The 72,089-nt window shown below is 33.4% G+C and overlaps 2 protein-coding genes across 2 annotated transcripts; one reads left to right on the plus strand and one right to left on the minus strand.

The window, feature by feature from the left end:
• The first annotated feature begins 13,949 nt into the window (after positions 1-13,949).
• LOC133198323 (ficolin-2-like) lies at positions 13,950-18,645 on the plus strand. Its single transcript, XM_061334428.1, has 5 exons — positions 13,950-13,995; positions 14,364-14,512; positions 15,857-15,953; positions 17,997-18,164; positions 18,398-18,645. The coding sequence occupies exons 1-5, from the start codon at positions 13,950-13,952 to the stop codon at positions 18,643-18,645; spliced, it is 708 nt and encodes a 235-aa protein (XP_061190412.1).
• An 8,271-nt stretch (positions 18,646-26,916) lies between these two features.
• LOC133198324 (fibroleukin-like) lies at positions 26,917-37,105 on the minus strand. Its single transcript, XM_061334429.1, has 5 exons — positions 36,910-37,105; positions 36,066-36,202; positions 35,795-35,891; positions 35,310-35,477; positions 26,917-27,176 (listed from the first exon to the last, which is right to left on the minus strand). The coding sequence occupies exons 1-5, from the start codon at positions 37,103-37,105 to the stop codon at positions 26,917-26,919; spliced, it is 858 nt and encodes a 285-aa protein (XP_061190413.1).
• Between the last annotated feature and the right edge of the window lie 34,984 nt (positions 37,106-72,089).

A 72,089-nucleotide genomic window follows, 5' to 3' on the forward strand; every position in this document is an offset into this window, starting at 1 on the left:
CAATAGCCTTGACAGGGATAAGGATAGGTACTGTGCCATAATTGCTGGAAGAGTCTGGTGGTTCAACAGTTGTCACTCCGTCTTCCTCAACGGACCCTGGGCCCCGGGAGACTGGGCCTTGGAGAACCACAATTGACAATGGAAGATCTGCTAGGGGAACAGTGATGTTAATTAAGCGTCACTAAATACGTCACTCAATTGTTATAAACTTAACTAAATAGGTCACCCAATCGTTATATACGTCACTTTATATGTCGCTCAATCGTTATATATATACGTCAATAAAACGTCACTCTTGCGTTATATACATCATTTATGAATTTTTTTTACACGTATATGAAAAAAAATCATATCAATAATTTTGTCTGTTTGAAATAGATATAGTATGCATTACCTGGAAATTGTGTATAACAATCTTTATTTGGCGAGATACAATTTATACTGTGTGAACCAGCAACAATATCTTAGGCTATGAAATCTGATTTTCAAGAATAATACTTTAGTTTGTTCAGCATGAAAAACGCTTTTAGAAATATAGTTCTTTTCGAAATTAACAAATTAAAAAAAAAACAATTTTATCCATTAATTATAACCTAAATTCAAAGCTTATGTTATATGTGATGACTTCAACTTTTTAACGTCAAATTCCCTTAATGTAGCAATATACCCTTATCACCTGTATATGGGGTTTATATCTTTCAGTTGATTCTGCTCTACAGATGAACAATTTCTTAAACGAGGCAAGTTCTTGACAAACAAGCTGATGAAACAAGGATATCAACAATCTCGTTTGTAGTCATCACTTCGGAAGTTTTATGGTCGATACAATGACCTTGACAGCAAGTACAACCTAATATTAAGTCATTTGTTGACTGACGTTTTACACACAAGTTTTTAGGCCATTATATACAAACTGAATAACCAATTTTCGTTATTTTCCAGTCATTTCAAGGGGCACAGGCCGGAAGTGACCGGTCGGCAGTGGATACTCACTTCTCTATGGCATCTGATCCAACCTCTGATGTTTCTGGAGGTCCTTAAATGCTCTGCGCCCAATTTGTATTGTTTAAATGGACTTTGAGCTTTAATACCATTCGTTATCTCCATATTTCATCCACAAAACACGATTGAGACTGAAAAAATGTGTATGTACTAATCATGATCCGAGTGCACGTAATTCATCGTTCAACATGAGGTCCATAACTTTTTTGTCCAGAAAATCGACATTTTAGCGACTGTTTTATGTTCGTAAAAAATAAACAATTTCCTCTTCGTAACATATTAAGACTCTGAAACTTATTGTACAATCACATATTTCCGAGGTAAAATTTTCATAGTTTTAAGGAAAGTCATTGCGCAGGTAGGTTAAGGCTTCCCGTAGAAAATCACTGTGCACTCTGTGCCTTCACTTCTCTCTGAAGTACCAAAATATGACGTCATAATAGAAAATGACGTGAAGTCAATGCGAACTTGAAGTGCTATGACGGGGAGAGTGTCATGAATTTTACACTTTATTTCAATGTGCATGTAAATGCTAGATAGCTTTTGCAAAATTCACGGGTCGTTAAAGGTTTTTTTAAGTCTTATATGTCTGAAAATTTTAAAAATACATCGCTTACGTACCCTTGATTGAAATTCAGCATGTTCAAAATGCTTACGAAAAATATACTTTTGAAATGTACTCTGTTTTATACCCGTGGTTTGAGGTAGAATTTATTTTGCGTGTATAAAAGAGTCTGGCGCAGGTGATTTATGAGGATTAATCTGAGATTTTTTGTGGAAATCTGTAGGAAGAGGTTGTTCTCTAACTGAATCATGCTTGGGAAAAATGCGTGACGGCTTCGTTTTAATACAGATTATGATATTGTGTGAAAAATACCCTCAAATTTGTAGGTAAGTTGAATTTCTCACGAAATATTTTTTACCCAAGTTATACTATGACTTTTCCCAAGCACATTTCGGGTACACAAGGAAACGATGAGTTTATTTGTATAACAAAATGTTAATAATTATTGTGTTAATCAGTTGCGATGCGATTAATGTGAAGCACTTCAAAAAATTATAAATGACCGTCACGTGATCAACAAAGTCATGTGATATCATAACGAACATGTTAATATATAGCCGAGGGAACCCTCTATATAAATTGGAAGAACTAAAGTACAATACTTATAAATTAAAACCAAAACCGACCTCGCATTGAAATATTATGTTTTGAGCGCATTTTAAAGCTTCGGGAAGCCTTAACATAGCTGCGTGGTTTAGGGGATTTGATTTTCAGACCAGCCTATGCATCCGTTTTTGGCGTAATTCCTCCGATTTTAAAACGAAACTATGATATTACGCCATTTAAATCATTTTTTTTGTCTTAAAAAGCCTTTATGAACGGCTATCTACGGAGTTTGTTTTTGACCTACTAAAATGAAAATGAGAAGTTTTAATAATATAGTTATGAAAAGGGGGTTCCATTCTTAACGACATGATTATTAGCAATATAGATAGTTTTTGTAACATACTTGGCAGTCAAAATCAAAGTGCAATTAGTACGGCCAGTTAAATTTTCAGTTCAGTTTATCCTAACATTGCTAATAACAACAGTTGGATAAGTGAATGTAAAAAAACAACATCAACAACAAAATCACAACGGATTTTAGTGAATAATTTGTATTAATATGGAAATGAACTCTCAATTATGTGATTTGATAGAAATAAAGCAAGTGCTACTTTGAGCGTGTAATATTGAAATACGTTGGATAGGACTGCATTCAGGATACCGGTGATTCACGACACGTGGCCTTTCTGTCAATAAATGATTTGATAAAGAAACGCTCATGCTTATTTGTTCAGTGTTGTATAATTTCAGGTTTATTTAGAAAATATTAAACTACGCCTTAAAATTACGTCTTTCCCTCTAAAACTCTACCAAAATGACTATTGAAATTACACCCTTGCAATAGAAAGTGTAGATAGGACTGGATCTCATGGATGTAGAAGTTGTGTGTAATAAGGCATTTGAAATATTAAATTTTATGGTGAACATGAATTCATGGTTCTTTTCATACGACAAAATCCCCCTCCTCAGGATAATAAGTGATTTCCCTGTACCCGGAAAATCTCCCTCTTCCGGAAATTAAGTGATATCACAGTACCCGGTAAAATCCCCGCTTCTCAGGATTATAGGTGATTTCACAGTACTTTGCAGCTAAAGGATCAAGTAGAGTATCTTAAATAAACCCAGTATTTTGTTTGACTCATAATTTGAGCAGTCTTTGATTGTCTGTTGAATTGCTTTTCAGGCGTCTAAAGCTTATATATACTGAAAAAGTTAAAAGGAAAATGTTTAATTAGGAACTTTGAGGAAAGTACAAAGTACATTTGTTGTTTGAGTGTTCTATGATGTGTTAAATGAGGACATCTTTAAAAAAAAATGTTTGGTTGAAAGGCCATCTTTAAAAAAAAATGTTTGGTTGACCTCTGCCGACCGACTGGCTAAAAATGGCCCGAATCAAAAATTTTTTCTATCCTCCAGGAAGCAATTACTTTTAAATGAGTCTGGAAAAAAGAATTTAAAAAAAATGAAATTGAAATTTTCTGAGAAAAAAAAAATCTCACCTACCTATCCCGCTGTACAGTTAAAGTGACATATAAAAATATTGGTGCATTTTTCAGATAAAAAATACATTCTTTACAATGATGGACGATTCTTTTAAGGACTTTACTAATATCAGAGAAATGTAATGTGCTTTAAATCTACATGTTCAGGACATTTAGATTCTTTATTTAGACTTGTCACGTGATGTCGGAGTCTCATGAATTTAGCAAATTTACTTCCAGTATTGAGGTCATCTATAAATTCCAATATTGCAAGGACATAACCAAGTTAAAAATTTAAGTTTAATTTATAATTCTTTTCAACACTATATGTACTTCGTGAAAAGTGCTGCGAACCTATATATATTCCACTATTTTATTGCTATAATTACATTTGATAGACGGCGCAGTACAGTTAAGAGGCGCAATGGAAATATACGGCAATTTTTGTGATTAAAAATATATTCTTAATCAGGATGGCGATTCTTTTTAGTACTTTACATATATCGGACAAATGTAATTATTGTTAATAACTACATATTGGGGACGATAAGATTTTATATTTAGGCTTGTCACGTGATGCGGCAGTCACGTGATATAGCATATATACTTAAAGTATTGAGTTCACCTATAAATTTCACTAGTGCAAGGGCATAATCAAGTTAAAATTCTAAATTTAGAGTATAAATATTTTCAACACGCATCGTAGTTTTTTTTTAAAAGTGCTGCGATCCTATATAGATTCTGCTATTTCAATTAAAATTGTCGCCCGCGTGGCGCAGTGGTTAGAGCGTCTGCTCTAGAGTCGCGAAGTAAGGAGTTGATCATTACGTCGCGGGTTCGAATCCCACTGTGGGACGTGGAGACCGGTCCTTCGGATGAGACCGTATAAACCGAGGTCCCGTGTCGCAGTAGGTGCTGCCACGAAAAAGATCCCTCACTGCTCAATGGCCGTAAGTGCCGAGTATAGGACAAAATTTGCAGCTCTCCACCGGCAAGTGGTGGCGTCTCCATATGAGTGAAAAATTCTCGAGAGGGACGTTAAACAACATTCAAACAAACAAACAAACATTGTTAAAATTAAATTTATATGACCGCATTTTGTATTTTTTGCTGGTCAACGGCATTAAATATAGATATAATTAATTCATTTTCAAGACTTCACCAGGTTCGCAGCACTTTTCAGATACCTTAATACTTCTAGAGTTTATACGTAAAAGCTTACTGTGATCCATTGAGTGTATGCCCTTGCACTAGATCGATTTATTAAGACCCTTACATTACCCTCCGATGAACTCGCATACAAATATACGGCAGTATCAATTAAATAGGAAATATACGGAATGTATATGAATAAAATTATAAAGAAGACATTGCATCCAAAGTAATGGCCTCTTAAATATTTTTAAAAAATATTTTATTTAATTATAGAATACATTTTTCATTGTGAAAATATTTCTTGATCTGCCTCTCACTGCATACAAATGCGTCAGGTTTTACGAAATGATGTCACATCGACAAGTGCATCGCGATCAGTGACTTGTTTATACCTTGCTATGAGGAATTTAACTGAAGACAAAACAGCATGTTATAGTTAGTTTAGATGTAGTTTGATGGTTTCCTATAGTTTAAAATAGCAAATCATTTCATTTTGTAGTATTTTTAAGAATTTTGGTTTTGTATGATGTCATAGTTAAAGTTTCGCGTACAAATTAGGCTCCGTCCCCTTTTTGTAGCCTTAACTGTGCTGCGGGTGGGTAGAATATTTTACTGGTCAACTGCATTAAATATTGGTATAATTAATTTATTTGCAAGATTTATTTGCAAGATTCCATCAGGTTCGCAGCACTTTTCAAATATATTAATGCTTCTTGAGTTTATGTGAGTTTATGTGTAAAAACTTGGCATGATATGATACATTGAGGGTACATGTATGCTCTTGCAATAAATCGATTTATTTGAACCCTTCTTTTACTTTTTTCAATGAATCTGTGTACAAATATACGACAGTATCATTTGTCCAGAGAATATACAAACAGTATATAAATAAATATAAGTATTTGACAAGTATATTGCGATCAATGAATCGTTTATATCTTGCTGTGTGGGACTTACTGCATGTAGTAGGAAGTTTTGATGCAGTCTAGAGCTATCCAACAGTATAAAAAGCAATTGAAATAATTTCATTTTGTGGTAATTTGAAGACCTGATAGTTTTGTGTGACGTCATAGTAAACATTTCCCGTATAGATTAGGCCCACCTCGTTATTGTAGCCTTAACCGTGCTGTGCGACCAAATATTTTCAGACTGAGTTGGGAGAGGGCGAACAAACATTATTCCAAAGTTGGCCTGAATTGTTGTTTCTTTGGAAACAGTGGTAAATTAAAGACGTATAGGATCCACAAGAAGACCCGAGAAGGACGGTTGGAAACACTATTCCTGTCATTCTGTGTATCCCAGTGATATCCTAGCATTTTCTTTAACAGAAATCATGGAAAACACAATACTGATTATTACAGACCTCGTGACTGGTCGAAAAGATTCATTAATATGTACTATCTATTGATAATGATCGTAAAAATTAAGGAGAGACGAACACGAACTGTTAAAATTATCTTTTCACAGGACGTAAATTCGTTTTAATCGTTTTAACCAGTCGCTTAAAAGCGTCGATAGAAGGTGAAATTGCAACATGTTCAATATATGTTCTGAATAGGCTATCTTTAAAAAATATTGAAAATATGATATTTTTAATTCCATACGTTCATCATATATTTTTCAAAATATGTAGAATAAATGTTTAAAATATGATGAACATATGTTTTAAATATGTTTACTCAAAAAATATGTTGAACATACGTTTATGTTGGCCAGATGTTTAACAAATGTCAAACTTATTTCTAACTTTTTTTGTTCCTAAAAAACGTTAAACATTTGTTTTGAGTATGAAAGTCGAACAACAAGTAGGTAAGAAAGTGTTTGAGTAATGAATAATTGAGAAAATTTGGATGAAATTAATTACAGTATACGTTCTCATATTATTAACCTATAAATAAGTCGAGGTAAATGTTTTTCTTCTAACAACTTTACTGCATGTTTTAAAAAAACAAAAAATATTACCTTAAGATATATTTTAAGAAAAAATATTCTTTTAATCTTGATTAAAAGAGGTACCTACTTTCTTCCACTGTTCTTCCCTTCCCCGAGATTAAAATTTGTTTTTTTTTTTTTTTGTTTTTTTTTTTTTTTTTGGAGACGTATTTCTTGTTCTTAATAAGCGTTCAAGTTTGGATTTATTTCATGAGGATTGTCATTCCAGTTTTATTTTTTGAACTTGTTTTGTTTTTATCGGATGAAAGTGACAGTAATATTTTACGCCATTGCTGCAACAGTAATGTTAGTAGTTGAAGAAAACGAGCTTTTCGATACAGCATAAAAACAAATAACCTCACCACATACTTATGACCTTTAGGTGTTCTAGTAATTAAGTAAGATCATACTTATTTCTACAATGTTTTTTGATTTATTTTGGAAAAATGCAAAAAAAAAAAAAAAAAAAAAAAAAAAAGACGCCACCATTGCCGGTGGAGAGCTGCAAATTTTGTCCTATACTCTGCACTTACGGCTATTGAGCAGTGAGGGATCTCTTTCGTGCCAGCACCTACTGCGACACGGGACCTCGGTTTATACGGTCTCATCCGAAGGACCGGTCTCCACGTCCCACAGTGGGATTCGAACCCGCGACGTAATGATCAACTCCTTACTTCGCGACTCTAGAGCAGACGCTCTAACCACTGCGCCACGCGGGCGACCAGTCCAAACTGTAGGCGAAGTTATGTTTTGAAAGTATATCAAAGAAATTTAATTTTTTTGTAACCATGGCAACACTTCACCAAAATCAAAAAATTGATATACAGAATTATGTTTCTAAGTGTATTTACTTTTTTACCAAGTTATATTGAAATCATGCCAAAACTGTAGGAGGAGTAGCATTTTGAATGTATTTCACAGAAATTTCTATTTTTAGAAACCATGGCAACACTGTTCACTGAAAATCAAAAACCGATACATATAATTATGTATCTTAGTGTAGTCTACTTGTGTGCCAAGTTATATTGAAATCAGACCAAAACTGTAGGAGTAGCGTTTTAAAGGAATTTCCCAGAAATTTCTATTTTTAGTAACCATGGCACCAACGCTCATCGAAATCAAAAACTGATGCACTAAATTATGTATCTTAGTGTAATCTAGTTGTGTGCCAAGTTGTATTGAAATCATGCCAAAACTGTAGGAGGAGTAGCATTTTGAAAGTATTTCACAGAGATTTTTATTTTTAGAAACCATGGCAACACTGTTCACCGAAATCAAAAAGCGATACACAGAATAATGTATCTTCGTGTAGTCTACCTGTGTGCCAAGTTATATTGAAATCAGACCAAAACTGTAGGAAGAGTAGCATTTTGAATGTATTTCACGAAATTTCTATTTTTAGTAACCATGGCAACACCGTTTACCGAAATCAAAAAGCGATACACAGAATAATGTATCTTTGTGTAGTCTACTTATGTGCCAAGTTAGATTGAAATCAGATAAAAACTGTAGGAGGAGTAGCATTTTAAAAAAATGTTTACAGACAGACAGACGGACGGACGGAGGACGGACACCTTACTATCGCATAAGCTCTTCTGGTCTCTGACCAGTAGAGCTAAAAATCAAACCATTCTGCCTCCCTTTAAAAATCTTATCGCAGAACTACAATACTTTGTAATTCAAATAATGTATAAATGCTTTCAATAAAGTAACAAGTTCTGTAAAATTAGTGATGTAACCCCCCCCCCTTTTTTTTTTAAAGGGCATAATATATCTATCCAGTTATAGCTGTCTTTAAGAGTTGCTCTTAAGGTTGTTAAAAAACAGTATTTAAGTAACTAAAACTTCTCACACACACAAAAATGTCACTTAAACGACAAAGTTTGTAGATCCACAGATGTAATTTTGTCAAAATCCATTATCATTATTGATCATATAAATGGAAAATAAAAGATTTGGTTAAAGAATACCTGTGCATCCAACTTTCTTCAAAGGTCGACATTACAGTAAATATCAAAAAGCAATCCCAAGTATAATTTTGGATAGTGAAATATATGTAGATAACGAACAGTATTCAGGCTCAAAAGTCCATCAAACAATACAAAATAGGAGCAGAGCAATCACGGACCTCCAAACATCAGAGGTGGGATCAGGTGCCATGGAGGAGTGAGCATCCCCTGCCGACCGGTCACACCCGCCGTGTGCTCCTTGCCATGATTGGGAAATAACGGGAAAATCCGTCCAAAATTCAGTGTGTAAATAATGGCCTAATATGAAAAACATCAGTCAGCATTTGACTCAATGATAAATTGTATTTGCTGACAAGGTCATTGTATCGACCATAGAACTTACGAAATGATGACTTTAAACGAGACAGCTGATATTCTTGTTTCATTAACTTGTTTGTCAATTATTTACCTCGTTTTAGAAATTGTACATACGTAGAGCATGCTCTTGCGTATCGAATCAACTGAGAGATATATACCCCGCGTGCAGGTGATGAAGGTATATTGCTGCATAAGTAAGGGAAGTTGACGATTGAAAAGTTAAAGTCATCACGTTTATCATAAAGTTTGGTTGTTAGATTACCATTAACGTCTTTTTCAAGTAAAATATCCAAATATGAAACAGATGTGTCAGACTCTGTGGTATCTTTTATCTCAAGCTCACAAGGATATATCGTATCGACATCAGAATGGAAATAGCCATTGTTACTTGACAATACGTCGTCGATATATCTAAATGTCGAGTTGAAGGCCACAACAAGTGTTTTCTTCTTTTCACGTACAAGATTTTGGACCCGTTCTGCTTCATATGAGTACAAAAAAGATCTGCTAATAACGGGGCGCAATTGGTACCCATGGGAATTCCAATAGATAGGTAAAACATTACTTAGGCTAATTATGCATTTTCTGGTAAAAATTTGATCCACTCTTATTTTTTATTGAAAAATATATATAGATATCTAGGCATCTAAAACAAATAGAAAGATGTTTTATACTTAATTGTATTTTTAGGTCACCTGAGTCACTCAGGTGACCTATTGCTATCTGTTTTCGTCCGCCGTCGTGCGGTGTGCGTCGTGTGTTAACATTTGAACATTTTTAACTTCTTCTCTAAGGCCGTTTAACCAATTTCAACCAAATTTGGCATATAGCATCTATGGGTGAAGGGGAACAAAACTTGTGAATTTCATGATCCCTGCCCCCCACCCCCCCCCCCCCTTGGGGCCTGAGGGGTGGGACTAAAACCACCAAAATTAATGCAATCTTTAAAAATCTTCTTCTTTACTCCTGGACATCGAGCAATCTAACTGTTGGCATGACTGTAATAAGTATTGAGCCCTCTACCAAAATTGTGAAATTCATGGCCCCAGGGGCAGGGGTTCTGGTGCTAGGGTTGGGCTATGTAGATCATAGTAAGTACATTGTTATGAGAAGCAAGAGTCCTCTTTCAAAATTGTGAATTTCATGGCCCCAGAGTCAGGGATTCTGGTGTAAGGGCGGGGCTCTATTGATTATATAGGGAAAATGCATCAATTCTTTGAAAATCTTCTTCTCTGCTCCTGGGTATTAAATTAACTAACTTCGTACATCGTTATGATGAGCAAGAGTGCCTCTTCCAAAATTGTGAATTGGATGCCCCTGGGTCAGGGGTTCTGGTGTTAGGGCGTGGGCTTTATTGATTATAAAGTAGAATTGCATTAATTCTTTGAAAATCTTCTTCTCTGTTCCTGGGTATTAAATAAACTAACTTAGTGTATAGTTATGATGAGCATGGTTGCCTCTTCCAAATTGTGAATTTCATGGCCCCAGGGTCAGGGGTTCTGGTGGGGGGGGGGCTCTTTTGATTATATAGTAAAAATGCATTAATTTTTTGAAAAACATCTTCTCTGCTCCTGGGTATAAAATAAACAAACCATGTACATGGTTATGATTAGCATGGTTGCCTCTTCCAAATTTCTGAATTTCATGACCCCTGGGTTAGGGGTTCAGGTGTTAGGGCGGGGCTCTATTGATTATGTAGTAAATTCCATTAATTCTTTGAAAATCTTCTTCTTTGCTCCAGGATATTAAATAAACTAAGTACATAGTTAGATGAGTATGGCTGCCTCCTCAAAAATTATAAATTTCATGGCCCCTAGGTAAGGGGTTCTGTTGTTAGGGCGGGGCTCTATTGATTATATAGGGAAAAGGAATAAATTCTTTCAGAATCTTCTTCTCTGCTCCTGGGTATTTTTCAAAGAAATGAAGTGCATGGTTATGATAAGGAAATAAGGAAGAATGCCTCTTCCAAAATTGTGAATTTCATGGCCCCAGGGTCAGGGGTTCTGGGGGGGGGGAGCTCTACTAATTAAATTGTGAAAATGCATAATTTCTTTCAAAATATTTTTTCTACAACTGGTTATAAAGTAAAGAAACAGGTGTATAGTTATGATGAGCAAGGGTGCTTCTTCCAGAATTGTGAGTTCAAGGCCAATGGGTCAGATGTTTTGGTGTAAGGATGGGGCTTTATTTATTTAATAATATAGTGAAAATGCATTTCTTTGAAAATTTTCTATGCTCCTGGGGATGTTCGAGGCAGACAGAGTAAAAATTTTAATATGCAAGAGTATTTTTACCAGAATTTTGCACATTTGGACCATTTAGTCAAGTGTTCTGGTCCTGGCCAGGGCTCTATTAACTTGTATTCTGCTGAGCACAGTTATTCCCCTTTGCCATTCACCTTTGATAATTAATCAAAGTAAATAATGTATTTGAAAGCTTAATAGAATAAGAGAATTATGCATGAATATTTATTGTATAATACAAAAAGTACTTTCATAGTTTGAATGACTTGGAAATAATAGATGAGACAAAATAACATATCTTTTTAAATGTTCTTCAAAGGCCAAGAGAGGCCAATGTGAGAAGTAATAATATGGGGTTAAAAAATAGACATGGTTTAAGTGATAAATGGGGGGGCGGGCAGATAGATACTAGATCAATCATTTTGTAGATGCTAATCATACAATTTTTCTTGCTTTTGGGCAACAAAGCTTCATTTATCAGTTTATGGATCCTCTAAATTGTTGTATTTTACTCAGGTGACCGTTAAGGCCCTTGGGCCTCTTGTTTCTACTACAAGAATTGGACTGTTCTGTAATGTGTTAAATAATTAGCTCCTGATACAATTATAAGTGCAGAACTCATCCAAATTACTTTCATGCTACACAGAGGGGCCGGTAGCATACTATGTTTGGTTTTACATAATCATGTTATTATACAAAAAGAAAAAGGGAACCAACGTCAGATCATCTTAGATCATATTAGGAAGGAAGCAGGGTATAACAATTATTGCTCGAAGAAATATCTTTCATGGCTCAATATGTATAGATGCTATTAAAGGATCAGATTTGTTTTAAAAATCCATCTGATTAATTAGATTTTGTTTGTTTGTTTGTTGTTTATCGTCCCTCTCGAGATTTTTTCACTCATATGGAGACGCCACCACTATCTATACATAGTGGAAAATCCTCACTTGATTATAATTGTAACAGCATAATTTGCTTCTCGGAGTTCAATATCTGTCACACATGGTCAACGTTACTTTTCGAGGTGACAAACTTTAACATACAAATTGACATGAACTGTGCATCTTTCATACCCTAAACTTTTTCGGCATTTAAATCAAATACTCTGGGTGCATTTTACTTATCTGAAGCATGTTTAAACATTTCAAACATACGATATGAAATTTTCGATAAAATTTCATAGATTTAAAAGAATTGCAAATTTTACGGACTAAATCTGTCATACCAAGTGAGTGACTTAACGGGATTTTTGAATGACAAATTTTCATATCAAAAGAGTCTCTTCTCAGTTAAAATCAGGTAGAAAAAACATCATCTTCGAGGTTGCGCCCCCTGGATAAAAACTTATATACAAAAACGTCAACAATTCATTAAAAAAAACGAAATCTTTGATTTATAGTTTCTTATATAGATGACAAGATGATACTAATTAAATGTTTAAAAATTCATTGATGTACTTTAAGCGGTTTTTATTTTATGGTGCACGTCCACGAACTTTTTTATAACCCTTCGTATCTGATCACATATCCCAAACAAGCTCAGACCCAACTTGCAGCTAAAGGATCAATCAACAGATTCTTACAGGAACACAGTAGTTAGCTTTACTCACAAAATGAGCAGTTTTTGTGTTGTCTGTTTGACTGTTATTTATTTTACGGTGTCTCACGCTTACGTCATTTCGAGAATATACACCTTAAAATTTGGGTTAAATGACAAGACGTCGATCAATGAACTTATAGGAGAATACAAAGTTCGTTCGTTGTGTGAGTGTTCTATGATGTGTCAGAAGAATTGTGGTTTCTTTGGCTACAACCATAAATGGATGAGGTGCCGTATACATAAGAACATCTTCTCGTCTGAAATGTCTGATGAGGCTGGTTGGACGTACTATTCATATAATTGTATGTATTGCTAGTGAAACTTCTTTTCACAGAAAAAAAGAGACAATTTTGATTAAAACAGATCTTGCAACTGATTAAAGAATGTCATATACATGTATGATTGAATAATTCTCTTCCATAGGAAAAAAAGCAGAATCAACGCCGTTACCGTTATCTTTCGAAGGACTTTATAAAATGTTCAAGCAATTTAATCCCATTAAGACAATATTCTTTAACCTGACGCCCTTTGATCCTCAATGTCAAAAATTCAATAAGGTCACACTATACGTTCCTCAAAAATATTTTTTTCCCAAGAATTTGTAATTGCAGTATTGCTCGATAAAAACAAGTTTCCTCCCAAAATTGAGGTACCTTACCAGGCATTTGTGCAAGATACCAGAGGGTGATGTTTTATTTATAATCCTACTGGTGATCTTTGGAATTACATATATTACAGTTTTTGATGTACTTATTTTTAAGACATTAGAAATCACAAAAGAATGACAATCATGAATAATTTGTATATATTACGAAGAGATACAGAACAGGTATTTGAGGAACGTGTCGTAAGACATTAAAGGAACCTTAAATTAATATTTAAACAGAATTTAAGCCATGATAAAGCTATCAAATTACATTTACATGTACACTAATTAAATATTGAAATACAAGCATTTATTTGGTGTTTAAAAATAACAATCAAGTTCAATGAATTGGGGGCTCCCATCTTTCGGCATCTTAGTGGATAAGATGTCAAATATAAACACTCTACCATATGTCATTCAAAAGTTATCACCAAAATTAAAAAGTCAAACATGAAGGTCAAGGTCCACGGGGTCAAAAGTCATAGCATGCTTAAATGTAATACACATGTCAAATATGAAAGCCTTATCTCTTCTCAATCAAATGTTATAAGGAAAAATAACATTTTGAAAAGTAGGTCAAACTTCAAAGTCAAGGACACAGGGTCAAAAATCATAGTGTATTTAGAAAGGCCTTGTCACAGATAGTATACATGTGTAACTCGAAAGCCCTGTCTTTTCTCTTTCAAATCTTTTGACCAATTTAAAGAAACGTTAAATTTCTTGAAAAGAATGTTAAATAAGACTCCTAAAAATTTCAATAAACAAACTCTATATTCCTTATTTTGCTCTGCTCCCGATTTATATTGTTCTAATGGCTTATGAGCTTGATTACTGTTCGTTATCTTCATATTTCTTTTTTTTCAGCTCCTTCCACAGCTCCTTCCACAGATTGTAAAGATCTTCGAGATAATGGTCAGGCTAATTCCGGTGTGTACGAAATTTATCCCTATGGGACGAGCTCCAGACCTGTCAGAGCTTATTGTGATATGGACGCAATGGATGGAGGATGGACGGTATATTATTTTATATGTGAAGCTGATGTATGACACGTACATGGAGAAAAGTTTTGTCAGCATGAAATAAATGAATTACGCTGTCCCTTCCTGTGATTACGTACTGATAAAATGGAATTTACGAGGGTTGTCCATAAAGTTTGTGGATAAAATACTATATTATCTTAATATAGCCCACACTGGGAAATGTGTACGATAATATTTTAATATAGATCATGAACTAGTAAAAATATAAAAATTAAAACAATACACTCTAATTAACGATTGTTATAGGTGTAAATAATTTGTATATGCTGACACACGACCCAGTCTGACGTAAAACTAATTTCATTTTAACGTCAAAGTTGGAATTTTGAATTTTTCACACGTTCATGGACACACGTTACATTTTCTTTATCATGCCTCACTGCCAAGTGCTAGCAATAATATTCATGTGTTGATTATATTTGATTTAATATTTGAAATTAAAAAGAACCCACAATAATTTACGAGCGTCATTAATAGAAACGGTTCGCATACACAGGCTGCTCATCCCAGTCCGACCTTGCGCTAGATATTTTACAACGTCACAAATAGAAATATCTATTTTTCATCACAGGACGTGTGTTTTCCACTTCTTGTAGTGTCTTTGAAAATGTAACCACCTTTGAAATATTGTCTTCACCAATCTCAAATCAATAAAGTAAATATATTCCAATAATTTTGAGTTCTTTGAATAATTTTTTTTTTGTGTCTGACCTTGTTTCAACCATATTAAAACATAATTTTATGATTGGACACTGATTTTTCTGTCAATTTTTAGCACATATTTCTTGGAGTTTTTGTTTAGTATTTTCAGTCTATATAGTAAGCAATACTTAGATAGAGGCTATTTGTGATACATGTAATTTTTGTTAAGCTTTGTCTTGTTTTATATAGAAAAAGATAATTTTAATCCAGACACTTTGTTTTTAAGTTTATTGCGTTTTAAGCTTGGTCCGTGAGTACTATCTGCGACCTCTTCAGACCCCTATTTTTACAAAATATTAAGTTCCACCAATAGAAATTAAACTATTCTGACTTGGATCTTCATAAAAAGGATTTTGATATACAATAATGTATATATAGAACCATTTATTTTGACAGAAATGTCATTGTTCACGAATTTATGGACAACCCTCGTACATGTATCAATCTTTTGGAAATAACTCATAATCAAGCATTATGAAAGTTTTTATATTCTTGCAAATATGACTCAGAAATGATAATCTACCGAAAGTATTTAAGAGAGATTTGCGAGTACCTCCTCACACATATACTACAAATAATCGTCATAATGAGGATTTTATTTGTTATATTTAAAAGGCCATTCAGAAACGAGTTGACGGATCTGTAAGATTTAACAAGAGTTGGACAGAATACAAGAATGGTTTTGGTTCTCCGGAAGGGAATGTCTGGATAGGTAAGAATGAAATTTGATTAAAATTCTAATAATTTTTTTTGTAACATAAGGTTTGAAGTTATTCGAAAATTTGATTTTTAAACAGTAATACATATTTTGCAATATCAAAAGCAATTGAAATGTTAGCCGTATGTTGGAATTGTTATCTCGCAGAACAGTTAAGGTGCCCAATGGATTTGTCGGCGTTTTTTTTTTTTTTTTTTTTTTATAAAATCATTCTAATTCCGGATATCCAGTTGCTGTGGCCTTCAACTGGACATTTAGACATATCGACGATGTATTATAAATAGCTACTTTCATTCATATGTACATTCGATAAATTCCAGTGAACTTGAAATAAAAGATACCATAGAGTCTGACGAATCTGTTTCATATTTGGTTTTCTTCTAGAAAAAATATTAATGGTACATGTAACCTGACAACCAAGATTTATTATAAATGTGATGAGTTCAATGTTTGTCGTCAGCGTCCCTTATTTATGTAGCAATATACCCTTATCACTGGGGCTTTTGTCTCTCAGTTGATTCCATAGGCAAGAGCGCATTCTCTGCATACGATCAATTCTTAAAAAGAGGCAAGCAATTATTCAACAAGTTGATTAAACAAGGATAGCAACAGTCTCGTTTAAAGTCATCATTTCCCAAGTTCTATGGTCAGTAAAATCTATCATTATTGAATGCAGACTGAGGTTTTTCATAGTATTTGTTAGGCCATTATTTAAACACTGAATTGTCTAAGGATTTCGCAGTTTGTCCGATCATGACAATGAGCATACGGCGGGCTTGACCGGTCTACAGTGGATGCTTACTCCTCCATGGATCCTGATTCCACCTTTGATGGTTTTAATGGTCCGTGTTTGCTCTGCTCCCAATTTGTATTGTTTTAAGGGACTTCTGAGCTTGATTACTGTTGTTATCTCCATATGTTATTGAAAACGATACGATTTTCTATTTAGACTTGTCGGATATGATATTACGTGATATTAGCACATATGCTCACAACTAGTTTTGAGGTTACTCTTAAATTTCTGTAGGACAAGGGAATAATCACATTAAAATTCTAACTTTAGTTCATTAATGTTTTCAACACCCCTGGTAGTTTTTGAAAAGTGCTGCAATCCTAGATAGAATATGCTATATCATTGTTAAAATGATATTTGTTTAGCTACATGTTGAACTTTTAGTCGGTGAACTGAATTAAATATATAAAGAAATCATTCATTCTCAGGATTTCACCAGGATCATAACACTTTTCGGATGGCTTAATATTTCTCGAGTTTATGCGTAAAAGTTAACTATGATCAAATGTGTTATGCCCATGCACCAGAAATTTATAAAGACCCTTACATTACCCTTCAGTGTACCTGCATACAAATATACGACAGTAACAGTTAAATAGGAAATGTACCAAAATACATTAATAATAATATTATCAAGCCATTTCTTCTAAAGTAACGGTCTCTTAAATATCTGAATTTTTTGTTATAATTTCGTTGCGAAAATATTACTTATTAATAATCCGCCTCTCACCGCATAAAACATCGTTCTTACGAAAGTTTTACGACAAAACGTCATACTGACAATTTATCACGATTTATGACTTGTTTATACCTTGCTATGTGGGGTTTAACTAACGACAAGTCAGCTTATCAAAATAACTTTTAATGAACTTTAATTTTCTTGTACCGTTTAAAATTACAAATTACAAATCATTTTATTTTGTGGTATTAAAAAAAAATTGTTAAATTTGTGTGCTGTTATTGTAAATATTCCCCATAATCATTAGGTCAGGCCTCCTTATTGTAGCCTAATCTGTGCCGTTTTTTTTCATGAATAAATTTAAAGGAAAATAATAAAAGAGTGATAGAGATATGGAAAACAATCTCTCTGAGTGACATGATCACACTCGATTGGTCTCCCTTATTGCCAATTACTTCTTAAAATATCAACACTAAAAAGTTTCAAAGTATTGTTTATTGATGAAATAGTTAGGAATTCTGTTTATTGCAGTAACCTATCAATTAATATCAAGGATATCTTTCAGGAAATGACGTTATCCATCAGTTAACAAAGGGAAAGAACTCATCCCTCTATGTTTCTATCACACTCTTGAATGGCACGACACTGTATCAGTTGTACGATGGATTCTCTGTTTCCGATGAAGCAGAAAAATACAAACTTTTCCTGACGGGAAGCATCAAGGGGACCTTAGGTATGTGACTTATAAAACCTAATTGTTTGATATCTAAATAAAAAGAGATCTTATCAAGTAAGTGTATTGTTATGATGTATACTCTGTTTAACTTCCATTTTATCTTCATTTAAAGTTACAGTATTTGTATTGTATGATATATGCGTTGTTTTACTTTCGTTTTATCTCTATTTAGGTGACAGTATATGTATTGAGGTATGCCTTGTTTTACTTTCATTTTATTTCTATTTAAGATGACAGTATGTTGGACACACATTATGGTCGTTTGTCTGGGATGTACTTTAGTACATTAGACAGGGATAACGACAATCACATGATAAACTGTGCTCTTCTTCTCGGAGGAGGTTGGTGGTATAACGAATGTCACAAAGCTTTCCTCAACGGGCCCTGGTCCAAAATCAACTGGAAACAGGTCTGGGGTTCCATAATTACAGATGGAAGAGAAGTTAGAGGGACGATGATGCTTATTAAGCGTAATTAAGTACATCATATATTGTCCTGATCAACAAGTAGAGTGTATCCAATCCAATAGGACGTTTACTAGTCGTAGGCTCATGATCCTAACTTAAATATTTCGAAAAGTTTGTGTTAGACCTGCAAATATGTATACTGTTAACATGATAAAAGAGATCGATCACAGTTCCTTACTTTTTTGTTTATATATAGAGAGAGTAATCTAATTTTATCATAAGAATTTTCAGGAGATATACACGTAAATTCACGTTTCTGGTGATCGTTTGTATCGTATAAAGTTATTGAGAAAAAAGCATAGTATTAGTTTATTTTATGAGAGAAAATTTACCTTGAAAATTTCTTCTTCTTTTCAGAAAGAAATGTTCGTTTATTTTCTCTGAATTATATAATCTGTATCAGTGATTTTCTTTGGGGGAAATTTACCCCGTAAATTATTGCTATCATCAAGTTGCAATGTTTGTTTATACTTTGAATAATATATACTGTATCATTGATACCCTTTAGAGGAAAAATTACCCCGTACATACTTGCTATTTTAAGAGTAATGTCTGATTTTTCTAAGAATGACATAAACTGTATCAGTAATATTTTTGAAAGGAAATTTACCCCGTAGAGATTTACTACCTCCAAGATATTGCAAAGCATAAATTATGTATAAATAATATTCTTTGGGTGAAATTTGCCCGTAAAGTCTTGCTATCAAAAAGATAGTTGCTCCTGCTCTGAAAAACTGTATATAAGTTGTGTCAGTGTCATTTTGAGATGAAATTTATCCTGTAGATTCTTGCGATTTTAAAAATGTTTGCGAACCATATATACTGTAACAGTGATTTTCAGAGGGGGGGGGGGTTACCCCGTTAAGGTTTTCTATCATCAAGATGGTTGCTTTTGCTTTCAATCACTGTATATAACCTATTTCAATGTCATTTTTAGAGGAAATTTACCCTGTAGAGTTTTTCAAAGTGTAATGTTTTCTATGAGGAGTGATTACTGTATCAGTGATATTCTTTAGGGGGAAAATTAACCCCGTAAAGTCTTCCTATCTAAAATATGGATGCTTTTGCTTTGAATTAATGTCTGTAAACTGCATCGATATCATTTTTAAGAGGCAATTTACCCTGTAGATTTTTGCTATCTTTAAGATGTTGTGAATCATAAATACTATATCATTTGGGGGGAGGGGGAGGGTTTACTCCGTAAAGTCTTGCTTTATCAAGATGGTTGCTTTTGCATTGAATTACTGTATATAAACTCTATCAATGTCATCTTTGAGAGAACACTTACCGTGTAGAGTTCTGCGATTTTCCAAGTGCAATGTTCGCTTTTTATAAGAGTAGTGAATTCTGTGAAATGTGTGGAGATATGGAACAGTATTCGAGCTCAAATGTGCATTAAACATTACAAAATAGGAGCAGAGGAAACACGGACCTCTAACACATCAGAGGTAGGATCAGGTGCCATGGAGAAATGTGCATCCCCTGCCGACCGTGTGCTCCTTGTCATGATCGGGAAAAAACGGAAAAATCCGTCGACAATTCAGTGTGTAAATAATGGCCTAACAATTTGTATGAAAAACGTCATTGTCATTGTATCGACCATAGAACTTACGAAATGATGACTTTAAACGAGACAGCTGATATTCTTGTTTCATTAACTTGTTTGTCAATAATTTACCTCGTTTTAGAAATTGTACATACGTAGAGCATGCTCTTGCGTATCGAATCAACTGAGAGATATATACCCCGTATGCAGTTGATGAAGGTAAATTGCTGCATAAGTAAGGGAAGTTGACGATTGAAAAGTTAAAGTCATCACGTTTATCATAAAGCTTGGTTGTTAGATTACCATTAACGTCCTTTTCAAGTAAAATATCCAAATATGAAACAGATGTGTCAGATTCTGTGGTATCTTTTATCTTTATTTTAGTGTTTTCTTCTTTTCACGTACAAGATTTTGGACAAATTCTGCTTCATATGAGTACAAAAAAGGTCTGCTAATAACGGGGCGCAATTGGTACCCATGGAAATTCCAATAGATTGTTGGAAGACCTGGTCTCCAAAAACCACATAGATATTGTCAATCAGAAACTCAAGCATCTTTTTAATGTCAACTTCAGAGTACTTGTGTGTACAATCAGAATGTTTTTTAACAAAATAATTTTGCAAATGACCAATGACAAGGTAAGTAAATTTACGAGTTCCATTTTTATTGAAAAAGCAGCTGTCAATGATATCAAAAAGCCTGGACTTTAATTTATCGTGGGGAATGGTTGTGTATAAAGTTGAAAAGTTTTTAAGCTGTTGATTTTGGTAAAATCTTGTGATTTCAAATTTTCCAAAAGTTCCTTGGAATTTTTAAGTATCCACATCTGATTTACACCACTTCTCGAATATATTGTTGCACAGTACTCTTGAAGTTTCTCCTTCACTACTGTTAATATCTTAGTATCTTAGTGAGGAGTAAAGAAAGAGGCTTTGTTGAACATTTACTGAACCCGCTATGTATCTTTGTTTGTAAGTAGGTTTGTAGGTAAACTGTATCAATGTCATTTTTGAGAGACAATTTACCCTGTAGATTTTACTATCTTTAAATTGTTGTGAATCATAAATAGTGTATCAGTGATTTTCTTTTTTTTTTGGGGGGGGGGGTCCATAAAGTCTTGCTATCATCAAGATGGTTTTCTTTGCTTTAAATCACCAGAAATAAACTCAGAAATTTGCGATTTTTCTAAGTGTGATGTGCGTTTTTTCTATGAGTAGTAAATACTTTATCAGTGATATTCTTTGGGGGGAAATTTATCCCGTAAAATCATGCTTTTAGGGAGAGGTTAAGTTTGCTTTTTGCGAATAATAAATACTGTATCAGTGATTTTCTTTTGTAGGAAATTTAGCCCACAGAACCTTGCCATCCTTTTATTGTACATAATGCTGATTTTTCACAATCTTACCAATAAATATCTTATGAAACTGCATTTTTGTTAGGTTTTATCAATACCTAAGGGCAAAAGGCTCGAAACAGAAAAAAAAAATTTCTGTTTTGATTTTGGAATGCGTTTTGTCCATATTTTCTCTTAAATAAATTTGTCAAAAACGTGTGCGAAAATTTAAAATTCTATAATTTTATCCACATTTATCAATTTCATGGTGAATTAAAATAAAGTATCACTTTCTTAAAATAACTCTATTCTGTTTAGATAATACGCACTTGATTTTTTTTTAATGCATTGATGTAAAGAAAAAAGTCAGTGCTTTATAAGCAAGTTGTTATGGTACTAACAAAACCGATGCTATTAACACTTTTTTGTCAGGATAATACATTTCCAATGAAAATATTATGCTTTGCATACGTAGGACAGTCCTAGTGCAATTTTGCTTTTCTCTGCAGTTTGTGCATAATACGTTAAAAAAAGGTGTAAAATGTTCTAAATATAGACATCCTAAACAGGATTATGACTGGGCGAATTTAACACGGAGAAGATTTGTTTCCAAGTGAGAATGGGCGAAAATAGTCCTGTATACAAAATCTATCATATCACAATCCTTGATTTATTGGGAGATTCTTAGGGGTAAACCGAATACATCAGGATAATTATACTATCTATCACATCACATACTTTGGTTTATTGGGAATTTTTTAGGTGAACGGTATACATCCGGGTAATTATACTATCTATCACATCACGCCACTTGAGTTCTTGGGAGGTTTTAGGGGTAAACCCTACACATCAAGGTGATTATACTATCTATCACATCACATATCTTGGTTTATTGGGAGTTTTTAGGTTAACCGTATACATCCGGGTAATCATACTATCTATCACATCAGATTCCTTAATTTCTTGGGAGGTTTTTAGGGTAAACCGTATACATCCGGGTAATTTTAATATCTATCACAGGAGACACCTTGATTTTTGGGAGGTTTTTAGGGATAAACCGTAAACATCCGAGTAATTATACTATCTATCATATCACAATCCTTGATTAATTGGGAGGATTTTGGTGGTAAATCGTGTACATCCGGGTAATAATACGATCTATCCCATCAAATACCTCGATTTCTTGGGAGGTTTTTAGGTTAACCTCGTACATGCGGGTAATTATATTATCTATCACATCACAGCACTTGATTTCTTGGGAGATTTTTAGGTAAACCCTATTCATCAGGGTAATTTTACTATCTATCACATCACATACCTTGATTTCTTGGGAGGGTTTTAGGTTAACCGTGTACATCTGGGTAATTATACAGTCTATCACATCACATACATTGATTTCTTGAAAATTCTTTAGGGATAAACCGCCTACAACCGGATAATTAAATACTCCTTCATCACATCATAATATTACCTTAAGAAACGTTTTTTAACCTTATATTATGATATTCTATTAATTTTCCCTAATTTGTAACTGGGTAGAAGTAAGAACTGCTTTTCATCCATATAAATGTGTAAACTCCTTATTTTTTCTTTCTTTCTTTCTTTTTTTCTTTTTTTTTTTTTGCAGTCTGCAAATTTAAATTTAAGAATTTTTAGTTTACTAGCTTCATTGAAATCTGGAAACAAAAATTATTGCAGTGTATGAAGTTTGTAATTTCTCAATCGTTTTTCCATTTAAAAGACCTTGATTATGGTTTCAAGCACCATCCAACGATATTTATTTTCATCTGTTCTTCAAATTGAATTCTAGTTATACCTAGGTTGGCTTATGCTTACATGTATCAGAAAATTGTCTTTCTTACTACGTCGCAAATGGATACTTTCCCTTTGAATGCTTGTTGGTTTAAGATACATAAGTTAAATTTTATCCTTTTATAAGTTTTTGAAGGGTATGGGTGTAGTAGAACAACAAATCATATAAATGGAGCTTAGAACGTTTATATGTTATGACACCGATATCGGCATTTCAGTGATGAAATTATTTTCTTTCCTTCTTCTGCAAAAGTTGATCTCAATGGCTCTTTTGCATTCAGTGCCAATGTTTTGACATTTGACGGCAATGAAAGACTAATTTTGATATTTGGACACCTGTGACGTATCAGAACTGGAATACAAACGACGAGGGTGAGACGGCAGTTGACCCTATCTTTGGCCTCCTTTTGACTTATCATAACGACGGTAGGTGGCGCTGGGTTGCTGAGAGGAAATAGACCTACTATACAGGAGAAGACGGACTAAAACTTCCCTTTATTTGTGAGGATTCTCCGTTTTATTTGGAGCCGGAAGAGTGTTCTATTACGAAATGTTTCATTTTTTTTAAATGAAAATAAATTTTAACGACCATTTTATCTTTATCATTGAAAAAATGGTAATGTCAGACTAGTGATTAAAAAAATGTAAATAACTGAATGGAATCTTTTAAATTTTATATAATATATTTGTCTTCTCGGAAGACATTTGTCCTCAAGTTTTTAATAAAGTACGGTTAGCATGTAGAGAGAATGCAATTGTGGCGTCTCGTTATCTTTGCACTTCTTCAGGAAAACTTACATTCAGATCTCTTCTTTCCATACGTAGGAAATAAAACCTAAACCCAAGTGTTATTAGAAATTTTTTATGCACCCGTAATCGAAGATTCGTGGACATATATATTTTGCTCTAACCGTCCATCTGTCTTTCTGTCTGTCTGTTGGTCAGTTTATCTGTTTGTCTGTTAGTCCGTTAAAGAAAATCTTTAACCTTACCCATAATTTTTGATTGGTTACAGAATGGCTTTCATTCCTTTCATGTGTATTCCATGCGAAAAGACCTTTCCTAGGGTGTAAATATTATTGAAATTTTGAACTTGATCTTGGAGTTTGACACACTTTTTAAAAAAATTACCAAATTTTAATCTTGGCCATATCTATTGAACGGTTAAATCAGGTACATGTAATTGCATGCTCCAGGTGTTCATTTCTTAAGACAAGACCTCTTCTTAGGTACCAACAATGTTGACCATTTGACCTTGACCTTATGAGTTTGACCTACTTTTGAAAAACGTAAACCTTGACCGTAATTTCTGAATGGTTAGTGCTAGGGCTGCCATATTTCACCGCTTTATTTCTGGTGACAAGAGCTTTTCTTGAATACCGACATTTTTACCTTTTGATCTTGACCTCAGACTTTGACCTACTTTTAAAATCTTCGGTCATAACTTCTTAATGGCTGATTCTAAAACTTTATATATTTTACCTGTGTATTTCTTCTGAAATTTATTCCTTTACTATTTGTTTTGGTCCTTTGTACTTACTTTTGAAAATCTTTAATTTTTGGCCATAATTATTGAACTGTTGGTGCTTTTATAGCCTTTAGATACTAAGGGTAAACTTATTGTGACAAGACCATTTTTTGAGTACAAACAATGATGATCTCTTGACCTTGACCCTAGAGTTTGACTTGCGAATGACAACCTTCGCCATAAGCGGCCATACGAAGGCATCATTGTTTCCCCGAAACATCTTGTTGTTTTAACATCAGCTTCTAAAACTTTTTTTCTTTATTGGATTTCAAGTACCAAACTGCAGTCTATAATTTTTTTGGTAATATGTATCATAGTCCATACACCGCATAATTGAGAATGAATTGTCTTAACGCACACTTAAGCATTGAATCATTTTTTTTTAAAAGATGGTGTCTCATTATATTAACTGTGCGTGCAATCAAATTGAGAAACGCGCGCTACCGCATTATGAATATTTGTTTGCACTAATTAGATTCGAGACTACATCTTTTAAAAAATAATGATCTAACGCTTATATATACTCTTTTTTACTCCTTGCCTTTCTTCATTTTTTTTTTAAATATTTGTATTATCCCTTGGGTAAATTACAATTAATAGAAATAACTTGAATTTTGATTTTCGATGATGACATTGTACTTGTACGGCTTTGACATTTTCTGACGTCAAAATAGAATGCATACTATAACATTTTGCACCCCCGTCTTTGTTATTGTGTTTTGAATGCGTAGCTACCAACGCATTTTACAAGCAAAATAATTGTGAAATGAAAAAATAACATAAATTACAGTGTCGATATAAGTCTTCGATGATGGATTTTGTACATTCAAACTCTAATTTCTATTCTTTTTAAATGATTATCTGTAGCAATAAAAGATATTTATCTTCAGAAAATGTTATGTTTTGACTTTAACCTCAGAATATACCCTTGCTAAAAAAAGTTAGACCTGTCAGACGTACGAACCTGGCATCATTGCGTTTCTTGCCAGAAAAATTTAAGCCAAATAAATATATTAATGTTATAATTCAAATTGTTGAAAGAAATATGAAGTACATCTGAGGTCAAATATTTAGCTCATTTTTTCCATAAAATAAAAATGGAACAAGAGCATCCAATTGCGCAATTATTTTGAAGTATATAAAGCATATTAAGTATATAATGGATTATGTCTGCTCATCCATTCAAAATACGGCATGCATGGAAAAAATTGGGGATATCTCTTCAATACATGTACATGGTCTTCAAATTTAACTAATTATGATTAGGCTATAAAATATCTTGAAAATACAATGAAACCTGTTTTATCCGACATGCACTGGGAGAAAATGAACATGATGTAAGTTGCACATTGAAAAGATAATAGAAATTAGTAGAAATGAGAATGAAATTCAATGTCGAAATTTACAGGTTGTACAGGTGTCGATCGGAGAAAACAGTTTCCACTGTAATACGTTTAATAAAAGAGCAATCTTTATCCCAATTATCCGTCCAGGAATCTTCATGTGGCAATGTTCGTAAATAAGAACGAAATATTTCTAATTCCAATTTATTGCAACACATATTATGTCCAGTTTTAACTGGGTATATTCGGTAAGGAAAATTAATAAAACATTATTGCTTCAGCAAATAGTTCAACCACAAAACCTCCACAAAACACAATCCTTTACCAGTTTTCTCTCTTAATATATAATATTACTTAAAGAAAAGGAATAAATAGAATCCCATGATAAATTTAAAATTGTCTCTTTTATCAGAAATGTTTCATCTGACTAATTGGTTTTCCTCGTTAATTTGAAGCCTGGTCTCTCAATTTTGAATGTTCATCTACTGAAAAAAATAAAAGTATTAAATAATGTTTAAGAAAAATAAAAGGGTATTTTTTATGAAAAAAAAAATTAAGTAATGTTTTATATAAAAAAAAAAATAAAAGAATTAAATAATGTTTTAGGAAAATAAAAGGGCATGTTTTATACCTCGTACGAATTTTCTAATAACCGTTTAAAATGTTCAAGGAAATATCAGTATATCAAATACGGGTTTTTAATATTTAGTGTTGTTTTACCTAGTGACGTTTGATCATCATCATGGTCTCCCTGATAGTTGATCCACTCTCTACTGTAGGATACCATGGATACACCCACTCTCCCGGGGACCACTGACCGTTAAGGAAGGCGTAGCGACAGGCGTTAAACCACCACCCTCCTCTATAGTAACTGTCAGCAGCGCAGTTAACATGATTCCTGTCGTTATCCCTGTCTGGTGTACTGAATGACATCCCAGACAGATTAAAGTAAGAATAACCAGTGTTTAACATGCTGTCACCTGTAGAGAAAATACATCACAGAGATCATTGATTGATTTAAGCATTGAATCATTTTTTTATGTAAGAGATTGTCTCATAACTGCAACGGTGAGTGCAAATAAAATATGCTAGCTACAAAAAAATCAGCATAATTTTCTTTTGTTTTAAAAGATTAAATTTAAAATTTCCAATTACATAGCGATGAGAAATTCAACTAGTTATAATTGTAACGGGGACCGTTACAGATGTTCCCCAAACGCTCCCCAACTCCCTTATGGTGTCTTATTTCCTGTAAGCTTCATTAAATAAGGCAATGAAGTATATTGGTCGTTTTTTGCATTTCACGCGCGCGCACGTGCATGCATGTGCAGTATGACCATCTCATCCCGTCTATACTATTAATGTATCTTTATATTCTCTGTATCAAAACATTTCATCAAAAATATATAAGTTCCGGCTATATCAAGTATACTCGTCATCTTAGCATTACGCGCACACGCACCTGCATGCATGTTCATTATGACCATGCCATCTTGTCTACACTTATAATACGTCTGTTTATTCTTAGTATCAAAGCTTTTCATCAAAAAATATATAAGTTACGGCTATATTAAGTATATAAATCATTTAACACATTGCACGCGCGCGCATGTGCATGATGTCCACATCATCTTGTCTACACTTGTAATATATCTGTATATTCTTAACATCAAAGCTTTTCATCAAAAAATATAAAAATTACGACTATATTAAATATATTGGTCATTTAACACATTGCACGCGCGCGCACGTGCATGCATGTGCATGCATGTGCATGATGACCATGTCATCTTGTCTACACTTTTAATATATATAAATATTTTAAGTATCAAATCATTTCATCAAAAAATATAAAAGTTACGACTATATCAAGTAAATTGGTCATTTTACGATTTGCGCGTGCGCGCACGTGCATGCATGTGCATGTTGACCATGTTATCTTGTCTACACTTTTAATATATCCTTGTATTCTGAGTATCAAAGCATTTCATCAAAAAATATAAAAGTTACAGCTATATCATGTATATTGGTCATTTTACGCATTGCACGCGCACGCACGTGCGCGCAAAATGACCTTCGTTCCGCAAATCTACATAACATACCTAGTAACCCTAAAAAGGTTTTAACTCAATTGGATATGCAGTTTCTGAGAACACTCGCGGACAAAAAAGTACCGGAGAAGAAATAAGAATAAAAAAGAATAATAAAAATAACTAGAAACTAGTTGCCATGGCAACAAGAAGGTCTTCCGTCCCTTCTACGTCATGAGAGAAGTTGATTCCTCACTCATAACACTATCTGTATTACTTTGTGCATTCCTTTTAACTCCTTCAGACGAGGGGTGATCAAAAAGTTCGCGAACTAATTGAATAACTTCCATAAAAGAAATGAAATTAGATTTTAGTGTTCATTAATTTTTAAATTGGTCCTCTCCGATTTAAATGTGCATCTGCCACCGTTTTGCCCATGCGTGAATCACGTGATACAGGCGGTCACGTGACATGCTCTGAAGCGTTCTGTTCACAGAAGCTAAAAGATTTTTCCGAGTCTAATATTTCTTACCATACAAGTTATTTTTTACTACAATAACAGTCCATTTGTCAGAAATGGCCAAACCTTGGCAATAGGATGGATAAGGAAATTTTTTCCTAGAATGAGCATAGTGACCATCACAATCTGAGTCCTCTGTCTTGGGAGCGTCGTTTTTCCAGTGTAAATAAAGTACGGTCGCCTTCTTTCTATTATATCTTATATGTTTAAAGTCTAAAGTAAACAATATTTTAAGGATTTAATAATTATATTATTGTTAAGATATTTAAGTATTTTTCTAACTGTAACTTAATGAGCTTTCATAACAAATTGCTCAACTAAGGACACATCTCTTCCCCCAGCTTGCTTTCATGGGGCAACAGAATAAACATAATTTTTAACCATCTCCCTTCCTTCATTAAAACAATCAATCTAATTAATGATTGAACTTCTGGCAAGTCTTTTGTCTTTATAAACCTTGTACAAATTATTATATGCTACTGCAAAGGAATTTCCAAGATACTAATTAAACTTTACAGCCATTCGTTGCTCGAGTACGACTGAGTCAATCATTTTTTGTCACAAGTCACCTACATATTGCCGTCATTTTCACATTGTGACGTCACAAACATGGAGCAAACAATACATAACATCTGCTATTTATAGAACATGTGTATGACTATATGTCTGCTAAATTTCATTCCGATCTGAATTGTGGTTTTCTAAATATAGAGATAGTTCGCGAACTTTTTGATCACCCCTCGTACATGAAGTACTATAAAACGTAAATTGTAAAATATATCGCGTAATTCGAACAGAAAATTATACCAGATATCATTTCAAAGATACAGTATTATATATCATCTGAAAAAAGGTACAAAAAAATCCAGACATTCTGGGGATTGAGTCCAGGTCGCCCGCGTGAAAATTGAACACGCTAACCATTACGCTAGTGGGACCATTTCTTGTAAGAGTCTCTATTATCCCTAGTAAAATCATTAAAAAATATTGAGAGACAAAAAAGTTGAAAAATTCGACTTTTTTAATTCGCTTCTGGTAGCGACCGGAACTATTAACGATGCACAAAAAGGCAATTCCGCAAATTTAGAAGTCATGTTCTATCATCTCTAATAAGTCTACAGTTCATATCTTTAGCCGTTCTTTAGAAATGCTGCGGAAAAAAAGTTTGTTTAAAAATCAGGATATTGCCCATAACATAGAACCGGAAGGGAATTTTCCAAAATTCTTTCAAATGTAACAATGGCTTTTTAAAACGCATTATCCCTGAAAGTTTGACGAAAAACCACAGAATAGTTCTTGAGATATGGCGTGCATATTTGTCTTTAAAAATATTAATAATAATTAAAATATTTATTATCAATTTTCAAACTAATTATATATTATGCATTCTGAAAAGAATCTCTATTAACCCTACTAATATCATCAAAATATATTGAAAAACAAAAAAGTTTAAAAATTCCACTTTTTAAATTCGCTTCCAGTAGCGACCGGAAGTAGTGACGACGCACGAAAAGGCGATTCTGGTAATCTAGAAGACATGTTCTATAATCTCTGATAAGTCTCCAGTTCATACCTTTAGTCGTATTTTAGGTTTGCCACGGACAACATTCCATTTAAAAATCAGGAATTTGCCCATAATTTGGAACCGGAAGTGAATTTTCCAAATTTTACTTGTGATGAAAAAAGTTCATATAATAACTCACTTTTTGTGAAAGTTTCATTGAAAACTACTGAATAGTTTTTGAGAAATCGCGTGCACAAAATTTTGGTCAAAAAAAAGAATAATAATAAGAAACAGTAGAATCACTATAAGGTCTTCCGTGAAGACGGAAGACCTTAACTAGAAACTCATTGCGAGCAATGAGAGGTCTTCTGTCCGATTTTGAAAGTAAAAACGTAAATTTAAGCTGAAAAGGTGATAAAAGAAATTCAGACACTTTGGAGATTTAACCCTGGTTGTCAGGGTGAAAATCCAACGTGCTAACCATTAACCATTCACTTTTTTGCATCACTTCCTGTCACGACCAGAAGTAACGGCGAACTAGATTTCCTCGCGATTCAAATAAACTGATGAATGACTATCAGTTCTGAAAGTTTTAGACTTCAGTCGTTTACTGTTGCCGAGCAATTTCTAATTCTGAGGACAGGTAAACACGCGACCGGAAGTGAATTTTATAAAAAAATCTCTGACGTTTTTCTATACATTTGCAGTATCTACAAAATGCATAAAAACATTTCAAGTACTTTATCGATAAGCAATATTTATGAGAAGGTTAAATATCGAAGTAACGTAGCTTATCACCTAAAACCGGAAGTTGACGTTTTTGTTTCCGGTGAAATCTGACATGTTTCAAAACAGCGAAAGAGATGCAATAAAGTGATGCAAACTTTAATTTAAAAAAGAAAAGTTAATTTTTTTGATTTCTTTGATCACTTCCTGTGACGACCGGAAGTTACGACGGACGCGTTTAACCAAAATGGTTTTGCCTACTCCTCAAGGTCTGCTACTCATAAGAATTTGGTGTTTTAATCTTTTACCTGTTTTTTTAGATCTCGCTCAGACAATTTTTCATTTTGAGGACAGAAAAACACGCGACCGGAAGTGAATTTCTGAAAGATATTTAAGTTTACTCTAGACCTTTGCAGTCTGAATAACATATTTAAAATTCATTTCAAATACTTATCTATAAAGAATATTTATAGCAAAGTAAAATACTCAAATTTTGTAGTTTTTCTCTTATAACCGGAAGTTGTCGTTTTTGTTTCCGGTGGGACCAACATCTTTCAAATCTGCGAAAAAGATGCAATAAAGTGATGCAATCTTTAAATAAAAAAAGAAAAGTTGAAATTTTCGATTTCTTTGATCACTTCCTGTGACGACCGGAAGTGACGGCTGACGCTCTGAACCCAAATGGTTTTTGCTACATCTTAAGGTCTGTTGCTCATATAAGTCTGGTGTCTTAATCTCTTACCGTTTCCGAGATCTTGCTCAGACAACTTCTCATTTTGAGGACAGAAAAACACGCGACCGGAAGTGAATTTTTGAAAGATATTTGAGGTTACTCTAGACATTAGCTGTCTGAATAACATGTTTAAAATTTATTTCCAAATACTTTATATACAATAGATATTAATGGGAAAGGAAAATACTCAAATTATGTCGTTTTTCTCTTATAACCGGAAGTTGACGTTTTTGTTTCCGGTGGGACCAACATATTTCAAAACTACAAAAGAGATGCAATAAAATGATGTTAGAATTGATTTAACAAAGAAAAGTTGAAATTTAACGATTTCTTTGATCACTTCCGTAAGCGACCGGAAGTGCCGACGACGAACAAAAAGGTGCCCTCTCCAATCTAAAAGTCAAGTTCTATCATCTCTAACAAGTCTCCAGTTAATATCTTAAGCCATTCTCGAGAACACTCGCGGACAAAATTGCATTTTAAAATCAGAAAATTGTCCATAACTTGGCACTGGAACCGAATTTACCAAAAAGCGGAATTTTATATAAAATTCATATAAAGACCTTTTATCCCTGAAAATTTCAAGGAAATTCATTGAATAGTTTTCGAGAAATCGCGTGCACAAAATTTTGTCTAAAAAAAAGAATAATAATAATAAGAAGAAGAAGAAGAAGAAGAAACAATAGAATCACTATAAGGTCTTCCGTGGAGACGGAAGACCTTAACTAGATGCGTGCTTGTTGCTAAGGCAACAAGTGGTCTTCCGACCGACTTTTTGCTGAAAAAAAAATGCTACAATACCTCAATGGAAACATAACGTCAAGTTTTCTTATGTATTCAAATACATCAGGTTTTCAAAAATAAACCATCATTACTACAAGTTTTTTCAATAAGGTTCGTAAAAACAAACCTTTAAAACATCAGTGAAAAGTACGAAAAAGAAATGTCGTTTTTAATTGAAAAAAGAGGGAAGAAACGAAAAAAATTTTGCCGCCAGTTTGAATCAGCCATATCATGTCATCATAGAAGTTGACTCATTACTCAAAAGGTAACAGTTTTTCTTTATGTATTCTCGGTATCTGAAGCTGTATTCCTATATGAAATGTAATAAAATGTTACATTGATCAAATATCACAAAATTCGAAGAGAATAGATACTAGACATCATTTTGAAGATAAAATTCATATTTAAGCTGAAAATAGTAAATTAGTATAGACATTCTGGGGATTATACCGGGGTCGCCTGCTTGAAAATCCAACATGCTAACCAACGCGCTAGCAAGGACCACCGCTTCGAAGTGAAATATGACGAATATCTAGAGTATGAGTTGATCAATCGAAAAACAAATTATATATTTATTCTTCTAATAAGATTCTTTATTAACCAAGTAAATTTCATAGAAAAACTTTGAAGAACAAAAAAGTTGAAAAATTGTACTTTTTGAATTCACTTCCGTTCGCGACCGGAAGTAGAACCGCCGAAAAATAAAGGTCGATCAGCATATTTACATGCGATGCTCTATCACGTCCGTGAGTTTCACTTTCATATCTTCAGCCGTTCTCGAGAAAATTAACGGACAAAATTCCATTTAAAAAATACAAATTTCCCCAAAAATCGCGAACGGAAGTGAATTTTAAAAAAGTGAGGGACACCCCTGGAGATATTTTCATGATGCATCTTCCCTGAAAAAATCTTTCAAATTGAACTACGCACAGCTGAGATATCGCCTGTACTATGAAAAGTGGAATAATAATAACTAGATGCGTTTCTTGTTGCTTGGGCAACAAGTGGTCTTCCGACCGAACTTTTCCCTAGAACGCTATGCTATCTCACTTCATTTTATACTTTATTGCAAGTATTTTTCGTTTGCGTTTATGTAACACAGTCTTCAACATAGATCATAATTATTAAAGGATTTCTGTAGAATCTCTGTTAACAAAGCTTTTAAAAATAAGCAAAAACTATCATACATGTCTTCACGGAGAAAAATATTATTTACAACTGAAAAAAAAGAGAAACAATCTCCCGCTCCAGCAGGATTCGAACCCGCAACATACGAGAAAGTTTGGATCGGTCATATCTTTGCAATAAATGCATCAATCAAAATGATGAAAACATACATAGAATTCTTAGAAGACTCTCTATTAACCCTGTAAATTTCAAAGAAAAATATTGAAAAACAAAAAAGTTGCAAATTTAACATTTTTGAATTCACCTCCGTTCGCGACCGGAAGTATAAACGACGAAATATAAAGGTCGATCAGCATATCTATATGTGATGCTCTATCATGTCCGTGAGTTTCACTTTTATATCTTTAGCCGTTCTCGAGAAAATTAGGGGACAAAATTCCATTTAAAAAATACAAATTTCCCCAAAAATCGCGAATTGAAGTAAATTTTAAAAAAGTGAGGGACACCCCTGGAGATATTTTCATGATGCATCTTCCCTGAAAAAATCTTTAGAATTGAATCACGCACAGCTGAGATATCGCCTGTACTATGAAAAGTGGAATAATAATAATAACTAGATGCGTTTCTTGTTGCTAGGGCAACAAGTGGTCTTCCGACCGAACTTTTCTCCAGAACGCTATGCTATCTCACTTTATTTAATACTTTATTGAAGGTATTTTTCGTTTGCGTTTATGTAACACAGTCTTTCAACATAGATCATAATTATTAAAGGATTTCTGTAGAATCTCTGTTAACAAAGCTTTAAAAAATAAGCAAAAACTATCATACATGTCTTCACGGAGAAAAATATTATTTATAACTGAAAAAAGAGAGAAACAATCTCCCGCCCCAGCAGGATTCGAACCCGCAACATACGAGAAAGTTTGGACCGCCATATCTTTGCAATAAATGCATCAATCAAAATGATGAAACCATACATAGAATTCTTGGAAGACTTTCTATTAACCCTGTAAATATCAAAGAAAAATATTGAAAAACAAAAAAGTTGCAAATTTAACATTTTTGAATTCACTTCCGTTCGCGACCGGAAGTCCGAACGACGAAAAATGAAGGTCGATCACCATATCTCCATTTGATGCTCTATCACGTCAGTGAGTATCAATTTCATATCTTTAGCCGTTCTCGACAAAATTCTATTTAAAAAAAACAAATTTCCCCAAAAATCGCGAAAGGAAGTGATTTTTCAAAAAATGAAAAACACGTCTGGAGATATTCTCACGATGCATCTTCCCTGAAAAAATCTTTGAAATCCGTCCACTCACAGCTGAGATATCGGCCGTACTATGAAAAAAGAATAATAATAATAATAATAATAATAGAAAACAGACGGAAAACAATAAGGTCTTCCGAAGGAAGTCGGAAGACTTTAATAATAATAAGAAGAAGAAGAAACCGAGTAAAAACAATATGTTCCCAAACTTCGTTTGGGGAACATAATTACCGCGGAATTCGTGAATTATATCTACAAATTATATCGTGAAATATTAAATTAAAGACGTTTACGGAATATTAGAAAAAATGTATCTTTCTTTTTTTTTCAACAACTTAATAGTCTTTCTATGCATAGAAGTATGTAATTGTATACTTGAGTCGTAAGCAATTTTAAGAACTTAGTTTAAATACACGTACCTAAAGTTCCCGTGGCAGGTCCTGCTAGAAAGAGTTGATATTTCTCTGTTTCATTGGAGACCGAGAATCTATCGTACATTTCATACAGCCTTGTACCATTCTGGAGAGTGATGGACACATAAAGGAATGAGTTGTTTTCCTTTGTTAACTGATGTATTACGTTATTTCCTGTATTAAGATATATTTGAAATCAACCACAAGGCCCATTGCAATGCAATAATTCTATTTTAAATATGAATACACATTAATGAAAAATCAAATTATTTTATTAAGCTGCTAATTTTGGTCTCATTAAGGCGATGTATTTTTTACACCTCGTTTTCATTATTTTATCATTATAAGATATCAATTAAGTACGATAAGTGAATATCGTCGTAACATATTATCCAGTCTTCAAAACCAGATCTTTCTTTGATACGCTTCCATTTTTTTATCATTTATTTTATGAAGAAATTTTGTCAAATCCAGAAGCGATTTACACTTACCAACCCATACATTCTGTTCCGGTGAACCAAAACCATTCTTATATTCCGTCCAGGACCTGTCAAAACTCAGGGATCCGTCTACACGTTTTTGGATTGCCTTTAAAAGTTTGCATGTATAACAATACATATCATTGTTATTAACAATTGCATGATCAATATGTAATGATGTATACTCACATATTCATATTTTACTATTCTATATTCTTTTGAACAACAAAAACACAGAGCGAGAATGATGTAATGTACGCTAATTTTGAAATAAACAACATACCGTCCATCCTCCGTCCATTGTCTCCATGTCGCAGTAAACAGTGAGAGGACTGGTAATGGTTCCATAGGGAAAGATTTCATACACTCCTGAATTTGTGTGACCATCTGCTCGAAGATCCTTACAATCTATGGGAATAACTAAGGCAGAATTTTTTTAACAATCTATAGGAATAACTAAGACAAAAAAAATTACAATCTACAAGAATAAATAAAAAAAAAATAATAATACTGGAATCATGTATTGAGAGGATACATTATGCCTGAAAGACAAATTAAGGTTAATTGCTAAAGTTAAGTTGTGAACTACAATGTAGACTTTATTCAGCTGCTCCTTATTACCTAAAATGATTTTCGTTTAATAAATTCTATTCTATAATTTCATTATAAAAAATACCGAGCGATAGAGAATGCTTCGTAGTCCAGGGCGCAGGGTTCCAATCTCAGCTTTCAGAACAGTTACTAGCTTGAAGTGCATCCTTGTTTATCTTTTGGTCATTTACAAACAACAATTTTGTGATGGTTGAGAATGAATGACACAATTTTATTAAGCTTGAAATGAATTTCATTTCTGTATTGTCACAGTGTAAGCTTTGATCTTTTTTCAGTAGTATTTCCTTCACAGTAAAACTGCATTTTTTTTTTATCGAAGATAATACTAACAGGAAGAAAACAAAATAGACAAAAATATAATTACTTCAATTTCAAATTCAGTTTTCATTCGAAATAAAAGTAATTAGAAAAAATAAGTAAGGAGAGAGGACTATTTATTAGAATAAATAATGTTGAGCGATAAAAACTAATGATGTTTATGTGATTTGTGGCAAACGAGGAACAATTATACGTACAGTCATGAGAGTAGTATCTCCAACCGCCCTCATTAGACATCCCCGACGTGAAAATCTTTTTGTGGTTTCGACATTTCTTCATCTGAGGATTAAATCCATAGAAACTACACTCCCTTTGACAGCGCGCTGCACATTCTCTCACCGATGCAGAATTGAATTCTCCTAAAAGTTCTTCATTTGATTTCTTATTATCCATTTCCAGCTTTGCAGTAAATTTCCGCGAAATAGTGGTAGAGTGAGACACCGCAAAGAAGACAAAAAATAAGAAGTTAGCCCAAAGAGCGCACATATCGTAATTTGTTTTTAAAACTACCTGCTGCGTGCCTGTACGAATTTGTAATATGGTATACCAAACACTAAATATAAATATCTAAGCATATATCAGTTACTGAAAAGTGATTGGCTAACTCTTACAAACTCTGTTTGTTTCAATCATTGAAATATTGATTTGTGGGAATCTGATATGAATTATAATAAATGTTTACTTTGCAATGTTCAAGTGCTTTAACTTTTATTTATGCTTTAAAGCCTTAAAAAGTTGTCAGCAACATCTTTTCATGAGAATTAGTTAAAATTTGAAAATGTCAATTTTAAAAGAGGTGAAGTTAACAAACGGTGGTCGATCTAAAAAATGCTTAAACAATACAAACCTGTATACAGGGCATAGAACATTGACCCCTGGATACTTATTATTTAGAATCAGGTGCTTAGCAGGAGTAAACATGCCCTGTTGTCCGGTCAAAGCCTCCTTTATTGATAGGTTAGACTAGAGGATAGTCAAATTTTATACTAAAAAAAGCGTACCATTGATATGAAAGACTACCAAATGATAGGTTGTTTTTTCTTACTAGGTCCAATGACCAAAGAATTTATCAAATGTAAATCTTTTCTGTCAGACTTCTTTGTGATGTTCAAAATTCTTGTTACTTTTTTTTTAATAATTCAATGTCTTTGGTTTTTTTTTTTTTCATTTTTAGCTTTCAAATTTATTTTTAGATTTACGGGATAATCTATCAAGCTCTTTTCATAGAAATACTATTGGAGTAATTTTTTGTGGCGTATTTGTTCATTAAATTAAAAATTATGTACATTTGTTTATTCTATAATTTTTTTTTAAATACTGATTTCAAGTTTTTGTAGCATTGAACTTTAATAAGAACTTTAAAGCATAAGACTTTTTAAAATGTTAAAAATAAGGGGTTTCTACAAATTGTACCATATATATATATTAAAAATTGAATACCGCGGAGCTTAATTTACTGTATATTTATTCTATTATAAGAAATACATGCGCGCAAAAAATAAAAATCATTTAGACATTTAAGGTGAAGAAATCCTCCATAGAAATAGATAGTGTACGCATCATTTGATTAACAAGATATTTAGAGGGGATAACCTGAAATATATATGCAGTTAAACCTCGTTATCTCGATGGGACTTGTTCCTATCCTTAAGATATATTACTACAAAATACAACAATACATCTGTTGACACTAACTCCGAGAACTTTCGGAAAATTTGGTCTATTTCAATTTTGTTGGATTTGATACTTTTTCCGGCATTCTAAATGATTGACTTTCTAAACTGATCCTTACCTGTTTTTTGTTCCTTATTACAGATATGACAGATACAAATTCCATCATTTTGAATGATAAACTAATAGGTATGACAGATTAATCAATTCCACACAATCTTCCAGTCTCAACTGGGACAATTATTTGTTGTTCTATATGGAATTCGGATAGGGCCAAATAGTTAACTACTGCATCATCGTTCTAAAATAAGAAATATACTAGGGTTAGAATTTTTTAGAAACTCACTTCGACATATCCATGGTATTGGAGATATCCGTGTTCAAGATACTAAAGTTTAAGTGTGGTTTTCTTTAAAAAGTCCATTTTTAGTGAGGCAAAATACTTCCATGTTTTTTTCTCTGTCAAAATAATGGGTTAATCCTGCCAAAGATTATACATCTATTTTTATTTTCGATAATCGACGCAAACGTTAGAATCCTTCAATATTGCTTGAATCTAAACTGATAATATTTATGAAGATCCCCTTTAGAGAAAACAGAAAAATGTCGAAAAGTATATATGATATGTTGATTTCAGTAATTTTTTTTCATTTACATTTAAGAACATTTTTTTAGAGGCAGGATAAATTATGATGTTTAACTAGGAAAAACTTTGTAACATTGTTAAAATAAATTTTGCGTGGAACGTATACACAGAGTCATAGAAAACTCTCTTTTAATGAATTAATGCAGTTCATATGACATTTCGCATTGACCCTCAGTTCACAAAGTTAGGTGCCCTTTATCCCCTTATCCTAATAACATGCCTAGTTTGCATATTTTTACTTGTCAGTCGCCCTAGAATGACGTCACAAAAACTTCTTGAAGGGTTTGAATTTAAGTTATACACATTTTATAACCAAATAAATCAAGGAAACAATGAGAACTAAATATATACAAAATTAAATAAAAGTAAATTTATGCAAAAACAAAACAAACAAAAAACAAGAAACAAATTAAAATAAAATAAATGAAATGTTGAACTGTTTATAAAATTCAGAATCTTGTTCAGAATTTCATTTTTCCCTTTGGTGTATTTTTCACATATAAGACCAGAGATAAATTTTGAAAAAAAAATCACTTTTTTAAACTCTCACAATGCCTTTATGGTAGGGTTTTGTCTTGGAATTAAACAATGAATTTCAATGATAAATGTTCAATTCTTTCTCCAAAGTTAATTCAAACATATAGAGTACGCTGCTCTCGAGGTGTCCGTCAGGACTACCATTTCAACTCTCTCTAACATATGCTGTTTTTTCTGCATCAAACCGACGCACTTTCACATTGGACAGGCTACTGTACATGTAGCAGCAATAGAAAACCCAGCACCATTGACATACATGTGTCAATATACGGGACGAAAGCCCTAGGAAATTGGACCAAGGGAAATATTTGGACAATCATATTAATATTTGTAGATTCTAACTTTGTTGACATATTTTACAACTTACAATATAATTCCTGTAAATATTTGATGTACTTTAGAACACCTGCATCGGCTACTACAAAACAAGCCAAACAGGTCTTATCTTGGCTGTAACTTTCCCGGATATTACTCAAACAAGAGCACACATGTACGTAAAATTACAAATCGAGGGGCTCTTCACACGATACTGGCCAACATGTACAATCAAAAGCTAAGGGGTTCCTCAAAAGATAAATTTAGTTTGTTTCAAAGTGGCATAGACTCGATCAGACTTGAAGTTAACATTTTCTAAATATCATGACATATATGTTGCAAGAGCATGTGAAATGTAATAAAGGTGTTGTTAGAAACTTATTTGATCTCGATATTATTAAAACTACAAATTTCAAAATGCGTTTGATTTTAAAACAAATTTGAATTTAAATGTCTCGTTTCCTTAATAACCTAACGCCGGATGTGCCTTTCCCTTCCTAAGCACCTGATCCCACCTCTGGTATTTCTGCGGGTCCGAATGTAAGCACTGATCAAAGATTGTAATGTTGTTTGTTTTTAGATCGATTACTTGTCGTTATCTATACCCTTTTCATTGCATCTTATCCAATTGCAATTTATTGAGATATACTTTACCCTTAATGTAAAAAAAATTGCTAAATGAAAATGAAAACTATTTCAACAAAAATCAGCAAATTCGGAGTAGAAAAGCAAAACTGGGTCAATAGCATTGTCAGTCCGTGCTCAGTGATATGTGCAAATTTTACAAATTGAATACACTCGGTGAAACGTAAACATGAAACATAACACAGCGCCTTCCTTTTTTACAAACACAGGTGTCTGACTTTTCTATCAATTAACAGTAGTTATTCAAATGGATATCAATTGCGGCCCGTTATAAGCAAACCTATTCTTGTACTCATATGAAGCAGAATTCATTCAAAAGCTTCTACATGAGGGGAAGAACTTGCTTTCGCTTTCAACTCGATGTTAAGATATATTAATTATATCAATTAACAATAACCCTCACGAAAGCTCAGTCGGTAGAGCGCTCGCTCCGTGATCGAAAGGTTGTGAGTTTGAATCTCGGCTGCGACTGTCAATAGGAAGTAACTGTTTCTTCGCCAAGTTCTCGGCACTTTGAAGTGAAAGTTGCGGGTCCTTCAAGTGAGACCTTAAAAACAAAAACCTAGGCCCCGTGTTACGGCAGGCGTTGGCACGATAAACATCTTTCACTGCTCAATGGCCATGAGTGCCGAGTAAAGGTCAAAATTTGAAGCCCTTCACCGGTATCTGATGACGTCTCTATATGAGTGAAAAATTCTCAAATGGGACATAAAAACAACATACAATCAATTAACAATAGTTACTTCCATTCTTATATCGATTTTAAATACCCCAGTGATCTTGAAATAAAAGACACCACAGAGTCTTACAGAGACTTTATTCTATCTAAGAAATAGATTAAAGTTGCTTCATTATTCCTACCTTAATTTTAATGGTACAAATATAAGCAGAAATAAAGTTGAAATTAAAAAGTAGGACAAAGTAGTACAAAGAAAGTTTGAATGAGTATAAAGAAGAAACTTTTAAGTACGTATTGAACGTAAACGTGGGTCTTATGCCACCAGTCGACGAAACGTACCATTAACAATATTTTACCGGGCCATAAAGAAAATTTTGTATATTTAATACTCTTGTGTGTTTTCTCGCATTTTCAGGCTCATAGGAAGCTTTTTTCATAGGAAGCTTTTTTAGGGGGGGGGGGCACCAAAAAAAAAAATAAATAAAAATAAAACTAGAAACTAAAGTAACGGCGATACATTTTAAAAATCAGAAAACAGTTTTAACCGTGTTTTGGATCTTAAATCAAATAACTTTTCTGTGACAAGGTGAAGAGAACAAACAGTTATCGATCCAATAACAAGAGGCCCAAGGGCCTTGAATCGCTCTTCTGATAAACTGTACAACCTATCACTTCTATTTGAAGCCCAAAAAAATCCTGTATATTTAGATAAACCCTTGAAATTCCAATTCACACTCTGAGAACCCAAGATGATTCTAAGCCAATTAGTACCTGAGAGTTGGTCATGGTGACCTACTTTTCACTTGTCATTCTCTGAGGACCCATCAACTAAGTTTGATGATTCTAAGCCAATTAATACCTAAAATTTTTTTAAAATTATAACCATAAAAATTTATAAGTAGGTCAAAGTGACCTACTTTTCAGTTGTTGTACTCCAAAAACTCTAGATGCATCAACTGACAAAGTTTGGTGTTAATTAGTACCTGAAATATTTAATTAAAGCCATAAATTTTCAAAAGTAGTTCACGGTGACCTACTTTTCAATTTTTGTACTCCGAGGACCCAAGATGCATCAACTGACAAAGTTTGATGATTCTAAGCCAATTAGTACCCAAAATATTTAATTAAAGCCATAAATTTTAAAAAGTAGGTCACCGTGACCTACATTTCAGTCAACCTACTCCGAGGTCACAACATGCATCACCTGACAAATTTTTATGATTCTAAAGCCAAATAGTACTCGAAAATATTAAATACACCCATAAAATTTCAAAAGTAGGTCACCGTGACCTACTTTTCAGTTGTGGTACTCCAAGGACCCAATATGCATCAACTGTAAAAGTTTGATGATTCTAAGCCAATAAAGTACCTGAAATATTTAATTGAAGCCATAAATTTTCAAAAGTAGGTCACGGTGACCTACTTTTCAGTTGTTGTGCTCTGAGGATCCAAGATGCATCAACTGACAAAGTTTGATGATTCTAAGCCAATTAGTACCTGAAATATTTAATTAAAGCCATAAATTTTCAAAAGTAGGTCACAGTGACCTACTTTTCAGTTGATGTTTTTTGAGGACCCAAAATGCATCAACTGACAAAGTTTTATGATCATAGGCCTTGAAATGTCCAAATTATGCCTCTAAAATGCTTTGAAATCGAATGCCTGCAAAGTTCAGAAAGTAGGTCACTGTGACGTACTTTTTAATAAATCTGTTTTATGGCCCCAAGATGCATCAGTTTACAAGATTTAATGATTCTTAACCCCTTGGTATTCGAATTAATGACCTTAATTGTTTTGAAAAAGATTAGCAATAAAATTTAAAAAGTAGGTCATGGTGACCTACTTTTAAGTTGACGTACTTCAAGGCCCCAAGATATATTAATTGACAAAGTTTGATGATCATAGGCCTTAAATTGTTCAAAATATGCCTCTAAATCATTTTGAAAAAGAATGGCCGCAAAATTTGAAAAGTAGGTCACCGTGACCTACTTTTGAGTCAACAGGATTTGAAGTCCTTAGATGCATCAACTGACAAGATTTGATGATCCTAGCCCTTATAGTAAGCAAAATATCAACATTTTAATAAAATGTAATTTTTGGTCAACTTTGAAGTGACCTTGAGACCACGCCCTTTGCCCCAGGGTAAATCCCCGTGCAAATTTTAATCTATAATATATCTTCATCCTTTTGTGTAAGTTTGGTGATAATCTGCCAAGTAGTTCTTGAGAAGAAGATTTTTTAGCAACCAGTACTTTTGTTTTTATTTTCCTAATTATCTCCCCTTGATTAAGGGTCACAACCCTAGTTTTAGTATAAAAGAAAGCCCTTGGGCCAAGGATACCCTATGACAAATTTGACAATAATTGGCCAAGGGGTTCTTGAGTTATGGCCCATATTCTAAAAAGTTTACGCACACCGCACGCCGCACACCGCACAAATGGCCATAGCATTAGCTCTTTGAGCCTTTGGCTCAGAAGAGCTAAAAATCCATAATGAAGACACATTTGTGAGCAGGGCATAAGACTCGGACCCCTGGAAATTCCAGAGGTGGGATCAGGTGCATAGGATGAGTAAGCATCCCCTGTTGACCGTTTACACCCGCCGTGAGCCCATGTATATATCAGATAGACGGAACATTCCGTAGTCAAATTCAGTATTAAAAAAAACAATTTCTATGAAAAACGTCAGCCAACATATGACCCAAGGACAGGTTAAATTTTCTAAATCTTCCAAAGTCTTCCATAACGACCATAGAATATACAAAATGTTGACTTTAAACGAGGTTGTTTTAAACTTATCTGTAAGTAGCTTGCCTCTTTTCTTTTAAATTGATCGTACTCGGAGCATGCTCGTAAGTATCGAATAAGTTGGGACATCGCTTATACCGGCTACAAAAGTGTCGAATTAAACATGTCACATTGTTTATACCTATAAATTGATACTGTGTCGTTATATTTTATTCAGCCAAAATTGAATGTAGTCATTCTTAAAACTCTGCTCTAATTCAATTTCAACGTACGATTGAGTAAACACTATAATTTAAGCTTAAAGAAAAAAGAAAATTGAATTCTCTCTAGTTACAGGATATATTTAGCAACTTTTAGATAAAGTTATATTCATGTTTCATGTCATTTAAATCTGTTATATGTCATAATTAAGCAGTAATATTGTAATAATTATTGTAAAAATGAGTCTTACAAACAAAGATTATATTGGTACCTGGGACAGTATTGATCATGTTATCTATCTAATTTCTTTATCATTTCTGAATTACTGAAGAAGGATAGATGGTTTTCATAATGCCCCTCGACCGCTGAAACGTTTAACACATAACTCTAACCCTTTTTTTCTTCTTCAGGTGCTTATGTTTCTTTGCAACAAGTATCTACTTTATGTGTATTTCTTTATATGAAGGGGAAAGTTCCTTTGATTCATAAATACTGAATCAGAGGGTGAAAATATGGAATGGTGTATTAAAGGGAGAAATAGAGTTAGAGGTGGAATGGTGTATTAAAGGGAGAAATAGAGTTAGAGGTGGAATGGTGTATTAAAGGGAGAAATAGAGTTAGAGGTGGAATGGTGTATTAAAGGGAGGAATAGAGTTGGATGTGGAATGGTGTATTAAAGGGAGAAATAGAGTTAGAGGTGGAATGGTGTATTAAAGGGAGAAATAGAGTTAGAGGTGGAATGGTGTATTAAAGGGAGGAATAGAGTTGGATGTGGAATGGTGTATTAAAGGGAGAAATAGAGTTAGAGGTGGAATGGTGTATTAAAGGGAGAAATAGAGTTAGAGGTGGAATGGTGTATTAAAGGGAGGAATAGAGTTGGATGTGGAATGGTGTATTAAAGGGAGAAATAGAGGTGGAAAAGTGTGTAGATAGATGAATTAGATTAAGATATAGTGTATCGATAGATGAATTAGATTAAGATATAGTGTATCGATAGATGAATTAGATTAAGATTTAGTGTATCGATAGATGAATTAGATTAAGATAGAGTGTATCTATAGATAAATTAGATTTGAACTTGAAATAATGTATCCTTAGATGAATTAGACTTAGACTTAAAATAGTGTGTTTACAGATGTATTAAATTTATACTTGCAATCATATAATGTTTGTGAAAAAATGAGCAGTGAATCAAGTTTTTTTTACTCGAATGAAATAATTCATAACATCTTTATTTTTTTATTCCGAAGCCGTGTTTTAATTTCCTGTGCAGTTTTAAAAAATTATGAGAAATTGATTAATAAATGACAAAAGTCAATGAAATATTAAAGTCTTGATTCTTTCTCCTATTATATTTAGTTTGTGTTGTTATCACGTTACTCCTCTCATGTATAACTGTAGGCATCATAAACTGGCTTTATTTAAAAAATAATTTAGGAATGTGATGATTCATTCAACGTATGTGGTAATTGTCCCCTTTATTATAAAAACAGTATTGATTGATTAGTAGAAAGCTGGATGCATTTATGGACCGGTTTTAAACAATGATGATTATACAAAAGATTAAATGTCACGAGCATTTAAATTATTTAGTTTGAAATGAAAAGGGGACCTCAATTATCGTAAACAGATAGCAACGTTCTGTTCATTACTTTGGTAATGTCCCTGCACAATTTATAATAAGCCAACAAATGGTGCAGATTAATTCAACCATTAAACCAAATCGTGCAAGCATTTATAGACTAAACTATTGTGAAGGATTCTCGAGAGATTTTTTAATTCTAAACGAAAAGGCAACTTTTAAAGCTATGATATTCGAATTTCTTTCATACAATGGCTACTTTTTGATAGTTCATGAGTACTAAGAAAAAAAAATATCAGTGCATTTGACATGTTCCTCCCCTGAAAAGCGTGCACAGCATTTATTGCTTACACAAGATGAAACGCGTCCTTTACGTTTGGCTTAATGGTGGCTTATGGGTCCTTAATGATGGCTAAATGTTTGTCTTTAAGTCACCATTAAGCACCTTTAAGCTACCTTTAAGTAATGAATACACCATCATTAAGTTACCATTAAGCCTTCCAAAGTCCTTAATGGGTGCTTAAAGGTAGCCTAGTGTTAGCTTAATGGTGACTTATATGTGCTTAATGGTACCTTCTAAACAATCTTTAAGTCACCATAAAGCCACCATTAAGCCAGACTTGTAGGTGCTTAATGTCTTAACTCCATTAAGCTACCATTAAACTACCTTTAAGGCACCATTAAGTCACCATTACGCAGTCGATAAAACTGCTTTAATGGGTTAAATATTATTTTTATAATGATTTCTTCACAAAAAATTATAACTGTCGAGTTAACACATTTGTTAATTCGGCGAAAATAATGTAAAAGAAAGAAAAATAAAAAAAAAAAAAAAATGAAAAGAAAAAAAGCCGTTCCCAACAGGATTCGATCCCACGACCTTTAGATTGGAGGGCGAACGTTTTAACCACTGTGCTAACGGTGCTGTTGATATTGTAGTAAACATTAAGTCACCATTAAGATGCAGCTTAAAGGTGCCATAATGGTAGCTTAATGAAGAGTAGGCATTAAGCACCTAGAAGCTGCAGCTTAATGGTGGCTTAAAGGAATTAACTTCTATAAGCCACCATTAAGCCACCATTAGGCGATTGCTTAAAGATGGTCTTTCGTCCTGTGTTAGCAAAATATATTAAACTAGTAGACTAATTGTTCTCGAACAATTAGAGGTCTTTCCACCTTCTTTAAATTTCATATATTCTTCATATTTAAAACTCTACTATTTATTTTTATACAAAAGAAACCAGAAATGGCTTGAGAGATGGAAAAAATGAAATTTAAAAAAAATTAAATGACCTTGACCTTTGACCTTGAACAATTATTTAAGTTCATAAGTCAAGGGTCACATTGCACTTAACCCCATGCTTTTACGACTTTTAGTTTTAAAGTTATAAGGTTTAATAGTAAGAGCAAAGATGTAAAAGGGCGATAACTCATATAAGGGGTCATCGGATCCTTTCGCACTGAATAGATTGAAGTTGTGTCTGAAGGCCCCAAGGACATTAGTGAAGGTTTCATATCTCTGCAGTTTACGGTTTCGGAGGAGTAGCGATAACAAGGTTTTCAGTGAAAGGCGCAATAACTTTTAAAAGGGTAAATCTTAGGGGACAAGTATGAAATCTTTGAAATAGTTTTAAGAGGACATATTAAAGATGCAAAGAAATTTAGTATATAATGAAAGACAAAAGAGATATAAAAAGAGCTTAATTTCTCAAATTTTGAATGACCTTTACCTTTGACCTTTACAAAATTTTCAAGATCTGAGTTCAAAGAATTTAATGCAGTTGGTTCCATGTCTCTACGACTTATCGTTTTGAAAATTTTTCATTATTTGTAAACTTCATAAACTTTCAGGGGCAATAACTCATTGAAGGGGTGGACAAATCATTTCGCAATGAATAGATTGAAAAGTCCTCTCAAGTAGTCAAAGACATTGGTGAAGGTTCTGTATCTCTACGATTTACGGTGTCGAAAGAGTAGCGATAACAAGCTATTCTTGCGAAAGTGGCAATAACTTCGTAAGAAGTCATAAGTCAAACACGTTGGGTCGTTTTTCGGAATAACTTTTAATATCCAGTATCATGAAATATAAAGTTTTTCGATACGCCTTGTGGTTAGAAAAGTCCGGGAAAAAAAGAATAATAATAATAACTAGCAGACTAATTGTTCTCGAACAATAAATTTCATATATTTTTCATATTTTACTCTCTAAAGTTAACTTTTATACAAAAAGAATCCATAAATGGCTTGAAAGATAGAAAAAATGAAAAATTAAAATTTTTGAAATGACCTTGACCTTTGACCTTGAACAAATATTCAAGGTCAAAGGTGAAGGGTCACATTGCACTTAACCCCATGCTTTTACGACCTTTAATTTTAAAGTTATAAGGTTTAATAGTAAGTGTAACGAAATTAAAGGGCGATAACTCATATAAGGGGTTATTGGATACTTTCGCACTGAATAGATTGAAGTTGTGTCTCAAGACCCTGAAGACATTAGTGAAGGTTTTGTGCCTCTACGGTTTACGGTTTCGGAGGAGTAGCGATAACAAGGCTTTCAGTAAAAGGGGCAATAACTTTTAAAGGGGTAAATCTTAGGGGACAAGTATGAAATCTTTGAAATAGTTTTAAAAGGACATATTAATGATGCAAAGATATTTAGTATATGTTGAAAGACAAAAGAGATATAAGAATAGCTTAATTTCTCACATTTTGAATGACCTTGACCTTTGACCTTGAAAGAAATTTCAAGGTCTGAGGTAAAAGAATCTGATGCAGTTGGTTCCATGTTTCTACGACTTATCGTTTTGAAAATTTTTCATTATACGTAAACTTCATAAACTTTCAGGGGTAATAACTCATTGAAGGGGTCAATGAATACCTTCGCAATGATTAGATTGAAGAGTCTTCTAAATTAGTCGAAGAAATTGGTGAAGGTTTCGTATCTCTACGGTTAACGGTTTCAAAGGAGTAGCGATAACAAGCTTTTATTACGAAAGGGGTAATAACTCTTTGAGGGGTCAAAGTTCATTTATGCAGGGTCAAATGCAAAAATCTTTTCCGGAGTACATTCTCATGGACAATAAATCTTTTCGAAAGATCTTGAAACAAAAAAGCGTCCGGGGAAAAAAAAATAATAATAAACAGAACAATTTCAATAGGTCTTTCCACAAAAAGGTGGAAAGATCTAACTAGGAGACTAATTGTTCAGAGAACAATTAGAGGCCTTTCCACCTTTTTAAGTGTTTCCATGTCATTTGGGTTGAGAACAAGTAGAAAAATGCAAAAAAAAAAAATGCTCCTCCAGCTGGGATTGAACTCAGAACCCAGGTGCGCTAACCATTCGGCCACGCATTCCGATAACATACGTAAGTTAATTGTTTAAGACTATAGAAGAAATGCAAGCGTATTTTTAGAATCGGTAGGGGAAGAAAGATGTTCCGTAAAAGGAAATAGTTCCTGAATTTGCAAGCAGTATACAAAATAATAAGGGACGGGCTGCGTGAGAAAACGTTAACACTGTTCCCTAATGAAAAAGTATTAAAGGACTGTAGCCTGATTCATCGATATTGTGAGCATGCTGATTTTTTTGTAAATAGGTTCGTTTTAAGCTTAAAAGATCGGGTTCGGATTTTAACATTTCTGACTGAATATCCTGAAATGAATATGAAACATTTAAATAAGCATTTCTTTGGGTTTAATTAAATATGTGTAGCCCAAATTTAATTCCCAACATGCATTTTTAGAAGGGAAACACGACAATGAAAGCGAGAATTGTTTTTAATATACCGAAAATCGCTATTTCTGGAAACTGATTAATTCTAAATAAAAATCAAATAAATTCCAAATGTAAAAGAAAGAGAGAATGTTTGGTATTAAAATGTCGTATCCTATCAGGAGAATTGAATGCTACTAACGACATCTGAAGAAATAGCCGATAAAAGGTTTAGATCATTTCTTCGTTCACCTGCACTTCAATTTCAAACACAACAGAACTTGTAGTTTTTGCCGAGAAACTTCATGACTTCTATAAATTTACAAGACTCACCGTAAAACTCTCCAGAAAGTTACTTTGAGGTCTGTACTACATTTGTACCAAATTTGGTGACGATCCGAGGTCTGGTTGAATTCTAGAGTAATATTCTACATTGTTGTTGATGTGATTTTTTTTTTAAAAAGGAGGGGGGTGAATTATTTATTTTATGCCTCTTTTAAACTAAGAATTGTAACTACCTCCACATCCTTAAGCCTTATTGTGACCTTTGAGTCAAGGTCAAAGGTCAAGGTCATTCAAAAAAAAAAAAAAAACAAGAAATCTTTACTTTCTGTGTTTTTACCTGATACTGGAGCTGGATGCATGTCCTAACTTTTCCATTTGACCCAATGTCAAAGGTCAAGGTCAAAGTTCAAGGTCATTTGGTGAATTGCTATATTTCACACATATATAAGGGATTTCTTATGTTTTTAAATGACCTTGACCTTTGACCTTGATCTATATTTCAAGATCAAAGGTCAAATATGCCGATGCAGTTGGTCCCATGTCTCTAGGATACACCGTTTTAAAAATAAGTTCATTAATTGTAAGTAGCGTAAACTTTCAGGGGCAGTAACTTATACAAGGGACCAAAGAATGCTTTCGCAATGATAGAACAAAGAAAGTACTAAATGAGTCAAAGACACTGATGAAGGTTTGGAATCTCTACGGTTTACGGTTTCGGAGGAGTAGCGATAACAAGGTTTTGTTGCAAAAGGGGTGACAACTTTTGAATGGGTCAAGCTCGGGGAACAAGAATGAAATCTTTGAAATAGTTTTAGAAGGACATATTACAGATGCAAAGATATTCAATATATGTTAAAAGACAAAAAAGATATTAAAAAAGCTAATTTTCTCATATTTTGAATGACCTTGACCTTTGACCTTCACAAAAATTTCAAGGTCAGAGGTCACAAAATCTAATGCAGTTGGTCCCATGTCTTTACGACTTATCGTTTGGAGAATTTTGTCATTATTCGTAAACATCAAAAACTCTCAGGGGCAGTAACTTATTAAAGGCTCGACAAATCGTTTCGCAATGAAAAGATTGAAAAGTCCTCTCGAGTAGTCGAAAACATTGGTGAAGGTTCTGTATCTCTACGGTTTATGGTTTCGAAGGAGTAGCGATAACAGGCTATTCCTGCGAAAGGGGCAATAACATTGTAAGAAGTCATGGGTCAAACACGGGGGGTCGTTTTTCGAAATAACTTTTAATGTCCAGTATCATGAACTATAAAGTTTTTCGATAAGTCTTGCGGTTTAAAAAGTCCGGGAAGAAAAAGAATAATAACTAGGAGACTAATTGTTCTCGAACAATTAGAGGTCTTTCCACCTTCTTTAAATTTCTTTAATCTGATATTCTACTATCCAATGTTAATTTTATTGCAAAAAAAATCCATAAATGGCTTGAAAGATAGAAAAAATGAAAATTTTAAAATTTTGAAATGACCTTGACCTTTGACCTTGAACAAATATTCAAGGTCAAAGGTCAAGGGTCACATTGCACTTGACCCCATGCTTCTATGTCTTTTACTTATAAAGTTATGAGGTTTAATAGTAAGCGCAAAGACGTTAAAGGGCGATAACTCATATAAGGGGTCATCGGATACTTTTGCACTGAATAGATTGAAGTTGTGTCTAAAGACCCTGAAGACATTGATGAAGGTTTTGTGTCTCTACGGTTTATGGTTTCAGAGGAGTAGCGATAACAAGGTTTTCAGTAAAAGGGGCAATAACTCTTAAAGGGGTAAATCTTAGGGGACAAGCATGAAATATTTGAAATAGTTTTAAGAGGACATATTAATGGTACAAAGATACTTAGTATACATTGAAAGACAAAAGAGATATAAAAAGAGCTTAATTTCTCATTTTTTGAATGACCTTGACCTTTGACCTTGACATAAATTTCAAGGTCTGAGGTCAAAGAATCTTATCCAGTTAGTTTCATGTCTCTACGACTTATCGTTTTGAAAAAAAATTATTATTTGTAAACTTCAAAAACTTTCAGGGGCAGTAACTCATAAAAGGGCTCCATGAGTACTTTCGCAATGAAAAGATTGAAGAGTCTCCTCAAATAGTCGAAGACATTGGTGAAGGTTTCGTACCTCTACGGTTTACGGTTTCGAAGGAGTAGCGATAACAAGCTTTTATTGCAAAAGGGGTAATAACTCTTAGAGGGGTCAAAGTTCATATACGCAGGGTCAACTGTAAAAATCTTTTAAAGAGTACATTCTTATAGACTATAAATCTTTTCGATATATCTTGAAACATAGAATCACATCAGGGGGTGGAAAAATAATAATAATAATAATAATAATAATAATAACAAACAGAAGAATATCAATAGGTCTTTCCACAGAAAGGTGGAAAGACCTAACTAGTAGACTAATTGTTCTCGAACAATTAGAGGTCTTTCCACCTTCTCTAAATTTCATATATTCTTCACATTTAACTGTCTACTGCTTATTTTTATACAAAAGAAACCAGAAATGGCTTGAGAGATGGAAAAAATGAAAATTTTAAAATTTTTGAAATGACCTTGACCTTTGACCTTGAAAAATATTCAAGGTCAAAGGTCAAGGGTCACATTGCACTTGACCCCATGCTTCTACGACTTTTAGTTTTAAAGTTATAAGGTTTAATAGTAAGCACAAAGACGTTAAAGGGCGATAACTCATATAAGGGATCACCGGATACTTTCGCACTGAATAGATTGAAGTTGTGTCTAAAGACCCTTAAGACATCAGTGAAGGTTTTGTGTCTCTATGGTTTACGGTTTCGGAGGAGTAGCGATAACAAGGTTTTCAGTAAAAGGGGCAATAACTATTATAGGGGTAAATCTTAGGGGACAAGTATGAAATCTTTGAAATGGTTTTAAAAGGACATATTAATGATGCAAAGATATTTAGTATATGTTGAAAGACAAAAGAGATATAAAAAGAGCTTAATTTCTCATATTTTGAATGACCTTGACCTTTGACCTTTGCATATATTTTAAGGTCAAAGGTCAAAGAATCTCATGCAGTTGGTCCCATGTCTCTATGACTTATCGTTTTGAAAATTTTTAATTATTTGTAAACATCAAAAACTTTCAGGGGCAATAACTCATAAAAGGGGTCAACAAAAACTTTCGCAATGAAAAGATTGAAGAGTCCTCTCAATTAGTCGAAGACATTGGTGAAGGTTCCGTACCTCTACGGATTACAGTTTCGAAGGAGTAGCGATAACAAGGTTTTTTGTACCAGGGGCAAGAACTCTGAAAGGGGTCATAGGTCATACTCGTTGGGTATTTTTTCGAAATAACTTTTGATGTCGAGTATCATGAACTATAAAGTTTTTCGATAAGTCTTTCGGTTCAAAAGGCCGTAGCGGAAAAATAATAATAATAACTAGTAGACTAATTGTTCTCGAACAATTAGAGGTCTTTCCACCTTCTTTAAATTTCATATATTTTTCATATTTTACTCTCTAAAGTTAATTTTTATACAAAAGGTATCCATAAATGGCTTGAAAGATAGAAAAAATTAAAAAAAAATTTGAAATGACCTTGACCTTTGACCTTGAACAAATATTCAAGGTCAAAGGTCAAGGGTCACATTTTACTTGACCCCATGCTTCTACGACTTTTGATTTTCAAGTTATAAGGTTTAATAGTAAGCGCAAAGACATTAAAGGGTGATAACTCATATAAGGGGTCATCGGACACTTTCACACTGAATAGATTGAAGTTGTGTCTAAAGACCCTGAATACATTAGTGAAGGTTTTGTGTCTTTACGGTTTATGGTTTCGGAGGAGTAGCGATAACAAGGTTTTCAGTAAAAGGGGCAATAACTTTAAAAGGGGTAAATCTTAGGGACAAGTATGAAATCTTTGAAATAGTTTTAAGAGGACATATTAATGATGCAAAGATATTTAGTATATGTTGAAAGACAAAAGAGATATAAAAAAAGCTTAATTTCTCATATTTAGAATGATCTTGACCTTTGACCTTGACATAAATTTCAAGGTCTGAGGTCAAAGAATCTTATCCAGTTAGTTTCATGTCTCTACAACTAATCGTTTGGAAAAAAATTTATTATTTGTAAACTTCAAAAACTTTCAGGGGCAATAACTCATAAAAGGGGTCCACGAATACTTTCGCAATGAAAAGATTGAAGAGTCCCCTCAATTAGTCGAAGACATTGGTGAAGGTTCCATACCTCTACGGTTTACGGTTTCGAAGGAGTAGCGATAACAAGCTTTCATTGCAAAAGGGGTAATAACTCTTTGAGGGGTCAAAGTTCATATACGCAGGGTCAACTGCAAAAATCTTTTACAGAGTTCATTCTCATAGACTATAAATCTTTTCGATAAATCTTGAAACTCAAAATCTTGCGGCGGAAAAATAAGAAGAATAACTAGTAGACTAATTGTTCTCGAACAATTAGAGGTCTTTCCACCTTCTTTAAATTTCATATATTTTTCATATTTTACTCTCTAAACTTAATTTTTATACAAAAAGAATTCATAAATGGCTTGAGAGATGGAAAAAATGAAAATTTTAAAAATTTTGAAATGACCTTGACCTTTGACCCTGAACAAATATTCAAGGTCAAAGGTCAAGGGTCACATTGCACTTGACCCCATGCTTCTACGACTTTTAGTTTTAAAGTTATAAGGTTTAATAGTTATCACAAAGACTTTAAGGGGTGATAACTCATATAAGGGGTCATCGGATACTTTCGCTCTGAATAGATTGAAGTTGTGTCTAAAGACCCTGAAGACATTAGTGAAGGTTTTGTGTCTCTACGGTTTACGGTTTCGGAGGAGTAGCGATAACAAGGTTTTCAGTAAAAGGGGCAATAACTTTTAAAGGGGTAAATCTTAGGGAACAAGTATGAAATCTTTGAAATAGTTTTAAGAGGACATATTAATGATGCAAAGATATTAAGTATATGTTGAAAGAAAAAAGAGATATAAAAAGAGCTTAATTTCTCATATTTTGAATGACCTTGACCTTTGACCTTTGCATATATTTTAAGGTCATAGGTCAATGAATCTGATGCAGTTGGTCTCATGTCTCTATAACTTATTGTTTTAAAAATTTTAAATTATTTCTAAAAATCAAAAACTTGGAGGGGCAATAACTCCTTGAAGGGGTCGAGGAATAATTTCGCAATGAATAGATTGAAGAGTCCCCTAAATTAGTCAAGGACATTGGTGAAGGTTTCGTATCTATACGGTTTACGGTTTCAAAGGAGTAGCGATAACAAGCTTTTATTGTGAAAGGGGATGTAACTCCTCAAGGGGTCAAAGATCATATACGCAGGGTCAACTGAAAAAATCTTTAACGGAGTACATTCTCATGAACTATAAATCTTTGCGATAAATCTTGAAACTCAAAATCTTGCGGCGGAAAAATAAGAAGAAGAACTAGTAAACTAATTGTTCTCGAACAATTAGAGGTCTTTCCACCTTCTTTAATTTTCTTGAATTTTTTTACATTTTACTCTCTAAGTTAATTTTTATACAAAAAGAATCCTTAAATGGCTTATCAGATAGAAAAAATGAAAATTTTAAAAATTTTGAAATGACCTTGACCTTTGACCTTGAACAAATATTCAAGGACAAAGATCAAGGGTCACATTGCACTTGACCCCATCCTTCTATGACTTTTAGTTTTAAAGTTATAAGGTTTAATAGTAAGCGCAAAGTCGTTAAAGGGCGATAACTCATATAAGGGGTCATCGGATACTTTTGCACTGAATAGATTGAAATTGTGCCTCAAGACCCTGAAGACATTAGTGAAGGTTTTGTGTCTCTACGGTTTATGGTTTCGGAGGAGTAGCGATAACAAGGTTTTCAGTAAAAGGGGCAATAACTTTAAAAGGGGTAAATCTTAGGGACAAGTATGAAATCTTTGAAATAGTTTTAAGAGGACATATTAATGATGCAAAGATATTTAGTATATGTTGAAAGACAAAAGAGATATAAAAAAAGCTTAATTTCTCATATTTAGAATGATCTTGACCTTTGACCTTGACATAAATTTCAAGGTCTGAGGTCAAAGAATCTTATCCAGTTAGTTTCATGTCTCTACAACTAATCGTTTGGAAAAAAATTTATTATTTGTAAACTTCAAAAACTTTCAGGGGCAATAACTCATAAAAGGGGTCCACGAATACTTTCGCAATGAAAAGATTGAAGAGTCCCCTCAATTAGTCGAAGACATTGGTGAAGGTTCCATACCTCTACGGTTTACGGTTTCGAAGGAGTAGCGATAACAAGCTTTCATTGCAAAAGGGGTAATAACTCTTTGAGGGGTCAAAGTTCATATACGCAGGGTCAACTGCAAAAATCTTTTACAGAGTTCATTCTCATAGACTATAAATCTTTTCGATAAATCTTGAAACTCAAAATCTTGCGGCGGAAAAATAAGAAGAATAACTAGTAGACTAATTGTTCTCGAACAATTAGAGGTCTTTCCACCTTCTTTAAATTTCATATATTTTTCATATTTTACTCTCTAAACTTAATTTTTATACAAAAAGAATTCATAAATGGCTTGAGAGATGGAAAAAATGAAAATTTTAAAAATTTTGAAATGACCTTGACCTTTGACCCTGAACAAATATTCAAGGTCAAAGGTCAAGGGTCACATTGCACTTAACCCCATGCTTCTACGACTTTTAGTTTTAAAGTTATAAGGTTTAATAGTTATCACAAAGACTTTAAGGGGTGATAACTCATATAAGGGGTCATCGGATACTTTCGCTCTGAATAGATTGAAGTTGTGTCTAAAGACCCTGAAGACATTAGTGAAGGTTTTGTGTCTCTACGGTTTACGGTTTCGGAGGAGTAGCGATAACAAGGTTTTCAGTGAAAGGGGCAATAACTTTTAAAGGGGTAAATCTTAGGGAACAAGTATGAAATCTTTGAAATAGTTTTAAGAGGACATATTAATGATGCAAAGATATTAAGTATATGTTGAAAGAAAAAAGAGATATAAAAAGAGCTTAATTTCTCATATTTTGAATGACCTTGACCTTTGACCTTTGCATATATTTTAAGGTCATAGGTCAATGAATCTGATGCAGTTGGTCTCATGTCTCTATAACTTATTGTTTTAAAAATTTTAAATTATTTCTAAAAATCAAAAACTTGGAGGGGCAATAACTCCTTGAAGGGGTCGAGGAATAATTTCGCAATGAATAGATTGAAGAGTCCCCTAAATTAGTCAAGGACATTGGTGAAGGTTTCGTATCTATACGGTTTACGGTTTCAAAGGAGTAGCGATAACAAGCTTTTATTGTGAAAGGGGATGTAACTCCTCAAGGGGTCAAAGATCATATACGCAGGGTCAACTGAAAAAATCTTTAACGGAGTACATTCTCATGAACTATAAATCTTTGCGATAAATCTTGAAACTCAAAATCTTGCGGCGGAAAAATAAGAAGAAGAACTAGTAAACTAATTGTTCTCGAACAATTAGAGGTCTTTCCACCTTCTTTAATTTTCTTGAATTTTTTTACATTTTACTCTCTAAGTTAATTTTTATACAAAAAGAATCCTTAAATGGCTTATCAGATAGAAAAAATGAAAATTTTAAAAATTTTGAAATGACCTTGACCTTTGACCTTGAACAAATATTCAAGGACAAAGATCAAGGGTCACATTGCACTTGACCCCATCCTTCTATGACTTTTAGTTTTAAAGTTATAAGGTTTAATAGTAAGCGCAAAGTCGTTAAAGGGCGATAACTCATATAAGGGGTCATCGGATACTTTTGCACTGAATAGATTGAAATTGTGCCTCAAGACCCTGAAGACATTAGTGAAGGTTTTGTGTCTCTACGGTTTACGGTTTCGGAGGAGTAGCAATAACAAGGTTTTCAGTAAAAGGAGCAATAACTTTTAAAGGTGTAAATCTTAGGGGACAAGTATGAAATCTTTGAAATGGTTTTAAGAGGACATATTAATGATGCAAAGATACTTAGTATACATTGAAAGACAAAAGAGATATAAAAAAAGCTTAATTTCTCATATTTAGAATGACCTTGACCTTTGACCTTGACATAAATTTCAAGGTCTGAGGTCAAAGAATCTTATCCAGTTGGTTTCATGTCTCTACGACTTATCGTTTTGGAAAAAAATTATTTTTTCTAAACTTCAAAAACTTTCAGGGGCAATAACTCATAAAAGGGGTCGACGAATACTTTCGCAATGAAAAGATGAAAAGTCCCCTCAATTAGTCGAAGACATTGGTGAAGGTTCCGAACCTCTACGGTTTACGGTTTCGAAGGAGTAGCGATAACAAGCTTTTATTGCCAAAGGGGTTATAACTCTTGGAGGGGTCAAAGTTCATGTACGCAGGGTCAACTGTAAAAATCTTTTAAAGAGTACATTCCTATAGACTATAAATCTTTTCGATCGATCTTGAAACTTAGAATCACATCAGGGGGTGGAAAAATAATAATAATAACTAGTAAACTAATTGTTCTCGAACAATTAGAGGTCTTTCCACCTTCTTTAAATTTCATATATTTTTCACATTTTACTCTCTAAGTTAATTTTTATACAAAAAGAATCCTTAACTGGCTTATAAGATAGAAAAAATGAAATTTTAAAAATTTTGAAATGACCTTGACCTTTGACCTTGAACAAATATTCAAGGTCAAAGGTCAAGGGTCACATTGCACTTGACCCCATCCTTCTATGACTTTTAGTTTTAAAGTTATAAGGTTTAATAGTAAGCGCAAAGTCGTTAAAGGGCGATAACTCATATAAGGGGTCATCGGATACTCTTGCACTGAATAGATTGAAGTTGTGTCTCAAGACCCCGAAGACATTAGTGAAGGTTTTGTGTCTCTACGGTTTACGGTTTCGGAGGAGTAGCAATAACAAGGTTTTCAGTAAAAGGGGCAATAACTTTTAAAGGGGTAAATCTTAGGGGACAAGTATGAAATCTTTGAAATGGTTTTAAGAGGACATATTAATGATGCAAAGATACTTAGTATACATTGAAAGACAAAAGAGATATAAAAAGAGCTTAATTTCTCATATTTTGAATGACCTTGACCTTTGACCTTGACATAAATTTCAAGGTCTGAGGTCAAAGAATCTTATCCAGTTGGTTTCATGTCTCTACGACTTATCGTTTTGAAAAAAAATTATTTTTTCTAAACTTCAAAAACTTTCAGGGGCAATAACTCATAAAAGGGGTCGACGAATATTTTCGCAATGAAAAGATGAAAAGTCCCCTCAATTAGTCAAAGACATTGGTGAAGGTTCCGAACCTCTACAGTTTACGTTTTTGAAGGAGTAGCGATAACAAGCTTTTATTGCCAAAGGGGTTATAACTCTTGAAGGGGTCAAAGTTCATGTACGCAGGGTCAACTGTAAAAATCTTTTAAAGAGTACATTCTTATAGACTATAAATCTTTTCGATAGATCTTGAAACATAGAATCACATCAGGGGGTGGAAAAATAATAATAATAATAATAACTAGTGCTAATTGTAACGGGAACCGTTACAGATGTTCCCCAAACGGCTCCCCAATCCCTTATGATGCCCCATTCCCTACAAGCTTCAATAAATTAGACAATACTTTTGTAATATAGATGGACACTTTATTTTTAAGGGTATTTCATTGGAAAACTACTCCGATATAGCCATATGGGTATTAGCCAATCAAATTTCAGCGCATGTGCTTGCACATGTTTTCTACATTTTTCACATTAATTTTCTTATAGTGTCTCACAATACATACATTTGTGTTCAATATTAAAGAATCTCATTGAAAAATAAGAGAGATGTAACCCTTTAAGTATTAGCCAATCAAAATTCAGCATACGCGCATGCATGGCCTTGCATTCAATTTTGATAGTATCATAATGTAGGAGCTCTACGTGCCTATCCATGTCGTAAATTTCATCCTGTTTTGTTGAACACCAAGGGAGTAATAGACATTTAAAGTTTCAACCAATCAGATTGAAGCACACCTGCATGCGCGTGTTTTCAAGAAATTTCCTATATAACATGTTGTAGCACCTTATAATATATACTTATATTCTAAGTTTCAAAGCATTTTGTCAAAAAAAAAGGAAATTATTGAGATTTTTGTATCAGCCAATCAGAGAAGAGCGCACGTGCATGCGCGTGAGTTCACGCTAATTTGACCATGTTATCTTGTCTACACTACTAATATATCTTTATATTTTGAGTTTCAAAGCAATTCATCAAGAAATATAAAAGTTACGGCTTCATCAGGTATATCAGTCATTTCACTCATTGCACGCGCGCGCACGTGCATGCATGTGCGCGCAAAATGACCTTCGTTCCGAACACCTACACAACATGCCTATTAACCCTAAAAAGGTTTCATGTCAATCGGATGAGTGGTTCTATAAGAACACTCCCGGACAAAAAAGTACCGGAGAAGAAAGTAGAAAAAAAGAATAATAATAAGAAGAAGAAGAAGAAACAGAGTAAAAACAATATGTTCCCAAACTTCGTTTGGGGAACATAATAATAATAATAATAAACAGAAGAATATCAATAGGTCTTTCCACAGAAAGGTGGAAAGACCTAATAATAATAATAACTAGTAGACTAATTGTTCTCGAACAATTAGAGGTCTTTCCACCTTCTTTAAATTTCATATATTCTTCACATTTAACTCTCTACTGTTTAATTTTTTACAAAAGAAACCAGAAATGGCTTGAGAGATGGAAAAAATGAAAAATTTAAAAATTTTGAAATGACCTTGACCTTTGACCTTGAACAAATATTCAAGGTCAAAGGTCATGGGTCACATTGCAATTAACCCCATGCTTCTACGACTTTTAGTTTTAAAGTTATAAGGTTTAATAGTAAGCGCAAAGACATTAAAGGGCAATAACTCATATAAGGGGTCATTGGATACTTTTGCACTGAACAGATTGAAGTTGTGTCTAAAGACCCTGAAGACATTAGTGAAGGTTTTGTGCCTCTATGGTTTACGGTTTCGGAGGAGTAGCGATAACAAGGTTTTCAGTGAAAGGGGCAATAACTTTTAAAGGGGTAAATCTTAGGGGACAAGTATGAAATCTTTGAAATAGTTTTAAGAGGACATATTAATGATGCAAAGATATTAAGTATATGTTGAAAGACAAAAGAGATATAAAAAGAGCTTAATTTCTCGTATTTGGAATGACCTTGACCTTTGACCTTTGCATATATTTTAAGGTCAAGGGTCAATGAATCTTATGCAGTTGGTCCCATGTCTCTACGGCTTATCGTTTTGAAATTTTTTAATTATTCATAAACATCAAAAACTTTCAGGGGCAATAACTCATAAAAGGGGTGCACGAATACTTTCGCAATGAAAAGATTGAAGAATCCCCTCAATTAGTCGAAGACATTGGTGAAGGTTTCGTACCTCTATGGTTTATGGTTTCCAAGGAGTAGCGATAACAAGGTTTTATTGCGAAAGGGGTTGTAACTCCTGAAGGGGTCAAAGTTCATACACGCAGGGTCAACTATAAAAATCTTTTAAAGAGTACATTCTTATAGACTATAAATCTTTTCGATATATCTTGAAACATAGAATCACATCAGGGGGTGGAAAAATAATAATAATAACTAGTAGACTAATTGTTCTCGAACAATTAGAGGTCTTTCCACCTTCTTTAAATTTCATATATTTTTCATATTTTACTCTCTAAAGTTAATTTTTATACAAAAAGAATCCATAATTGGCTTGAAAGATAGAAAAAATGAAAATTTTAAAAGTTTTAAAATGACCTTGACCTTTGACCTTGAACAAATATTCAAGGTCAAAGGTCAAGGGTCATATCGCACTTGACCCCATGCTTCTACGACTTTTAGTTTTAAAGTTATAAGGTTTAATAATCAGCGCAAAGACGTTAAAGGGCGATAACTCATATAGGGGGTCATCGGATACATTCGCACTGAATAGATTGAAGTTGTGTCTAAAGACCCTTAAGACATCAGTGAAGGTTTTGTGTCTCTATGGTTTACGGTTTCAGAGGAGTAGCGATAACAAGGTTTTCAGTAAAAGGGGCAATAACTTTTATAGGGGTAAATCTTAGGGGACAAGTATGAAATCTTTGAACTAGTTTTAAAAGTACATATAAAAGATGCAAAGATATACTGTATATGTTGAAAGACAAAAAAGCTCTAAAAAGAGCTTTATTTCTCATATTTGGAGTGACATTGACCTTTAACCTTGGCATAATCTTCAAGGTCTAGGGTTAAAGAATCTAATGCAGTTGGTTTCATGTCTCTACGACTTATCGTTTTGAAAATTTTTAATTATTTGTAAACTTCAAAAACTTTCAGGGGCAATAACTCATAAAAGGGGTCCACGAATACTTTCGCAATGAAAAGATTGAAGAGTCCCCTCAATTAGTCAAAGACATTGGTGAAGGTTCCGTACCTCTATGGTTTGCGGTTTCGAAGGAGTAGCGATAACAAGCTTTTATTGCGAAAGGGGTAATAACTCTTTGAGAGGTCAAAGTTCATATACGCAGGGTCAACTGCAAAAATCTTTTACGGAGTTCATTCTCATGGACTATAAATCTTTTCGATAAATCTTGAAACTCAAAATCTTGCGGCGGAAAAATAAGAAGAATAATAAGAAACAGAAGAAAACCAATAGGTCTTTCCACAGAAAGGTGGAAAGACCTAATAATAATAATAAACAGAAGAATATCAATAGGTCTTTCCACAGAAAGGTGGAAAGACCTAATAATAATAATAAACAGAAGAATATCAAAAGGTCTTTCCACAGAAAGGTGGAAAGACCTAATAATAAGAAACAGAAGAAAACCAATAGGTCTTTCCACAGAAAGGTGGAAAGACCTAATAATAATAATAATAAACATAAGGATTTCAAGAGGTCTTTCCACAGAAAGGTGGAAAGACCTAATAATAATAACTAGTAGAATAATTGTTCTCGAACAATTAGAAGTCTTTCCACCTTCTTTAAATTTCTTTAATTTTTATATTTTACTCTCTAAAGTTAATTTTTATACAAACAGAATCCGTAAATGGCTTGAAAGATAGAAAAAATGAAACATTCGAAAATTTTGAAATGACCTTGACCTTTGATGTTTACCACAAATTAAAGGTCAAAGGTCAAGAATTACATTGCAATTGGTTTTATGCTTCTAGAACTTATACTTTTAAAGTTATAAGGCTTACTATTAAGCACAAAGATGTTAAAGGCCGATTACTCATATAAGGAGTCATCAGATCCTTTCGCACTGAGAGATTGAAGTTGTGTCTAAAGGCCCTGAAGACATTAGTGAAGTTTGATGTCTCTACTGTCTACAGTTTCAGAGGAGTAGCGATAACAAGGTTTTTCGCACAAGGGGCAATAACTTTCAAAGGGGTTTAGCTTAAGGGACAAGAATGAATTCTTTGAAATAGATTTAAGAGTAAATATTAATGATGCAAAGACAGATAGTATATGTTGAAAGACAAAAGGGCTGTAAAAAGAGCTTAATTTCTAACTTTTGGAATGACCTTGACCTTTGACCTTTGCATATATTTTAAGGTCAAAGGTCAATGAATGTTACGCAGTTGGTCCCATGTCTCTACGACTTATCGTTTTGAAATTTTTTAATTATTCATAAACATCAAAAACTCTCAGGGGCAATAACTCATAAAAGGGTCGACGAATACTTTCGCAATGAAAAGATTGAAGAGTCCCCACAATTAGTCAAAGACATTGGTGAAGGTTTCGTACCTCTACGGTTTACGGTTCCGAAGGAGTGGCGATAACAAACTTTTATTGCGAAAGGGGTAATAACTCTTTGAGAGGTCAAAGTTCATATTCGCAGGGTCAACTGCAAAAATCTTTCATGAGTACATTCTTATGAACTATGAATCTTTTCGATAGATCTTGAAACTCAAAATCCCACGGCGGAAAAATAATAAAAAATAATAATAATAAAAATAAGAAACAGAAGAAAATCAATAGGTCTTTCCACAGAAAGGTGGAAAGACCTAATAATAAACATAAGCATTTCAAGAGGTCTTTCCACAGAAAGGTGGAAAGACCTAATAATAATAATAATAATAATAAACATAAGCATTTCAAAAGGTCTTTCCACAGAAAGGTGGAAAGACCTAAATATACACATTTAGCACATGCATCTAACATCCATCTAACAGATAAACTGAACCTTTGTTTGAATAATTGACTTCAGTTAATATAAAATTAGATAATCATTTCTTCATAAAGAACAACTTTTTGGCATTTGCTCAAATGTTTCATTTTGAGAATCGAAACATTTCACACTATAGACTGGTCCGTAGATAATTTATCACACACACAATTCAGCTTTTTACAATTAGGTGATATTTCTCTTCTTCTATTAATATGTTGAGTAATCAGCTTGTGATACAATTAAAAGATAGAACAGATCACTTTCAATTTAATTTCATGGTAATTAGCATTTTAAGATTAAAAAAAATAAAAGAAAAGTGGTTTCTGTAGAAAAGTCAATTTTGGCACATTTACGGGAAGCGCATATCAAATATTTACAAGCTCATTTGAAAGTCTTTTATCTATATTGCATCATATTCAAAAAGAATGATCTATAGCAATTATTGTTCGAAGAAATCATTTTCATGGCTCAATTTGTACGAAGGCGTTAGAAGGCCACATAAAAAAAATCGATCCGATGAATTTAATATTGATCGAACAAATAGCATTTTTTTAACTAAAAATAACTAGTTCTTTGTCAGGACAAATTAAATATTAGTTTGGTCGAATTATGTATTTATTCAGGCAACTATTAATTAAATAATTGTTCGTAATTGTTGATTAATTTTTGGAATGATTTTGATATTTGTTTGGACGATATATACATTATTCGGACAAAGAAAATATTTGTTCGGAAGAATGATTTTATTTGCGCAGACGAATACCTGTAAGATATTAGATGGGCCTGATTGGATATTTGTTCGGATGAATAAGATATTTGTTACGTTATACGTTTGGACAAAATTGTATTTCTTCGGACGAATCATTTTAATATTTTTTTTCGGCAACGCAGAATTTGTTTTGGCCGGATTGGTTTGTTTAGACAGCTAAGTTCTTCGTTCTGAAGAATTAGATATTTTTTTTCCGACCAAATTCATTTTTAGAAGGATTGGGTATTTTTTCGGGAGAAATACCGTTTTTTTCGAACGAATTATTTTTTGGCGGACCAATTTGATATTTGTTTGGACAAATTCGATTTTTGTTTGGAAGAATATATCCGATATTCGCAAAAGCCTCTTCAAGTCCTTCTTAATAGTGCTGAAATAGACTTACATTTAAGAAACTCTCGTTCTTTGGACGACTGTGTCATATGAGCTGAATAATCTTGCCAGAGAAAATATTTTAAGTCCGTCTATTTTCCTTTTTTTAGCTCACCTGAGCTTAAAGCTCAAGTGAGCTTTTCTGATCACATTTTGTCCGTCGTCGTCTGTCCGTCTGTCTTGTCTGTCCGTCCGTCTCTAAACTTTTCACATTTTTGACTTCTACTCCAGAACCACTGGGCCAATTTCAACCAAACTTGGCATGAAGCATCCTTGGGTAAAGGGAATTCATGTTTGTTCAAATGGAGGGCCACGCCCTCTTTCAAGGGGAGATAATTAGGAATTATTGAAAAAATAATGGCATCATTTAAAAATCTTCTCAAGAACCACTGGGCCAGGAAAGATGAAACTTATGTGGTAACATCCTCGGGTAGTGTAGATTCAAGTTTGTTCAAATCGTGACCCCCGGGGGCAGGGTGGGGCCACAATGGGGGATCAAATTTTTACATAGAAATATATAGGTTAATATCTTTAAAAATCTTCTTCTTAAGAACAGCAAAGCCATGATTGGTCATATTTATACGGAAGTATCCTCAGGTAGTGTAGATTCAAGTTTGTTCAAATCATGACCCCTGGGGGTAGGGTGGGGCCACAATGGGGGATCAAAATTTTTCATAGAAATATATAGGAAAATATCTTTAAAAATCTTCTTCTTAAGAACAGCAAAGCCATGATTGGTCATATTTATATGGAAGCATCCTCAGGTAGTGTAGATTCAAGTTTGTTCAAATCATGACATCCCCCCCCCCCGGGATAGGATGGGGTCACAATGGGGGATCAAAGTTTACAGAGGATTATATAGGAAAAAATCTTTTTCTCAAGAACAGAAAAGCCGTGATTAGTCAAATTAATATGGAGGCATCCTTGGGAGTGTAGAATGAAATTTGTTCAAATGAGGGCCCCTGGAGGTAGTGTGGGGCCACAATGGGGGATCAAAGTTTTACAAATGAATATATGGGAAAAAAATCTGCTGCTCAAGAACAGCAAAGCCATTTGTTATAATGATATGAAAGCATCATTAGGTAGTTTAAAATTCAACCTCCCACCCCGGTAAACATTTCAATACTGAACTGATTTTTGCTTTTTTTCCTAGCCAGTGGGCTCAGGTGAGCGATGTGGCCCTTGACCCTCTTGTTGTAAATGTAAGCAAGAGCCATGAGCCACAATTCGTTCCAGGTTATTTATTTACTATGTATATATGATATTGTTCAATTCCTGTAGAAGTGGGTAACCGACAATTTCTTTTTATCGTGGAGGAAGAGTGTAAGATCCACAACAAGTAGAAAACAAAACGGCCTTAGACAACGTCGTATAGCGAGTAACATTGTTTTCTTAAATTTTTTTTTTGGCAGTCTTTAAAATTATATTGTTAAAAAACATTCTGAATGTACACACAAGTACTCTAAAGTTGATATTAAAAAGATGCTTAAGTTTCTTATTGACAATGCCTATGTGGTTTTTGAAGACAAGATCTTCCAGCAATCTACTTGAATTACCAAGGGTACCAATTGCGCCCAGTTATAAGCAGACCTATTTTTGTATTCATATTAAGTAGAGCTTGTTCAAGATGTTATACGTGAAAAGAAGAAAAAAAACTTGCTGTGGCCTTCAACTCAACATTTAAATATATCGACAAGGTATTGTTAATTAAAAATAGTTATTTTCATTCTAATGTCGATACAATATATCCCGGTGAGCTTGAAATAAAAGATACCTCAGCGACAGAAACATCTGTTTCATATTTGGATATTTTACTAGAAAAAGTCGTTAACGGTTATGTAACAACCAAGCTTTATGATAAACGTGATGACATTAACTTTTCAATCGCCAACCTCCCTTACTTATGCAGCAATATACCTTTAACACCTGCATACATGGTTTGTATCTCTCAGTTGATTTGATACGCAAGAGTATGCTCTACGTATGAACTATATCTAAAACGAGGAAAGTTATTGACAAATAAGTTGATGAAACAAGAATATCAGAAGTCTCGTATAAAGTAGTCATTTCGTAAGTTCTATGGTCGATACAATGACCTTGTCAGCAAATACAATTTATCTTTAAGTAAATTCTGACCGACGTTTTTCATACAATGTTAGGCCATTATTTACACACTGAATTTGATTTTTCCGTTATTTCCCAATCATGAGAAGGAGCACAAAGCGGATGTGACCGGCCGGCAGGGGATGTTCACTCCTCCATGGCACCTGATCCCACCTCTGATAATTTAAAGGTCCATGTTTGCTCTACTCTGTGATTCTTATTGCTAAAATAGACTTTTGAGCTTGAATACTGTTCATTATCTCCATATATATCATCTTAAGTGATAATGATCCACCTTCCGTCTGGCAAACATCTAAGAATTGCTATGAGGTCCGCTTATACAAGTACAAATACAAACTCCTTTCTGATCCGCAGCAAGGTTCATTGGTTATTTGCCCTTCCTTCGGGGCAACATTACATGACCTGTTTGTCCATGTCAGCTGTTCATGTCTGATCACGTTAACATCCGGAAAAAACTGTATTGAACTGTCAGCTGAACTATGTGCGCTCACAGAAGAGGATCCGATCTAAATGCTATACTCCAAGATCACGCCCCAAGCATAAAGATAAAAGTACCGATGTTGTAGCTTTCGAAATTAGAAACTATCAACTTATACGAGATACTTCGGCACACACAACCGTATTCTGCCAGTGGAAGGGGGGGGGTGCATTTGATAGTCAGATCTACTCCCTAAACTTGTTTGACTTAAGACATTGTACAATAAGCATTGTTTGCTTATTTCTGATTTTCGCTTAATTTTGTTTTATTTCCCCAACGTTGTATAATATTTTCTGATCCATAGTTGATTTTGTTCAATATTTTCTCATCATTTATAATGGGGAAATACAAAAAATGAATGATTGAATTAATGGACAAATTAGTGTGGACGAAAAAGATATTCGTTCGAACGGATTAGATTTTCCGTCGGACAAATTAGAAATTTGGCATTTCTTTAAGACAAGTTACATATTTGTACTGGTGGAATTGTATTTTCATAAACACGGATAAGATTATTTCTCTGCATGAGTAAAATTTTGGTTCTTTGAGTAATTCTTTGTAAGGAATTTTGAAGCAATCCAAGTGAATTCGAACAAACTTCTTAATCTTTGCAGATTTATACTTTCTACATGTTACAGAGAGTTTAGATCTAATCATTTTTTTTAAAAAGTCATCCACCGAATTACAAGGCTTGTTGGGGTTGAATATGGTACTTTAGGAACAAGGTTTGGTTGAATATGGTACTTTAGGAACAAGGTTTGGTACATCAAAGTATCCGATTATTCGTAAGGTATCAAAATATGTGCACATACATGTATACATGACGGGTCCTTTGTCTAAGATGTTGAAAATGCGCCATACTGAAGATCCACTATTCTGAACACCCAACAGTTGGAAAGGCTTTGTTAGTCTGTAGCTTATTGTGTCAATGAAATGTATTAATATTTTCCTATTTCAAAGCTAAAGCAAGTGCTCGTGCGCTTAAGTCTCTAACCTGATATACGCATTAAACAACCCATCAATTTATTTTGCTTTATACCACCTGTTCATTCAAATCTTCCTTGCTTCTTTCATATGTATACGTATGATGTGAAATGCATACGTATGATGTGATTCAGAGATAAAAAGGGGAGGGCAATTGCCTTTAAATATATTGCCGGTAAAGTATTATCTAGATCTGTAAGATTCTAAGTTAAAATTCATTACATATGGATTGAAATACTTGATATCTACAACAAACAATGGATAATAAAAAAAATATTATTTTCACATTTTTAAAATTAAAAAACATACTAGCAATTTTCTCTGTTTACATTGAATATGTTATATATTATTCACCCCTACCAATGTTATTGTTATTTAAATTTACATCACGTGGTTTTTCTTGAACTAGTCAAAGGTAATTAGGTTCGCAGTGAAAGACAATCTCCCACCTCAGGATAATGTGATTTCACAGTACCCGGCACATCCCCCCTCTCTGGATAATAAGTGATTTCACAGTACCCGGCACACCCCCCCTCTCTGGATAATAAGTGATTTTATAGTACCCTGCAAATTCCCCTCCTCACTATAAAAAGTGATTTCACAGTACCCCACCCCTCCTCAGGATTATAATTAATTTCACTGTACTCGTCAAATCCCCCTCCTCAGGATAATAAGTGATTTCCCTGTACCCGGAAAATCTCCCACCTCAAGATAATGTGATTTCACAGTACCCGGCAAGCTCCCCCCCCCCCCGCCCCCCTCAGGATAAAATGTGATTTTACAGTACTTGGCAGCTAAAGGATCATCTACAGTATCTTAGATAAACCCAGTATTTTGTTTCACTAATAATTGGAGCCGTCTTTGATTGTCTGATGAATTACTTTTTTTCAGGCGTCTAAAGCTTATATATACCGAAAAAGTTTATAAGAAAATGTTTAATGAGGAACTTTGAGGAGAGTACAAAGTTCATTAGTTGTTTGAGTGTTTTATGATGTGTTAAATAAGGCTATCTTTAAAAAAAATGTTTGGTTGACCTCTCCCGACCAACTGGCTAAAGGTGGCCCGACTCCAAACTTTTTTTATCCTCCAGGAAGCAATTATTTTTTTTATGAGTCTGGAAAAAAATTTAAAAATGAAATTGAAATTTTTTCTGAGAAAATTACAATTAACGTGACATGAAAATATTGGCGAATTTTTCAGATAAAAAATACATTCTTCACAAGGATGGACGATTTTTTTAGGACTGATATCAGAAAAATGTAATGTGCTTCAAATCTACATGTTGAGGACATTAAGATTCTTTATTTCGACTTATCACGTGATGTCGGAGTCACATGATTTTAGCAAATTCACTTGTAGTATTTAGGTCTTCTATAAATTCCAATATTGCAAGGGCATCAACAAGTTAAAAATCTAAGTTTAATTTATAATTCTTCTCAACACTATATGTACTTCGTGAAAATTGTTGCAACCTATATAGATTCCTATATTTAATTGCTAAAATTACATTTGTTAGACCAGAGGTGGAATATTGTATTGGTCAAAAACATCAAATATAGGTATGATTAATTTATTTGCGAGATTCTATCAGGCTTGCAGCACTTTTCAAATATCTTAATGCTTCTTAAGTTTATGTGTAAAAACTTGGCATGATACATTGAGGGTATGCTCTTGTAATAAATCGATTTATTAGGACCCTTCTATCACTTTTTTCAATGATTCTGCTTACAAATATACGACAACGTCACTTGTCCAGAGAATATACAAACAGTATATGAATAAAATAATAATAAAAAAAGACATAGCATCCAAGTTAACGGCCTTTTATATATCTGCAAATAAAATTTTATTTGATTTCAAAAGACAATTTTAATTGTACAAAATGTGACTTGATCAGACTCTCAATGCGTACAAACTGCATCAACTTTTACGATATGACATCTTATTTACAAGTGCATCGTTTTTATCTTGTGTGGGATTTAACAAACGACAAAACTACATCAAGTAGTAAGTTTTGATGCAGTCTAGAGCTATCCAACAGTATAAAAAGCAAATAATTTCATTTTGTGGTAATTTGAAGACCTGATAGTTTTTATGACGTCATAGTTAACATCCCGTATAAATTTGGCCCAACCCCCTTATTAGCCTTAACCGTGGTGCACGACCGAATATTTTCAGACCGAGTCGGGAGAGAGCGAACAAACATTATTCCAAAGTTGGCCTAAATGGTTGTTTCTTTGGAGACAGAGGTAAATTAAAGGCATATAAGATCCACAAGAATACACGAGGAGGACTGTTGGAGACACTATTTCTATCATTGTGTGTACCCTAGTAATATCCTAGTATATTTTTTAACAGAAATCATGGAAAACACGATAATGATTATTACAGACCTCCTGACTGGTCGAAGGGATTCATTAATATGTATTATCTATTGATACAAAACTGTTAAAATTATCTTTTCACAGGATGTAACTTTGTTTTAATTGTTTTAATCTGCTTAAAAGAGTCGTTATAAGGTGAAAATGCAACATGTTCAATATATGTTCTGAATAGGTAATCTTTAAAAATATTGAAAATATGATTTTTCTTTTAATACTGTACGTTTATCTTATCATATCTTTTTTTTCAAAATATGTAGAATAACTTTTTAAAATATGATGAACATACGTTTAAAATATGTTGAACTTTTGTCAGACTCAAAATATATGTTGAACATACGTCTATGTTGGCCATATGTTTAACAAATGTCACACTTATTTCTAACATTTTGTTCCTAAAAACGTTAAACATTTGTTTTGAGTATGAAAATCGAACAAACAGGTTAGAAAGTGTTTGAGTTATGAATAATTGAGAAAATTCGGATTAAATTAATTACAGTATATGTTCTCATATTATTAAGCTATAAATAAGTCGAAGTAAATCTTTTTCTTCTAACCACTTGACTTCATGTTTTAAATAAACAAAAAATATAACATTAAGATATATTTTAAGAAAAAATATTTTTTTTAATCTTGATTAAAAGAGGTACCTACTTTCTTCCAGTGTTTTTCCCTTCCCCGAGATTTAAATTTGTTTTCTTGGAGACCTTTTTTCTCCATAAATGTCAGAACTGTTGGACTTTTGCTTTTATATTCTTAGGTCATGTTTTTCTTTTGTCTTAAAACACGCCTTAATCTTTTTGACATGTTTTATTAGTTCTTTTCATTACTCACTTATTACGAACTGAAAATTTTAGCTTCAACATGTCGTATTTCCATCATAATTTTTTTCTCCATTTTTTTTTCGAAATTAAAAAAACAAAACATCATTTAAAATGATAAGATTTTTTTGTCAAATATATTTTTTAATTATGAAATCTAATGTTAAAAGAATGTGCTTTAAAATCCATTAAATAAGTTTTTGTTGTGGCATTTCACCTAAAATATTTTCCTTTTATATGA

The sequence above is a fragment of the Saccostrea echinata genome, unplaced genomic scaffold, assembly GCF_033153115.1.
Source record: "Saccostrea echinata isolate AGI-Se365-2 ecotype Australia unplaced genomic scaffold, CSIRO_AGI_Sech_v1 ptg000033l, whole genome shotgun sequence".
Lineage (NCBI taxonomy): Eukaryota > Metazoa > Mollusca > Bivalvia > Ostreida > Ostreidae > Saccostrea > Saccostrea echinata.

Bases quoted from the DNA above. Each gene is read 5' to 3' on its own strand.
- LOC133198323 (XM_061334428.1), top strand. From the start codon at position 13,950: ATGAAGGTCAAGGTCCACGGGGTCAAAAGTCATAGCATGCTTAAAT. The intron at 14,513-15,856 runs GTATATTATTTT...TATATTTAAAAG, and splicing joins CAATGGATGGAGGATGGACG to GCCATTCAGAAACGAGTTGA. The intron at 18,165-18,397 runs GTATGTGACTTA...TTTCTATTTAAG, and splicing joins AAGCATCAAGGGGACCTTAG to ATGACAGTATGTTGGACACA.
- LOC133198324 (XM_061334429.1), bottom strand. From the start codon at position 37,105: ATGGATAATAAGAAATCAAATGAAGAACTTTTAGGAGAATTCAATTCT. The intron at 36,203-36,909 runs GTACGTATAATT...ATTCTGCCTTAG, and splicing joins GAGATACTACTCTCATGACT to TTATTCCCATAGATTGTAAG. The intron at 35,478-35,794 runs GTAAGTGTAAAT...ATCTTAATACAG, and splicing joins GGAACAGAATGTATGGGTTG to GAAATAACGTAATACATCAG.